The 63,378-nt window shown below is 39.7% G+C and overlaps 1 protein-coding gene across 1 annotated transcript; it reads left to right on the forward strand.

Moving 5' to 3' along the window:
* The first annotated feature begins 23,896 nt into the window (after positions 1-23,896).
* On the forward strand, positions 23,897-52,064 carry TRHR (thyrotropin releasing hormone receptor). The gene is made up of 4 exons (XM_042464907.1): positions 23,897-24,020; positions 25,061-25,901; positions 50,195-50,581; positions 51,490-52,064. Exons 2-4 carry the CDS (start codon positions 25,119-25,121, stop codon positions 51,496-51,498), a joined length of 1,179 nt encoding a protein of 392 aa, XP_042320841.1. The 5' UTR covers positions 23,897-24,020; positions 25,061-25,118; the 3' UTR covers positions 51,499-52,064.
* Positions 52,065-63,378: the final 11,314 nt, after the last annotated feature.

The raw sequence follows: 63,378 nt of genomic DNA on the forward strand, positions 1-63,378 counted from the left end.
AAACCTATAATTATATCTGTCTTCCGAGTTAGAAATTACAAAGATAATATATAGGTGGTTAAAATGCATCCAGGCCAGTAATATTAGAGGCAATTATATATGTGGCAGGGGCAAAAAAAAAAAAATACAGTGGAGCCTTGCCTTAAGTGGAGGATCTGTTCTGGACCCCCCCCCTCTCCCGAGTAAGGCAAATCCCGCATAAGCTCGAGCCCCATTCACTATAATGGGGCTTATGCTTGTGGCGGCATGGCGTGCATGTGCGGTGGGCACATGCACCATTCATTTAATGGCAATGCGGCTTCTGCATAAACAGGAAACCGTGTATGGTGCACCCACATATGAGGCAGGTTCACTGTATACAAAAGAAAATGGATATGTATCTCAAGATACTCAAAAGATAGTTGCTTTAATAATAAAAAAGACCAGTGCTTTTCAGCTGTTGTATACTCTTAAGGTCTTCTTCAGGGCTATGTAAAATCATAAAATGACAACACATAAATATATGAGATCACATAACCCCTAAATAAGTACATTAGTATATTGGCTATGGCCTGTTTATTTTTGTTGTTTGCCATCAGCTTAATTTTGATGTGTGGTGACCATATGAATGAGAATCCTCCAAGATCCCCAGTCATCCCCAGTCCCTTGCTCAGGTCTTGCAAACTCAGGCAGGGCTATGGCTTCCTTGGCTGAATAAATCTACTTGCATTGTGCTTTTCCTCTTTTCCTACTGCCTTCCTCCTTGCTTAGCATTATTGTCTTTTCCATTGTGTCATATCATCTCATGCTCTGTCCAAACTATGACAGCCTTAGTCTTCTTCTCTTTTAGGGGTAGTAAATGTCTGGTTTGCTCTAGAATCCATTCATTTGTCTTTTTAACAACCCATGGTATCTGTACAACTCTCCTCCAGCACCATGTTTCCAGTGAGTTGACTTTCTTCCTGTCAGCTTTCACAACTATACAACTTTCACAACTATACATAGTTGTGTCCAACTTTCACAACTATACCTAGAAATCAGAAATATAATGGCATGGACAATCCTGACCGTGGCAATCAAGTATATATCTTTACACTTGAAGATCTTGTCTAGTTCCTTCATAGCTATCCTTCCAAGTTTTCTTCTGCTTTCTTGATTAAAGACTCCATTTTAAATTAATAATTGAGCCAAGGTGTAAAAAATATTTATTTTTACCAGAAGTATTTTGGATTTTGGGGAATTTTGGAATATCTGTATATATGTACATAATAAGGTAGCTTAGAAATGAGATCCAAGTCTAAACACAAAATTCATCTATGTTTCATATACACCATATATATATATATATTACATAACCTAGAAGTAATTTTACATAATATTTTTTTCCATATAGTTTTTATTTGGTTTTACATAATTAACAAGTTTGATTACAATTTCGTATATCACAATCATTATTAATACATATTATTCTCAACTTATAAATTTACAAATTTAACCAAAAAATAGAATGCCTTTTACGCATCACGTTTCCTAAAGCCCATGTACCATCCAGCGCAACAAATTTTATAAATACTGGTGGGGCCCATAAATTATTGCCCATATTCCATCCAATATTTAATTACTGGGATCCATTCTATTTCTCTTTTTTCCTTTACTTCATTCTTGAGTAATTTTACATAATATTTTGAAATAATTGTATGCATGAAACAAAGTTTATTTACCATAAACATCTTTATTAAGTATTTCATCATCATCTACATCAATACATACCAAGAAAAGTTAAAATATACAAATACATGGCCTTTTTTATCTTCTTTATTTACAATGAACCATCAGAAAGCAAAGGTATCAATATCTCATCTGTGAAAAAGTTTTTGGTTTTTGGAGTAGTTTGAATTTTGGAATTCCAGATAAGACAGGCTCAATCTGTATCTTATTCAAAGTGAAAACACTGAAGAAAAGACAAATTCTAAATATCTTTTCAAGTGGATGTTCTCCATAATCATACTGCCAGACAGAAAAAAAAACTACTTTTATACATTATACATTTCTCTTTCTCCTTTGAAAAGAAAAATAATAATAAACACAGTTCTAGAGATAACTGTACAGTCTGATTTACAATCCCCTTTCTCTTCACAAAAACATCAGAATATATTCATCAAATTATGAGACAATGTCCTCCAGGGATACAAAGAATATTTGGAAATTCTCATCCATGATGAAATAGGGTATCAAAGGACATTGAGATACCCCATTGAAATAAATTGTGAACTGCACAAGAAGTTTCATCCTTCAGAAAAAGACCAGTTCCCCCTGTCTTTGCAAAAAGAGATTACTTTTTGGTATCTTACCCAGAATATGATGGGTCTTGTGTAAAACTTTTCTTTTGTGCACAAGCAATATCTTACTTCAAAAGTTCACAAAACACTCATAATTTTACATAGAGTGAAGTTTTCCATTCTTATGAGTACAAAATGAAATAAGTGAAGATTCACATCCCTAATACTAACTCTTGTGTACCAGTTTCCCCACATTGCCTCCAGCATCTGGCATGAGTTTATTCATGGATGCAATACCACCTATGAATCAGTTTCATACATTGTTCCTTACCAGTGTTACCATTTCATTTTAGGGAATGTGTGAGACCAACTTGAGCAGACACTCTGTCTGATCCTGCTTTGAATCATACCTGTGATTCAAGAGTTTGATGACAGAATACATATCAGGACCAGCCCTACCATTGGGCAAAAGAATACAACTGCAACAGGTAAGACATGCCTTGAGAACACCAAAACCAATTTCTTGTCTGCTTTCTTTGACCTAGCCATTCCTCTTTGTTGGAGGACAGAGCTAGTCATGCCACAAAGGCTGTCCTATCATCCTAAGTTTTCTAGCTGGCCTCATATGTGGTGAAGGATGTTGTTCCATTCCCAGTATTCATTTGCCATTTCAGTCAGGTTCTGTATATGGAGCTACTTCCAGTCCAAGTAGACAAAACTCAGGCCCTCCCATTAAGCAGCATGAGATGACCACTTCAGGGGACAAGGTACCAGAAGTTCAAGTTCAAGTTAATGCTTATTGTACTAGTCAAAGGCCATGACAAAATGAGCTTATCAAAAAGCATAAAGCAATTAAAACAAAAGGCACAGAATACAAAGGACAAAAACATCCCAACATTTAGTGTGCAGTTAAAATAGTTAGCTGATAAAAAGGACAATAAGAAAAAGGGACATCTTTCCTGGATATAAGTAAACTTATACAATATTATCATAAAATCTGATTAATACTTTGTGTCTCCCTGGCATTTTATGGCAATTTTATTTAACTCTCTCTTTCTAATCTTTTTTGCAGCTATGGCAAAAAGAGCCACTCTATGTGTTACATAATCATTGGTGTCATTCAAAAGGAATTGGACTGAATCAACAGTAGAGCTCCCACTTTTGTTCATCAGCAAGGGTGTTAAAATTTTCTCTCTAGGATTGCTATACAATGGACAAAATAACAGGTAGTGAACAATATCCTCCACCTGAGACTGACTGCAGATGCATAGTCTGTTCTCAAAAGGCACTTTGTTATAGCGACCAGAGGGTGGTGGAGAAACAATCCATGTTCCCCAAATACTGTTGAACAAAAAATCAACTACTAATCATGGCTTGCGCAGTAAGAGATTCTCAGATAAAGGACAAGCGATCATAAATAACTGGCCAGTAAAGAAACCAGGTGGAGCAATAACATCAGCTAAAGAACATTTAGCAAAAATTCAATCTATCTTGGGGTCCGCGTTGGATGTAAGCAATGGTGTCTTCTGTAAACATCTGCTGCAGCATGGACAAAGAGGCAGTATAGAATTGACTTTTCAGGATCCCGACTTATGGCGAGGATTTGGATCTCTATTGTATTTATTTACCAACAAAGGCCTATTATTTGAACTCATACAACCACAAAATAAACTTCACAAATGGTTTTATAACCCTTCACACCCCTCCCTTTTTCATGGGGAGAAAGGGAAAGGCAAATTAGAAATGATAAACAGAGTAGAAGAAGTTGGAACAATAAGAGTCATAAGACCCTGCCTTTTATCACATACCCAAATAACATCCCTTTAGGCCCCTACAAACAAGAAAATAAGAACAAGCATATAGACTCTCGAAAGCAAATTGGGACACATCTGGGTAGGTCAAAATTACAAGACAGCACCATTGTATCAAAGACCTCCTTTAAAAACCTAGGAGAGCTGTTTAGACCTAACAAGGACATTAGTCACAGAACTAATGTTGAGTACCGGTACCAGAAGTTGAAATTGCTGAGATGGGTGACACAGCACCACTCTAAAGAGAGTTGCTGAATACTCTCTCACTGACGCATTCCTAAGAAGCTGGGTAGCTACCAAGTGGGCTTTCTGGACTGGTGGCTGCCTGAATACAACCCACACACCATTTTGGAGCTCAGGTGCTGCAGTGGTTAAATGTCAGTACTGCAGCCAAAACATTGTGAGTTTGATCCTGCAGGGCTACAAGGCTGACTCAGCCTTCCATCCTTTCATAGGCTGGTAAAATGAGTACCCAGCTTGTTGGGGTCTAACACATTGTAAACCGCTTAGAGAGTGCTTAGCACTATAAAGCAGCATAGAAACATAAGTGCTAGTGCTATTTGCTGTCCCAGAGAGTCTGTATACCAAAGACAACCTCTGTGGCCACCCTACTCACCATGCCTCTCTTTGAAAAAGAACAGAGAGCGTGGAATAAGATTTTTGGGAATGGTGAAAGGAGGAAATTGGGAACAGCTGCACCAATGGCAAATGAGATGGCACAAGATTTCTCCCTGAGACTGTGTCAGGCAGTTGCCTCATGTGATAATGTCCCTAATAACACTGGCCTAGCTGGACAAATAGCTAGGTCAGATAGAAAATAGCTACCAATGTTCTAAAGTGGCAGACAGAGGGAAAAGTTTTCTCCCCCTCCCCCCAAGTACATTCATCATCAGATGAAATGTCTTTCCTCAGCAATGTTATTAGATAGGATGTGTCTATACAGCGTTGATAAGATCACCAACCCAGTATAAATCCTGACTGATGGAGAGCGTGGGAAGACAGTTTTGAATTCTAAAATGCCTTTTATGAGCCCAGGGAAGGGCTTTTTGCTGTTGGCTTAAAAGAGAAGATCTGAGAACACTGCTGGAGAGGCCTATTCACTGAAGGGGAGAAAAGGATGGATTCATACCATGTCTTATTCATTTCAGAATGTTTTATCTCTTTCCTGCTCCCCACTGCTGGAAATGGATGTGTTTTATATGGGTGTTAACATCACCTGTTCCTTTCTGCTACATTCAAATGCTGAAGCACTGCCTAAGAGAGAACTTTAAGAGAGACCGTAAGAAGTACCAGAGAGGGAGGTGCATCCCCCCATTAAATTATTTGCACTTACCAGGCTTACTTGGCTTGATTCTCAGGTTGCATGTAGTAAAGTCATTATTGAAATATTGACTGATTGATTGATTGATTGATTGATTGATTGATGGTATAACTGTATCATGTCCCAGCCCACAAGGGTTCCTGATGAGCAAATAAAAACCAATTAAAACGACAGAGAGATAAAACATTTTATAACATTAAACTACTTTTTAGAAATTCCTAAAACCAGTCTAAAAAACTATCTTAGGCTGCATCCACACTGCTCAAATAATCAAGTTTGATATCACTTTAACTGTGTCATAGTTCAATGTTATGTAATTCTGGGAATTTCAGTTTTGTGAGACATTTAGCTTTCTCTATCAGAGACTCTGGTACCACAGTAAACTACAGTCCCAAAATTTCCATAGCATTTAGCCAAGACAGTTAAAATGGTGTCACATTTGGATTATTTCTGCAGTGTGGATGCAACCCTAGAATTCAGTTCTGAAACAGTTAAAACAGCAATTTCAAACATCAAATGCCATGTGGAACAGCACTCTTGTAGCTGCCTGTCAGAAGCTCAAAAAGAGATGCAGCTAGCATAACTTCATTGGGTAAGGAGTTCCACAATTGAGGCCTGATACAGAGAAAGCCCTTTTCATGTACCTACCAATTTAACTTCATGAGGTGTTGAGACACACAGCAGGGCCTCCTCTGAATATCTCACACATCTGTCACACTCAGAGCCAGGTTATAAGTTGTTTGGTGCTTTGTAAGTCAATACTAGGGGGTTTATCACACAAGAGGAATTTCTCTTAATTTTAAATGAAAAGAAAGTGGGGCCAGAATGCATTCACATGAATTCGCTAATTCAGCGAATTTACGTGAATTCGAATTGCATTTGAACTGACTTCGCATTGCCTGAAAATAGCTTGCCATTGCCCAAAATTGCGTGTGGTAGTTTATAACATAATAATGTGAAACCCCATGATTGCGTTCAGATTGACTTCCCATTGCCCAAAATTGCATGTGATAGTCGTATCATGCATTAATGTTAAACCCCATGATTGCGTTCGGATTGCCATTGGATTATACTTCCAATTTCCCTTGTCTGACTTGAACTGAGCACAGGAGGAAACTGGAAGCGAAAGCAGTTTTTGCAAGACTGATGTTATATGATCTCTAAAATGAACACCTTACCCCAATCTGGTTGCTGCATTTTGTACCAGCCGCAGTTTCCAAAGACTTTTCAAGGGCAGACCCTTGTAGAATGTATTACAGTAATCTAATCAAGAGGTAAACTAAGGCATGAACTACTGTAGCCATATCTGCCATCTTCAAGAAAGGACAAAGCTGATGCACCATACAAAACTGAGCAATGGACAAAGGTAAATGAATTATTACTGGGAATTAACATAAGGCTCCAGTGATATGTATGTTGCTCTGAAAGCTAATGTCATCAAAATCCATTATAGCTGATTGAAGGGGGCAGAAACCTTTTGGGATAGGAGCTTAATATCAAACATACCACTATTTCTATTTCAGATATCTGAAGTATGGGATGAAGGACCTTCTCTGCCTACAAAATTCAGAATATGACTTATTCCTGAACAAGTAAGTAATTTTGCCTACTTTGATCTGTCCTTCTTCCTATTCATTTATTTCTTAGATTATAACCTGTAGCAATTTATTGTTGTTTCTTTATCTGAGAAATCTGATAGGGAGAAAAGTGTTTTGAATAAATTATAGAGGAGGCATGGCAAAGAACAGATTTGATTTTCTCACCAGTATACAAAAACACAGTACACCCACCATCTATTTCATTCAAAGTCTTTCAGCCAAGTTAAATTTCATGATCTAGATTGCAATAAGATGCATTCAAACTTAGAAGATAGGCAGGTGAACCAAAATCGGTCGAGTGTGGGCTTCTTGCTTTTAATTTTAATGCTGTTGTACTTCATGGAAAACACAGCTGAGCCAGAGTCTGACAATTGTGTGTCAATTCTGGGGAGAAATGTGCTGAGAAAATGAGACTATGATCAGTTTGATTAAGCATGTCAAGATTAGTAAATGCTTGCTTGCTTTCTACTTTCATGTGTTTTTCAGGCTTGAAATGAAAAGGTCTGAGGTTTTGTTGCATTTGCCAAAAGTCACACAGGACATTTTGCTGCCTGAAGCAGAGCAGCAACTGGCATGCTCAAGGTGCCTAGCAGCACCCAAACCTGGGCAGATTATTCAGGCAGCAAATCCCACAAGAGCCATTTGGCTGGCAGTAAAAATACAAAGGTAGCACTATAAATAACTGATCCTTTGTTGCAATTTCATGATGCTCAGCATCAGCTGTTTGAAATTGCTAGCTCACTCTGCCTCATGGCAGGGCTGGCAATGCAGCCAGTGATTCAAAGAGCAATGAGAACAACTGTCCCTGGCCCTGGTTTGGATTATCATCTGTGCAACCCGTGCATCAGAATGAATGACACAATATTGAGGTGTTACAACTGATTATATCACTTCTGACCAGCAGGTAAGCTTGTAGCCCAGTTATCTCTCCATTCTAATTTGACTTACCAGGTTGATGGCATTTTTAAAAAAATGAAGGGGAACATTAAAAATGGGCATCTCCATAAACACAACTATGGCCTGAAACAGTGTGTACATTCTACCATCCCATTCTACTCTGTATCTTCCTTAGGCGTAAACCCAAAGGGGAGAAAAACCAATCAGTGTAATATATATATATATATATATATATATATATATATATATATATATATAATGTAAGTTAGTGGGGCCATGGTGATTGGGTGATTGATCTGTATTCCAAATTTCTTTCCTTTGGAGGGTATAATTCCAAACATTTTGTTTTGTTTTGTTTTAAAGCCAAAGGTTCTTTCCTTTGGAACATCTGTGCTTTTTGAAATGCAGGAAGACATAAATGTTAGGAAAATATGTATTGTCTGAACACCTTGAGGCAAGGGGAAAATAGACAAAAATGTCTACTATATATACTGATGTGTTGTTTTAACTGTTTTATCTTTTATTGTTCACCGCTGTGATCCTTGGAATAGCGGTATATAAATATATTTTTATTATTATTTTTATTATTATAAGTCTAGAAATTTTAATCAAATATTGATCCAGAAAGCCTGGGTCAACTTATCCATGGGTCAATGTACATACTGTACTTTAACTCATATGAGCCATTCCCTTTCTTAGAATAGAGTGGTAAAAGGTGAAAGCTTAGTCCATCTTGGGAGCACAAAAAAGGAGCATGGATCCCCTCTACTTTCTCATCCATCCAGCCTTTAGGATGAGCACAAACAGTTATGCTTGCCAGAATTTTCTAAGTTTTTTGGCATAATTTTCCTTTGCAACATCCATTACATCCTTTGTTACATGCCCCAAGTTTTACCCTTGATTTATCCACAGGTCATATCAAAATCCATAATTTTGGCCCCCAAAACCTTGAGTTACACATGAGGTCGACTTATAGCTGAGGATATATGGTATGTCAGATCCTGGAAGCAAGAAGCAACCTGTAACTAGTTATTTAGGGAGGGAACAAAGGCGTAATGAGGTTACATTTCAAAAGTATTGCAATGTATAGGAACAAAATGTAATGTAATGTTTTCTAGTTACATTCTAAAGTTTTCTTAAGCCATTTTGACAGGGATTTTATGGCAATTCTCTTATGAAAATAAAAAAGCAAGGAACGGTCCAACAAGTAAGGTAAAGATGAAATTTCCTGCAGTTTGCATCAAGGAAAACATTTTGGAAGATTTTCCACTTTGCTTCTCTTAAGGCTGAGAGAGTGTGACTTGCCCAAGGTCGATCAGTGGGTTTATATGGCTGAGATGGGACTCAAACCCTGGTCTCCATAGTTACAGTCCAATGCTCAAACCACTACAGCACAATCTAGTGTGGTGTTTGTGTGTGTGTACACAGTCATCTGTCCCCTTTTGCAGCCTTGGGATCCACAACCTTGCTCTTCGTGGATGGTGAGCAGTGAGGAACAAAATGGTGTGCACACCCGAAGAGCATGGGTGGGGTTGCGTGCAGAAGCGTGCAGCCATTGAAATGCATATGACCCCAATATTGGTGAGTTTTCAGATTCATGGGGGCAGGGTCCAGAACAGATCCCTACGAATCAGAAGGGACGAGTGTATATACCACCAGCAAAATAGCAGGAATACAAAAGCCTAATCTTAGCCTCTTCTACTGATGTTAATACAGAATAAAAAAATTACCTAGGCAATATATTAATACAAATCAGTCCTTTTTTTCTTTGTATATAATATTTGAATCTACTTCTCTTCCAAGTTGGTCAGAACAGCCTTTTGGCCTCTGAATAATCATGAGGAGGGATATCAAGCCTGAAGGTAGTAGAGCTAAGCCTGTTGTTGACAAAGTGCCTCACAGATGGACAGTTAAAAGCTATCAACATGGAAATAATGTCACTAATCTGCCCATAAAGACCTGTGAGGAGTAAATGTCTAGTATCCTCTTTACCATATCTGTCTGGTAAATCACCAGCTTTTAAATGCTGCAATAAGTAATACATTTGAAACAGATGGGGGGAACAGAAAAGTAGAAATGATGAAGTGATGTGTGTATCCTCTTTTTGGAGAAAATAAAATGCTGTTCTTTAACTTGACAAATTGCATACAGTCCAGGTCCATCTGTGGAGTTAAATGACTAGCATATTAATTCCGCATATTGTAACCTCAGTAGAATTATAGGCATGCAGCCGCATCTCAAGGTTGTGATCCAGCCCAAGTTAAGTATTTTTAAATTTCCCTTGATTTCAGTGAAAATTAAGCACATGTTTATCTCCCACTGAAACCAAAGACCACAATCTTATGCATGTACAATATTATGTAGATTTTTTTCAGAGGTTCTAATGAGTTAAGCTGCATTTATTCTTCAAAGCATTATGCAGGTAATTCATTGGATTGTGTCCTAGCTGAAGAACTAGACAATTTTCCACAAATGCCTTGTGGTCATTATAGCTGCTTATTATTTCAGTTTTCACGCTGGCAAATAACAGTACAGTAACAATAATAACAACTGCCCTAACACAATATATTATATTCCTACAAAGCTGTTAACCTCCCCTTGCTACTGAAATATCTTTTCTTTTTTGAAGCTTTCTTGAGGGGGGAAAAAACTTCCCTCTGACAGCACATAAACTCCAGGAAGTATTGATTGAAGTTCAGCTCAGATGCACAACTCTGCCTTCACAAAAATATATGGACAATTTCTTCTCTGCAGTAGGTCTATCAAAACAGTAAAAAATGGTCTATAAGTTGTGTCTTATGTGAGAAGAGAAACAAATCCTAAATTAAAAAATTTGAAAGCATAACTGGTGAGAAAAACACATACATTGATGTGATGGTGTTTATACATTACCAATGTCCTTATGAAACAAAAAGTATGTGCCTTGTGGCCTGATCAAACAGCCCTCTTCTTATGTTCTTACTAAAAAAAGAGAGAAGCCAACCTTGGCATATAAAGGATAAAATATTGTGTGAGTAGATCCTTCTAGAGACAAATGCACATCTTTTAAAAACTAAGTAAGGAGCCCTGGTACTTCAGCCACAATGTTGTGAGTTTGATCCCAGGGGCTCCAAGATTAACTCAGGCTTACATCCTTTCATTGGTGCTGTACTGCACACATACTAGGGTTGCCTCGGGGCGTCCTTTCCAGACTCCCCACAACCCTAGTACATTGCTGCGGTGTTGTAATGATGGTGCCCTTTCTACATGGGCGCGGCCATTACGATGTCATGGCTGCGCCACCTCCAAATGGGGCAGTGCTTATGTGACGTCTTGACGCCACTGAAGGCCGTTTGTGTCGCCCTTTCAGCGGCGCCAGAAGGAGCTCCATTTCGGAGCTCCTTTGGCTGCGTGTATTGCTGGCACGGCCTTTAAATGGCCGCACCAGCGATACAAAGAGAAAGGGCCAAGCGGCCCCTTTCTCCCTTTCCCCGCCACTGTCAGGGTGTCCTTGGGGCTTGAAGCCCCAAGGACAACCCTTTCCAGGCCACGGGAAAGCGGCCTTTTGCCGCTTCCCTGTGGTCTGGAAAAGCGGCGGATTGGGGTCTCAGGGCTGCCCTACTGTGGCAGCTGAGGCCCCGATCTGTCGGGGAAAGGGGCGGGTGCAGGCCGCCCCAAAGGGGCAGTCTGTATCCCACCATAGTCTGGTAAAATGAGTACCCAGGTTGTTGGGGGCAATTGCCTTACAGATTGTAGACCACTTAGAGAGTGCTGAGTTCACTAATGAAGTGGTATAGAAATTTAAATGCTAATGCTATTGCTAGTGATTTGAGTGTTGGTCTACGACTCTGGAGACATGAACGCAGGCCAAGAAGGCAGTTATTTGTGCAGGAAGAGAAAGTAAAAACGTGGCTTATACCACCTGGATCTGTAGATTCCAGACACTACACCATGATGAATGTATACAAGCACACATCTTTGAATACCAAACCTTTCTCTTTGAATAGCAAAATTTCTCTAATGGAATGGATAAGATGAATGATTTCATCAGAGGAATATGTGGTCTGCAATTCCTGTTATGACTCACCTTTAGCTAACCTGACTAAGCCTAATAACAGTTGTAGTCTGACATGATCTAGTCCTTTGAGCACTAAGATTTATTAATGCTTGTCTCCTTAGAAGAATAATTCAAACTTCATATTCTTTATTTAGCCCATTTAATATAATCATATTGACTTCAATACAACCACCTGGAGAACTATAGATAATGTATTTATGGTGTGGAATTTTTTCCAAAAAAATACAGCAGTGAAACATTTTCCAGAAAAAGTTTCACTGTCTTTGGTTCAAGATGACCTCTGCTGGTGATCTTAACATCCAGACAGATTCATAATGCAACAGTTAGTCCCTTAAATAGCCATGCTCAACATGTAGTAGTCAAAACCCAATACCTCAAATTTACCCTGAAAAGCAACTGGCTATCAGTGCAAGTTTTTCAGTATTAGAGTAATATGATCCTATCATTGTACACCAGTTATCATTTTAACCACCTCATTTTGCATCAATGGAAGTTCCTAGACATTCTTCAAGGATCACACCACAAAGAGCTCCTTACAGAAATCAAGATGTGATGGGGCCAAGACCTGGACAACAAGTCAGGCCAACTCAGGTCATATCTAAATAGAGATGTACAAATCCAAGTACTGGCCACTTCATTCTTCACGGAAAGGCAGAAATGGAGAACAGATAACCAGTTGCTCCTTTTGTTGATGGGAATAAGAATAGCCAATTTCACTTTCAATAGATTAAGACCTGAACCCTATTGCACTAATGAAAGCAGACCCATTGGATCAATGTATTGACTCAAGAATTAATTTACAAATTAAATTCAGTGGAGTCAGGACTAATCAATGGGATTCAGGCATGAGAAATTACACATTAACCACTAACTGCATTTTGTGTGTTTTATCCACTCAATTCTTTGTTAAAGTAACGTTCTGCACCATATTGAAGTTTATTCTGTTATTTTTCCCATTAAGTTTAGAGCTCAAATTACAGCTCTGAAGGGGGGAAGTTGGTAACTGTGTAGACAAACCTACCTATTAGTGCTAAATAGGAGCCTGGATATGTAAAGCCTTTCTCTGTGTACGTTCTGGGGGGAAATTGCTACCAGTGCCTTCACCTTTTTAAAAAGGGGGCGTGTTTGTGACATAAAAGAATAAAAGCATACTCAGACAAGTGGCCAGCCATGGTCCTTTTTAGAGTAGCAATTAGCAGCATTTCTATAATATTTCAAAAGAAAGCTGTAATAGCTACTAATTAGCCAGCCACATTTTGTCAGTTGGGTCCTAATAAATATGATCAATGTCTTTTCTGCCAATGCCCAAAAGGTTAGTATATTGTCTCATTAAGATATTATATTTTGGGCTATAAATGATGCATGACAGCTGAAATAGACACTAAAAACTAAAATCTTTTCTCCTCCTAAATACACTGAATTGTATTTAGCTGTAGTACAAGATGTGATTCAGAAAACACTCTTGGCTCCCCCTCCCCCTGGACATTTTTATTTTGTTTGAACTTGAGATGGCACTGAGATGTCTTGAAAATGGCCAGATGAGTGGCAGAAAAACATGCTCTGATTTCCCACTGTTCTGCCACCTTCAGTATGGAATAAGGCCAGGTAGTGGTACTTCTTGAGGATGATTATTTTCTTTGCATCCTTGTTTTGCATTGCTCCTTGCAAACATCATGTATATCTTACATGATGTAGTTAATAGCAGTTTAGCACCCCTTCACATTTCATGGCTTCATTCTATGGAATCTTGAAATTTGCCATTTGATGAGGTAGAGCTGGCCCTCCAAACCTGCAAGTTTAGCTTTCATGGATTTGTTGGTTTTTTTTTTTTTTTGGGTGAGTTTCCCATCCTTATTTAAACAGGGATTTTATTTTATTTTATATTTTGGACTATTGCAGCCTATTGCAGAAAATCACAGGACTACATGTACTATAAAGCCCAGCATGCCCTGCGATGGCAAGACAGAAATGGTGCTTCACTCAGATTCCTTAGCCGATAAAGATAGGATTATAGACTGAGTTAAGGTTGGGAGCTATAGATACTCATTTTTTTTCCTACTTTTGTGGGGGTCCTGTGCCCCAAACACCCACAAATGTAGAGAGTTGACTGTACTTAGAATTCCCTGCTACAGAGGTCTAATGCTGTAGTTCAGGGGAGTGTGCTAGAACTCACTAGTACACAATTCTAACTATGCAACCAAACTCCAAATCCCAGGATTCCATAGGAGAGATCTATAACCATTAAAGTGGTATTAGACTGCTATAATTGTGCACGCTCAATATAGTGTGTCACTAGTGTGATGTGTGTGTGTATATATATACATTCATAATATACACATCTGTGCCAGCATAATGTAGTGGTTTGAGTACTGGATTACAATTCTTGGTTCAGTTCCCTGCTGAGCCATGAAACCCACTGAGTGATCCTAAGCAAGCCAAATGTTCTCAGCCTCAAGGAAAAGCAATGATAAACCTGAACAAAGCTTCCAAGCAAACCCTGTGATACATTGCCTTAGGGTCACCATAAGTCAGAAATGCTTTGAAGGCATGCAACAACAACAATGTACCTATATACTTATACATATATCCCTGTGAGCAAGGATTTTGACTTTACATCTCACAAGCAGCCTCAGAACTATGCAATATTTTCACAGATTACTTTTAAAAATAACTTATTTTGTGACTCATTACAAAGCCCTCCCCACACTCATTACTTATTCCAGCTGTGCCTTGCTTAACAAAGGATGCATTCACACAGCAGAAATAATCCGGTTTGACCCCACTTTAATTGCCATGGCTCAGTGGTATGGAATTCTTGGAATTGTAATTGGTTGTGGCACCAGAGTGGAGCTATTTCTGCTATGTAGACGCAGCTAAAGTAGATGTCTTTCAGGGCATTACTTCTTTAACAGAAAATTTGTACCAGAAACAGAAATAAAATGAAAAGAATAGGAACAGGTTCCTTTACCACAAACAACAAGAGCAGTTCAAGATATTTCAGTGCACTTTTTTTTGTTCAAAACTAGCAATATGTACATGTGTAATGAAACAAGCGTGCTACATTACATTCTTCCAAAAATAAATGCAGGGTCAACTTTTTATTTCACTAGCCTTCATTTTTCTTATGATTTATACTCACACTGTAGGCCTGACCTATAGATCTCTGCATTTTTAACATGCTGTGGAGAGTTGGTGAGGCAGGCTTCTCTGCTATCCACTTCTCTATTTTGCTCTTCACACATGCTCAGTGAGGGATTCTGGCAGCTGCTGTTGTTTACTTGGTCTATTAGACACAGGCATGCACAGCTAAAGAAGCATTGGTTAGAGCAGAAGCTGACTGTTTGCCAGCTCTAACTTTATTTGTCACATTTACTGTGGGCATACTGCTGCAGCATGACAGCAAAAAGCTATGTCAGTTCAACCCGCCTTGATCATCCTCCCAGTGTCAGTGCTGCTAAAAATGCCCAGCTTAGACAGAGGATAAGGAGTCAAAAGGGACAGGTAGATGGGAAAAGCCTGTGAGGGAAAAAGCTTCACTATCAGAGGATTTGATACCTGAGTTTTGCCTGTACATTGCTTGTTATATTGTGTGCCACTAAGGCGGACCTATCATGGAATTTTCATGGCAAGTTTCTTCACAAGGGTTTACCATTGCCATCCTCTGAGACTGAAATGCAAATGTATATTTGTGTGTTTTGCAGCTGCTGGTATTAATCTACATATCACAGCAATTTTTTTAAAAAAAATAGTTCTGTAGTACTTGTAAGTGCAATAAGGACCAAACTATATGCATTTGTGACTTTAATGAATGTGTGCAGATTCTGTTCGCTGTTTTGGAAAAATCCACTGTATGAATGGAGAAAAGGAAAAGCTCCATTGTCTGAATGGCTGCAGAGTAAAATAAACCAGCAATATATGCTGATTGCAGTAACATTTTAGCAGCAGATCTCTGTCAAAGTCCTTCTTGATGAGTATCCTAAAATGTTTGTATATAATTCCAAATATTTGATGACCAAAGCTCTTATAACTTAAATTTAATTAAAATTTAAATAAAGTAAAATAAAAAGGAGGCCTGGTGGAACAGTGGTTTCATGCTGGTACTGCGGTCACAAAGTTGTAAGTTTGATCCTGGAGGGCTACAAGGCTGACTCAGCCTTCCATCCTTTCATAGGTCGTTAAAATGAGTACCCAGCTTGTTGAGGGCAATTGGCGTACACATTGTAAACCACTTAGTGAAGGCTAGTTCACTGATAAGAAGTAGAGAAATGTACTTGCTGTTGCTATTGCTATTAAAAGAGTGTGACTTACCCAAGATTGCCCAGTGAGTTTTTATGTTTGAACAGGGAATCGAACCCTGATCTCCAGAGTTGTAGCCCAATGCCCAAACCACTATAACATGCTCGGTCCATATTTCATTATTCTATATCCCACCTTTCTCCAAATATGAGATCCAAGGAAACTTACAATATATGTTATATCAAAATATTGTTAAATGGAGTATAATACAAAAATAGACAACCTAAAGAAAACAATTTAAAACACATTCAAAATGTAATAACAATAAAAAATAGAGCAAGTCCATTAAACGTCCTTGTGCAACCACCAATTAGCTGAAGGCCTTTTTAAATAAAAGGGTCTTTACCTGCCAGTGGAAAGACAGCAGAGAGGGGAATCACAGCTTTTTCATTTTTAACTCTACTTTAAAATTAACCATTTCATAGGATAGCCACAATACTTTGGCACAATACTTTGAAGAGTCCACACAGAATGCCTTATAAAAGTAACAAAAGAACGGTTAGTATTCTGATTGGTAGTTATGGATGTGCAACTTTGAGTTACACATCCATAATTAATTCATATTCACTGACCCTGTATATTCATGATTGTGGTGCAGTTGTCACATTCAAAAAAGTCTCCTAATCCTGATTTACTGGGCATCAGTCAGTGACAAGAGGTCTATTCTGTTGATCAGGCCACAGCATTCTGATGTTCTCACTCCCTCCTTTCAGCAATCTTTGGTGGAAAAAGGAACTGCAGCAGGGATCCCTGGCTGGAGGTAAATAGAAATGTCCGTATGCAGCACCCGGATCAACAGAAGAACAGTCCTCTGTTGCTCACAGTGGGTGCTGCCCAATAAAGTAGGATTGGGGAAGTAAAGGGCTAAACAGACCACCCCTTTGGAGTGGTTTGCTGTGGTCCCTTTCCTCACCATATTGGGGCCCCAGCAACTACATGCTGCAGCCCTGATCCAATATTTTTCTGGCCCTAAAAAGAATGGCAAAATGCCACTCCTTCTGGAGCCAGAAAACCTTTGCTGCCATGGTGGCACTTTCCAGAGTTCCCTTTGGTGTGCATCATCTGGACACTGAGCCAAAGAAATGCAATGATGCCATCCACCATGCACAGTATGCATGGTATGATGCTGGTGTTAGGACAGCATCAGGCTGTGCTCTGCTCCACTCTGCTCTGAGGCCGGTGTTTAGTGCCAGTTGGTTGAGGCCCTAAGTTAACTAAGTAGCTGATCTGGGATCTCAGCCAATAACAAGAAAACATTACTATCATATTAAAGGTGGGAACTATTCTAGCCAACACAGCCAATGGTTAAGAATGCTGAAATTTGCAATTCAAACAACAGCTGGAAGGCAACACTTTCTTCAGCCCTGTATTACACAAAAATTATGTTTACAACTTATCCAGGGGTAGCTGTGTTGGCCTGGTATTTTGTGCATTTTAGTTGTCCTCATAAAGAAGTCACTATTTATTGGATTTTGGATGTTATTCTACTTTTATGTATGAAATAAAGGGGTGAGTATCCTTGCAGAGTCAGTCTGGATCACAAAGGAAGCATCTGTTTGTGTTCCTAATGGAGTTTAAATTTTATTTCCTAGACTTTTTGTCTTCCAGAGCCCACATGGTGAAAAAGAATGGCCTCTGCCTGCGTGGACATTCCTCCATATCATCTTAAGTGAGAACAATATCTTGACAAAAATGTAGGCCTGTGACTCTAACAGCATCATTTTTTTCTTTCTCCTGGATGATTTTTAACACTTTTGCCTAATGAAGAAGTCAGTGGAGCTTTGAAAGCTTGCATTATGTATTTTGAGCATTTTGGTTGGACCAATAAAGGTATTGCTGTTTTGTACATTTTGGATGTTACTGTACTTTTACAACTTGTTGCTTTTCTTTTCTTAAGCAACACCCTGATTAAGCCTTCATTACAAATTAAAGGCAAGAATGTTGTTGCAATGTGTTGATCTGGCTCAGTGTTTCTCATTATATATATATAATGAGCTATTGTTACTTCAAAACCAAATGCTTTTGTTTTGGGGAAACAGGACAGATGTATTCCTGAACTGCAGCAACTACAAAATAGTAAAAACACCTACTCCTTTTTAAAAATAACCATGGACACTGAACAGAAATACATGAGGTCTCTAAACATAAATTCAGAAGAATAAAAAGAAAAGAAAACATAAGAAAACTTGTTGAATTCACCTCATTTTTTAGAATTATAAAACAATGTGCCCCAAAGCCATTAAGATTTTATATTCTCTGAAGGCTGTAGTGGAACTTGGATGATGCAGACAAATAGCCTGCTCTATGTTTGATTATTCTGAAGAAGTGTTTTCAGTGAAACCTATAAGTAAGTGTAGATTGACTGGGCCCCCAAAGTATGGTTGGTTCATCTCATTTGGGCAGATGTTGTTTCTCAGTTTCAGACTCTTCCCTCTATGAAATATGAATTGATTTTCTTTTGAAACACTATTTATATATGTTCTTGCTTTATTTATTTATTTTCTTTTAAAAAAAAAGATAGCCAGATATGCAATACCATCCACCATAGGTAGTGGTTTTATTTTAAAAAAGGAGAGAGGAACTTTTAAAACAAATTTATTTAAAAGCTAAAAATCAACTAAACAGCACACTGTTAAAAGCCCTTACATGCTGTATTTGCACTGTAGAATTAATCCAGTTTGGTACCATTTAACTACCATGGCTTAATGCTATAGAATTATGGGAGTTGTAGTTTGTTGTGGCATCAGAGTTCTCTAACAGAGAAGGAAATGTCTCACAAAACTACAGTTCCCAGAATTCCATAGCATTGAGCCATGGCAGTTAAAGTGGCATAAACCTGGATTATGTCTGCAGTGCAGATGCAGCTACAATCAGTTTCTAAAAGCCCATCAGAACAAAACATAACAAAAATGACACTAACCAATAGCCTTCAGGCTAGTGTCTTCAGGATATATAGGATATTTATATACCAAGTTGAAAAGCTGGTACCTCTAACCTGGGTGGTTTTCTTGCACTGAGTGTCAGAGGTGGACTGTTGCACTGGTCCCAGTAAGACAGATATGACATTTTCAAGGGAATATTATATGCCCACAGTAGCAAATGCATGCTGGAAATGGGTTTATTCGGATCAACTAAAACCACCCAACTTTATATTCTGTCCATGCTTTTCTGTTATTTCCTATCTGATGATGATTAGTGTGGTCTCAGAAAGCACTTACATAAATCACATTTGACATACACAAGATTGCGATGAGCTGTTTAGTGGTTTCTGAGAAGTTGAAAACAACATCTTCTTGATCTGAATGTTGAATTCAGATGCACCCTTCCTTAATCATAAGGGATCTCTAACCATAAAAAGCAGCCCAATGTATACTTTCACAGATGGGGATCACCATAGTCAGGAACAGTAATTTTACAAATGTCTGGAATTATGATATGGCACCTACTGTCTTGATCAGGTTTTTGCATATGAATGTCACTACAAAAGGAAGGAAGGAAGGAAGGAAGGAAGGAAGGAAGGAAGGAAGGAAGCGTAAGCCCAACAGGACAGGGCTATGGAAGCTTTGGCATGCCATATGTCCTGCCTCCTTCTTTTTGAAAGCATCAGCTCCACCATAACCTATAAATTTACTTGGAAATTTAGGTCAGAGTTTACCAAAGTAGTTATGAATATGTAATCTAGAGTTATGCATTCATAAGTGGTTCATATTCATGATCCTTACACATTCCCAGCTTAAGGGATATGTAAGGACTGTGCAAGCCCCCAGTCTTCACTTAATGGGCAGCAGCCACTGCAATTGGTAGGGAGGGGTCTGTTCCCTGTCGATTGGGAAGAAATTGACCAATCTCCTCCCTATTCCACCCAAGTGTTTTCCAATATGAGGGGAAATTGTAACAGAGACTTGCTTCTGACTGTTGCACCAGAATTTGTTTATGAAAACGGGTGGGGACATCAATCACCTGCTTCCAAATCAACAGGGAACCGACAGCCATCGACTGCAGCCACTGCAGCCAGGTAACTAGGGATGAGGGGACTGGAGTCACCATATAGCTATCAAACTAAGGTGGTTAGACATTTGTAACTGCCCTAGTGAATCCTGGACTTAAATCCAGATGCAGATGGGCCAGTGGCTAGAACAGTCATTAACAACTCCGTTATCTCCCACTGTTCTCAGTATTGGCTACAACTGATGGAAACTGCTGTCCAGCAACCTCTGGAGAGCCACAAGGTGTGCTGGGCCTACTGAAGAAGGAAACATCCTTAGCCCAGTATTGCAATATAGTTTTAGAGTGTATAATTTTCATGCAAAATGTCCCCAGATTCAAGCTCCATCATTTGCAAATTTGGACACACTCTTGCTTTCAATTGGCATGAGTTAAATCCCAAATTTTGTGCAGATTCAGTTGTGTGTGTGTGGGGGGGGGGGGGGGGGGGTTCCAGTGTGCTATCTAAACTATTATATGGGGGCCATATGCCAGTTGACTGCTCACTTGTCCGAATAGGAACTTGCTGAGAGAAGATGAGTTTGATAAAAATATGGCAAATGCATCTTTGCATAAGTGAGTGGTGCTGAACAACTGTAAAGAGGCAGTTGTGCAACCAGTCTGATATAAGCTCACCTAGACCTGGATGTGTAGCTGGCTGCTTTCATTATCAGTGGGCTGCTGTTCAAAATAGATTGAATGCTTTGGATAATTTCTTAAATATTTCAATGAAACCTATTTTGGGTTTACAGTTTAGTACCTTGGATAGCTCCTTTAAACGGCTGAATGAAAAAGGAAGCTATCTGCTGCCACTGACAACTCCTACCCAATAGCCAATATTCAGTTAAAGTGCCCAGGAAAGTGTAGTGAACAAGCTCCACGTACACCTAGAAGACTATCTAGATCTAGTTCCAGCACTTGGGGAAATTACTATTTAGGGACAATTGGCTCTAGAATCCCTTGTGGACTGGCTGGGAGATTCTGGGAATAAGAATTCAAAGAAGTTCTTTCCCCCAAACTTTGCCCATTTCAGACTAAGTTCAGGCTTGGTTTTTCAGATGAATGACCTCAGTTAGGGGAGTGGGATAAGTATGCCTGGGGATGTAGCTATGGGTGAGGTTAGGACTCCCCCCCCCAATGAAAATTCTGCCCCTCTGTGAAATTTTCCTTCAGTCCCTTAGTATTGAAGAGAATGAGATACTGAAAATTGTTTGAACATAGAACTCTTCTATTTGCTATGTTTGTATTCCCTTAATTACGTTGCGTGTCCCTTTTCTTTGCATGGCTAAACTAGTTGCAATGCTAGAAATTTGGGGAGTGAAGACAAATGGGAGGAGGGTTTGAGAATTCTTATTTTAAGAGACAATATCCTAATCCACCCCATCCCCTATAGCTACATCCATGAATGTGTGACCCTCTTGTACTTAATATCTCAGTACCTTTCAGTAGTATCAAAGGCAAAAAAAGAGATAAAACAACAGACATTGGGGAACAATAAGCTTCAATCAACATTTACATTGAGCTGAAACTGTAGAAAATTCAGCACTAACAAAAATTCAGGTAGCAGACATTTCTATATTCACATGTGGAACTCTCTGCATGTTAATATGATTCATCCCCCCTCCAGAATCTGACTAGTTGCCCCCCTTTTCTTTGCTGATTTGGTGCTGATTCTTTCATTTTGATCTTTTGATACCATCAACTTTTATTTCTTCCTGAACCAACTGCATGGTGTAGGAATGGGAGACCTGTGTTGCAAAGCATCCCCTCCTATTTGCAGGCTGTTTCAAAGAAGAGAATTGGATGAATGTATCTTACTCTACAGGAAGAATGCATCTTACTCCACAGGAAGTTATGTGCTACATAGTATTTTTGTTTCCACTATTACTTGCCATCTATTCTGTTTGAAGCCCTATGAGAGCTCATTAGGATCTGAGGCCTTTCCTACCTTACAATTCTAGAACTATTATTCCTCTTTAACTGCCTTGGCTGCATCCTATGCAATCCTGAGATTTATAGTATGGGGAAACACTAGAGCTCTCTGACTGAGAATTCTTATTATCCCTTCCTAACCCACAAATCCCTAGATTCCATGGGATATTGCCATGATAGTTAACAGGGAATCATACTGCTGTAATTTATGTAGTGTGGAAGAACCTCTGCAGTATAGTATGACACTCAGCTTTATTTCTCTGTTAAACATTGAATTCAGGGATAGCTATCAGGGTACTAGATTAAATGCCTGGATATATTGGATAGGGGCAAGTAAAACAAAACAAAACATCTGAAATGTAATGACACCAAAATAGAGGCCCTATGAATGAGTGGTGTCCACAATCAGGAAAGTAGTTAAGTTAGCTGGCCTGGTCAGGGATGAATTCCCACAGTGTGTGTTGTATGTGTCTTCAAGTCGCCTGTTAGCTTATGAAGTCCCCATGAATTTCATAGGTTTTCTTAGGCAATGAATACTCAGAGGTGGTTTTGCCAGTTCCTTCCTCTGAAATATAACCTACAGCACCTGGCATTTGTTGGTGATCACCCATCTAAATACTAATCAAGGCTGATCCTTCTTAGCTTTCAAGATCAAATCGGATCTGAAGGGGGAAGTAAATAGTCTAGATGTGTTCCCAGACTGATATCACATGAGGTCTAAACTTCTGCTTTGTCAAAGAGTAGCTTTGACTGGTACATCAATACCCCAGCCACAATGACCCATGTGTTGGTAATCTCATGCTTTAATAACTATAATACTACTCTCTCTGTGTGTAGCCACCCTTACAGAAGATGCAGCAGCGTGATTAATCTTTATCAAATGTTTTGGCTGTTTTAAAATGTTAGCATCTTAATCAAACAGCACAACACATCCCCTGCCTTCAAAAATCCTTGCATAAAATGTATTTCTTTTAATAACAGTTAAAAGCCCAGTTAGGAAATCCAAGTTCCCTTTTCTCTGTTCACACAAGCCATTATTGCCAGAACTGCTGCAACTGAAGCAGGAGCAGCAAAAAGAGATGCTCTGATGTGTCAAAAAAGAAAAGAAAAGAAAAGAAAGAAAGAAAGAAAGAAAGGAAAAGAAAAGAAAAAGAAAAAAGAAAACTGGATTGTTAAAGGGATTTCCTTTTTGCCTTTGAGTGCTAACAAAACATGGACTCTGAAAATAATTTTGTATCCATATAATATGTAGAAATGTCTGCTACTCTTTAACCTAACATTGAAATGACAGAAGGAAAATTATCTGCAGGCAGGCTAGCTCCCTCCTCTTTCTCATTGCAAGTGTGGAAATTCATAGTAGGAAATGCAGGGTGGGGGAGGGAGGGAGAGGGAGAAAGAGAGAGAGAGAGAGAGAGAGAGAGAGAGAGAATATACCAATTTGAAATACACAGGAGCATGGGTAGCACATCACTGTCTGAGTTTCCCATTTGCACTCAGGAAAAGAACTGGCACAGACTACTTCTGTTGCATGTCACTCTCCTGTTGCATTTTAAAGAGCCATCATGAATTAAAACTGGCATCCCAGTTTTCCCTGAGCACATTGTCCATATTTTCTTGAAGATCTGTGGCTTGTGATTTGACAGCTGGGCTGCTTTCAGATGATTGCTTTCCTCCCTTGGAGGGCTTAGAGGATGCTGGCACTCCTGTGAAGCGCTTCAGTCAGCCAGTGTGAGAATCACTGCAGCATGTTTGTGGAGTGGAGTGCAACACTTGGAGGTATTCTCTGATTGCATCAAGGTGGGACAGAGCTCATGCCATCCACTCAGGCTGAACATGCCCAGCTCTGAAAACTCTACAAAGGTGAAGGTAAGTTCTATATTTCATATTTTATACAAGGACAGGAGTGGGGAATGGAACAGGCTTTCTAATTTCAACTTCATTCATCCTCACTTGCTCTGCTCTGCACGCACATATCTCTTGTGCTTTTGCACTGGTAGAATCCCCCATCCGAGCAGAACTGATCAATGCATGCCAGCAGCAATGATTATCAGTGAGAGATGATAAAGCACTGAAAAAGGGTTGTAACTCTAATTATCTTAGCAAACTTTCCTTTCTTTGCAGCCCTTCCGCAAGCATGACTTTGGGAAATTGCCTGCTACAAAGAGTGCTTTAAACCACCAGCCTTGAGTTAATCTGATCTTAGGTCCCCCACCCCACCCCATATGGTTAAGCCCCAAACAGATGAGAGTTTTGAGAAGTACTGAAAGTGTGTATTTCTTTTAGAGCTACTGTGTGTTTTCTGAAGTAGATTTTTGAAATCTTCTTCTGGACTACCTTCAGCAATTAACAAAAAACAAAGAGAGTCTTGTGGCACCTTATTTACTAACATTTTTTTTTTTTTGTCATGAACTTTGGTAGAAAACTTAAGGTGTCCTGGCTGAAAACATTCATTTTTGGAAAGCTGTTGCCAAATAAAACTTAGTGCTTCAAAAATCTTTGTTATCTTTGCTGCAACAGATGAACGCAACTACCCCCTTAGACATTTCGCCTCTGACAAAACTCCAGCCTTTTATTAATGACAACCATTGAATGACAGTGTGAAGAGAGAACTCTGGTACTTCCCCCCTATTTCTCTCCTTCTGAGGCAGCCTTCCCAATAAAGGGAAAATTCTCTGTCCTATAGTTACCAGTGTCTGAATTGTGTTCTAGCACAATTGCTCAAAAATGTCTTTTTTAAAAGCCAACACATCAGATTGAGAGATCGACTTGTGTGGTAGTTGAATTTCTATATGTAAAGGGGTGGGTGAGTCAACAAGGAGGGAAAGGGACTGATGCATGTAAGATACGAAGATAATGCAAGATCACAATATCTTCTATTAGGTTCATTGTGATCTCCCTTTTTCTAGGGAAACAAGGAGAAAATGTGTTGACCAGCAGCTAAGGGACTAAAACAAGCAGGTGAAGATGGAGAACAGCACCACTGATGGACAAAATGAAACAGAATTCCTGCCCAACCGAGAGATGGTCACCATTGAATATCAAGTGGTCACCATTCTTTTGGTTCTTCTCATCTGTGGGTTAGGCATTGTGGGCAACATCATGGTAGTGATGGTGGTACTCAGAACAAAGCACATGAGAACCCCAACCAACTGTTACCTAGTGAGCCTCGCAGTCGCTGATCTCATGGTGCTGGTGGCTGCTGGGCTTCCCAACATCACTGAAAGCATCTATGGATCCTGGGTATATGGCTATCTTGGATGCCTCTGCATTACTTACCTCCAGTATCTTGGCATCAATGCATCTTCTTGCTCTATTACTGCCTTCACTGTTGAGAGATACATAGCCATCTGCCACCCCATCAAAGCCCAGTTTTTATGTACTTTCTCTAGAGCCAAAAAGATCATCATCTTTGTCTGGGCATTCACTTCCATTTACTGCATGCTCTGGTTTTTCTTGTTAGATCTCAACACAATTGTCTACAAAGAGACCACCATAGTGGCCTGTGGGTATAAAGTGCCCCGGAGCTACTATTCCCCAATCTACATGATGGATTTTGGGATATTTTATGTCATGCCAATGATATTAGCTACTGTCCTCTATGGGTTGATTGCCAGGATATTGTTCCTGAATCCCATCTCATCAGGCCCAAAAGAAAAGTCCAAGACATGGAAGAATGGTTCTTCTCCTCTGAACAAGAGCAAAACAACCAACAAAGGTATCAACAGTGCTGCAGCTTCTAGAAGGCAGGTAAGAATACCTATGAGATGGCTTACTTAAAGGGGGGGGGGGGGTAAGATTATATAAGATTCCTATATAAGCCTGTTTGAAGTTTAAGATCTTTCTCTCAATTCCACTACTATCACAGTCATATTTGGTGAGAACATAGAAGAGAACCTTCTCAGTGGTTCCTTACAGGTTGTGGAATTGTCTCCCTTGGATGAATTAGTAGGTCCCCTCTTTTTTTTTTTTTCCTTTCAGCTAAGAGGCCTTTGGTTTATAATTCATGTGGCAGAAATGGGGTTGTATATTTCTCTTTTTTTCATTTTAATTGTACGTATTTTATATTATTTTAACTTTGTTTTAACCAAATGGGTGATTAATGTGTTTTTTTAAAAACAAACAAACACTTGTATACAAATAATATTTAGCTGCACCATGCTTTCAATTGCTTGCAAGCTGCATGGATCCTATACAAGGGGAAACATGGAATATAAATAGAATAAAACAATAAATAAATAAATAAACAAACAAACAAACATATTACATCTACACTATACATTTCCTGAAGGTTTGGATGGAATGGGGCTTCCTTTTTTTCAGAGGCAGTATATCTCTGAGCAAGGAATATTCAGGATAAACAAAGTTGTGGTGCAAGGGAAACTGTGACCTTCATGACCTACTTGTGAACCTCCCAGAAAAAAATAGTTCTTGTTGAAATGCTGGACTAAGTGGCCTTTACTTTCATTTCAAAAAGGAAGTTCTCACTAAGAGTTCCAGTGTCAGGGCTGTACCATGTACTTACCTCTGTACCCATCTATAACTCCAGCTAGGGATAAACATGATGATAGTACAGCATCAGGGGATGGGAGCTACATTTAAGTAGGAATGCATGGCAAGATCAATTCATTTTTAGGTACATGTATATCTTGTCCTTCCTCCAGTGAGCTGAAAATGTTGGATAAACTCTCCTTCTCCATACCTTTGCCTTACTACAAGGGTGTGAAGTAGGTTTGTCTCTTGTACTTTATTAAAGAGGGAGGGAGGGAGGGAGAAAAAGGAACATAGCAGCACCTTTAAGACTAACTGGTTTTTATTTTAACATGAGCTTTTGTGTATATAAACACATTTCTTCAGATGCAGTAGAGCGTGTATATCTTCAGATGTACTGCCTCTGAAGAAGTGGGACTATATCCAAGAAAGCTCATGCAAAAATAAAAAGTACACTAGACTGAGGATGCATCTGCACTGCAGAAATATTGAGAGTTGACATTAATTTAAGTGCTGTAGTTCCATGCTATGACACCCTGGGATTTGTTGTTTTAAGGTCTTTACAGTCTGCTGAAGAGTGCTGATGTCTCACAAAACTACAGAGCCCAGGATTCTGTAGCACTGAGCCATGGCAGTTAAAGTAGTGTCAAACTGCATTATTTCTACAGTGTCGATGCACCCTTAAAGGTGTTGTGACATTTATGCTGCAAAAGACTTCTGCTTTTTTGAAAAGTGATTTACTTTACTTACATCTACAGTATATCCTGCCTTTCTTCCATTGAATATAAGACAGATACACAACTCTGTTGACCCTCCACCACTATCCTCACAACAGCTCTATAAAATAGATTAGACTGAGGAAGTGATTGACTAAAGATTTCCCAATGAGTTTCATGGCACAATGTGGAATGAATCTCCCAAGCCCCAGTTCAGTACAGTAACCACAACAGCATTTCCCTTATTCTTGTTCAGGAGGGCTGTGGACAAGAGCTGGTTAACAATGCACATGTGGCCACAAAACAGAGACACACATAAATTGACTATACAGATTTGTTTTTGTTGAGGAAAGTTGGGAATTCTGAAATGCATGGCTTGTGATGTTGCTCAGTTAAGCTGTTCAGCAACCGTTAACTTGAATGGGGTTTAAACAGCTTGACATGCAGCTTGACTTGAAGCTTGGCTGGAATGGAATTTAAGCAGATTGATCTCCAGACAGTGTGACCAGCACACTACTCATACTACTGAAGGCCAACTCATTGTTCCCTGGAAAGTACCAGGGCACTGGAGGTCAAGCAGGGGATTTATATACTGTCTAGGCTATATGTCCTGACTCCTCACAATTTTATGGATTTGTTGATCTGCCATCTCTTCTGCCATCTCTGTTATGAACAAGCTACAATTCCCAAAATTCCATAGGATTGAGCCATGGCAGTTAAAGTGGTGTCAAAGCAGATTATGTATGCAGTGTGGATGCAACCCTAGTCACAGATCCATCTTTTGACCCCATCTGTGAAACCATCCTAAATAACCAAGCCAATGTTGCTGCTGAAGAACTCTGTCAAATCAGATTTGAAGAAAAGGAACCTCTTTTCGCTTTGAAGTCATTCTTGTTGCTCAGCTGGAAACCAGGTGACAGTCTTTTGTCTCATGTTTTGATAATCAGCTCTATTGCCTGAGGAGATGGAGGTTCCACTCCCAACTAGGGTGCTCTCTTTTTTGGATTTTCACTCTCTATACATGAAGTGTTGATTAAGGGTTGATGTTTTTTCCTAAACTACTGAATAAGGCTAAAGTGCACATAGTAAACTCAGCAGTGTGACAGAACTGTTGTTATTATAAACCAGCTATTACTTTAATTTAATTTTGTTTATTCTTAGGTTGACCCCGTTTCTGGAGCAAACATACATTTATTTGCATATTATGCTACTCTGCAATACATCTCTACAGTTCCAAATGCTTAAACGAAGCAAACAGAAATCTAGTCCAGCCTGTTATAGGTGTAGAGTTATAAACTCAATACATCCCATCCTCCAGACTCACTAACTCTGATACAGTAATGACAAAGAGAAGGCTTTGCTGCAAAGTGTGTGACAAACTCTATAAAAGAAAAAGTTGGTGTTTGATCTCAGCTGGATACTCTATAACTTGCAGTGATGGATCCTGCCCTACATTCATGGTATAATTAAGAAGGAGCAATGCTATGAAACAAGGTTGTCTTTGCTTTCTTGTGCACGTGGCCATGAACCATGCCATAAGTAAGTAAGAAAGCACCAACCACTCAAGACATAAGATAAACTCAGATGCCAGGGCAGGGAATAGACAGGCCTATAATACTATTCTTTCCCCTCTGCAGGCAAGTCATCCAATTAAACTGATTTATGCTGGGATGACTTGAAATTTCCATGTCGGCATTGTGATGAATCCACTCTTGAGTTTTACTGCATTATACACTTGAATTATCTGTCCAAGGTGCTGAACCTATTTAAAGTCTCCTTTAAAGTCTGGAATAATTCAATGCAGATTTACCACATCGTACATCAAAGCCACCAGTTGGCACTGAAGTGCTAGAAAATGCAAGGTATTCAATGGAAGTATTTTGTCTATTAGCACATTGATATTGTATGTGGTGATGGCCTTGCCATTAAAATTGAGTTAGGTTAGTCACAAAGGGCATGCTGTCCAGTGATAGCCATGGAACATGTCCATTTTCAGAATGAGTACTGTAATGAACAGCTTGTTAGTGGCATGGATTACTGAAGGAATACCATTGCTGGAGGGAGACTGCTGAATGAGGGAGACCCTTGGACTGATTTAGCAGGGCTATTTTGAGGTTCTGATTTTCCTGCATAGTAGTATGCAGACTGAATAATCAGAGAATCAGTGCCACAGAGCAAACAGAATATACAGTGCATAGCTGCACAACTTGGGAGCTGATGACATTGGTATGATTGTACAGCAGAGGCATAAGCAAGATGGGTGCCTGTGGTCTGTCACATTTTGGGGGGGGGCTGGATCTCCTAGAGCCTTCCCTCCTTGTTTTTGTTATGTTAGCATATTATTTAGTATTTTAGCATTTTACAGTGTTGTGTTTTATTGTCCTTTTTTGATTATATATGTTTGATGTTCCACCCTGGAAAGGGTATATTATTAATATTATTAACTGAGTTTTTTCTTTAAATAGTAAATTACTATTTCTGAAAACTTCTGGGCTCGTAATTATACTTTTGAAGAAAGCAAACAACTTCCATGCATCTTGTTTGAAGCCCATTTCCTCCCACCCTTAAAGCAAAAGTAGATCTCTGGCCATTTCTGCTGTGGAATTATGGCACTGTCTGAAACTAGAAGAGGGAGGAGATGTGGCTGCAGATAGGTATGGTCCCTGCACCCACTGCAGCTGTCCACTCTTGTTACAAGCAGTGCCCGAACAGCCAACTTTATTTTATTTATTTGAAAGATTTATATCCCATCTTTCTCCCACAATTGGATTCCAGGCAACTATCAGGGATGTTGGAGAAGCAGGTTTCATGCACTGAAAGAGGGTTGGAGAAGATGACTTTTGAGGTCCCTTTGAACTGTATCACGTGGCTTGTAGCCTCAGTGATATTTCACTAGCCCTTTACATCTCTAGGGAGTCAGCAAATACAGGTTTATGGAATTCCTGGTTTGTTGTCCATTTGTAGATTGCAAGCTGTGTTGTTTATAATGAGTCACAAGTTGGGAGTGAGAGCATTTGGCATATTCTGTTAGAGCAAGGAGATCTGGATTCTTATCCCTGTTTGACTGTGAAAACAAAACCTACCATCTTACATGTGTTCACCTCACTGAAATCAGTGGGGATTAATTTGGCATCATTATCAGTAGGATTTTCATTGCAAATCTGTGGCTTTAGGCAAATCATTTTCTCTAGACCCAATCCAACTATTAACTGGAGTGCATATCAGGGAATGTGTTTTGGGTTTCACCCTGGACATTAACAGAGGTATCGGGAGTGCTGCATCTCTTCTGAGGAATGGTATTCAGCATCTTGGATCGCTTCATTAATGAACAGTCTGAATCACAGAGTGGATTCATTGCCTCACTACCTTAGGGGCCATCTCTTACTGCCTCACTGCCTGTAATGATCAAGGACTGTCCATTTTATTTTAGTCTGGATTCAGTTAAAAAAACAAACAAAAAAACCCATACTTTTAGCATCCTGATTATGAAAAAAAATTCACAATTTTTGGCAAAAGCTGAATTACAACATTATTTTATTTATTTCATGTAAACCCCCCGTTTTTCCTAGTATGTGATCTAAGGCTACCCATGATATAGGTTAAAAGCAAAAACAGTTAAAACAAGATTATCCATTTGTACCAGTCAAATTCACCACCCAGACTGTGGTCTGATTTGCACTACAGAAATAATGAAGTTTAACACCAATTTAACAGTCTTGGCACAATGCTATGGATTTCTGAGACTTGTCATTTTGTGAGATATTTAGCCTTCTCTGTTAAAGCATTCTGGTGCCACAGCAAACTACAAATCCCAGAATTTCATAGCATTGAGTCATGGCAGTTAATGCAGTGTCAAACTGCATTATTTCTGCAGTGCAGATTAAACCTGTGTTGCAACTGCCTGCCAATATGGCTGCTAAAGATAAGAAGCCTGACAGAAGAGAAAGGAGGTATCAAGTGTCTTTAAATCAGCATAAACATGGTTGACTACATCATCATCATCATCATCATCATCATCATCATCATCAAACCAGGCTTTTAAGAATTAAGCACTGGAAGTCATCTACCTGAATGGACAGATTTGTCAGTTTCAGACTTCACCCCGTCAATTTTTGTAAGAAAAAACCCTCAGGTTTTCATCATCTCAGATATGAAGAAATTTGAAAAAATTGTTAAACATTTACCAACAAAAACAACCACAACCTTAACATGAAATCATCATCCATTCTTAGTAAAGAATAAGATAATTCAGGCACACTGCATGCAAATATGACAGACAAATGGTTTTCTCTCTATTCTGGAGTCTTTTACATATAAATAACATTTACAGAATGTTACGCTATGTTAGACTACATTAACACTGCAGAAATAATCTTCTCAGAGCACCAATGAACTACACTTCCCAGAATTCCATAGCACTGAGCCATGGCTGTTAAAGTGGTGTGCAGCCACAGGTCCTCTGAGCTTCTATTCAGTCTTGAATGACTGCATTTATTAAGCCAAGCTTTTGTTTTCTGTTGTGTGACACACTGTCACTTCATTCCATTTACATGGGTGTGTGTGTGTGTGTGTGTGTGTGTGTGTGTTGGTTGGTTTTTTCCCCAGCAATAGTTCTTCCAGGTGCCTTCTCTTTATTTCATGGCTCAGTGGCTGTGCTGACAGAAAGAGAGATGGTGACAGGAAGAGAGAAGTTAACTGGGAATATCATTTAATGACAGCTTTTGAAATCAACAGCATCATTTTCAAAATGTATAGCTTCTGCTGGTTACAGAGAAACCTTCACTGGAGCCTCATAATCATGGTTCCCATCTTTTAAACAAAATACTCTCATCAATTTTAACTTTTAAAAAGGACATGACATTGCGCAAGGAAATCAGTTGCTCTTCTTGTCAGCCACATTGCTGGCTAGCTAGCCTTTTGTCTAAGATGAGAACAGTGGAGGAGCAGATGTAAATTCTGCAGTATTGAGATGCACATATACAACAGAAAGCACAAGTATCTAGCTTAGTACTGTATTTGCTAGGATAAATGTAACTGCATTCCAAGACAGGTTCTGGATTTATGCACATAGTAATGGCCTCAGATCATGAGGGGGCCACTAAATACAACGTGTGTGTGTGTGTGTGTGTGTGTGTGTGTGTGTGTGTGTGTGGTAGGTATATATAAACTTGCTACATCTTATAAACTTGCTACAGCAACTATCCTAACCATAGTTGCTGGATGTGTGTCAGATGTGGGCAGCAGAAGTGGGCATGGGGCCCAGTTTTCTGCCCTGGGACTCTCCAGGGATTGCAATGATTGATGAAAATGCCAGACCAAACCAAATAAAAAAGCCAGAACTTTCTGAACTTCCACTGCTGGTTTGGGGTATGTGTGACATTTTTAAAATGAAGAAATAAATATTAAAAAATAAATGAAGGGACTATTGTTGTTGTTGTGTGCCTTTAAGGCATTTCTGATTTATGGCAAGCCTAACTCAACCCTATCACAGGATTTTATTGGCAAGTTTCTTCAGAGGGCAGGTTGCCATTGCCATCCTCTGAGGCTGATAGAGTGTGACTTGTCCAAGGACACCCAGTAGATTTACATCGCTGAGTCAGGATTCAAACTCTGGTCTCCAGACTCATAGTTTAATGCTCAAACCAGTACATCATGCTGGCTCCTACACCAAACTGATTTTCCTGGAGGCTTCCAGAATAACTGAGAGGTTTCCAGGAGAGGCAAGGTGCCCTTGACATTCACCCTTGATTTTGTCCACCTTTATTTTGATCAGAGGAAGGGACTCTAGAGGGGTTACTGAATGGGGAGATTTCGGGGAACTGAAATCCAAAAAAGTAACTTTTCCAAGCTTTGTTCCCACAATATCCTGAAAATAAAAAATAAAAAAGATTTGGAACCTGATCCAGTCAATGACTGCCTTTATAAAATGAAGTTTAGCTCCAGCGTGGTGCAGAATTGCTTGTATCCTCATCATTAAGTGTTGGTGTTATTTCCATTGATTTTCTTCTTTTGCATTTTAACCATGACAAAGCATTAGCGGAATAGTTTAATCTCTGAAGAACAGCCTGAGCGATGGGCTGTGTTTCTAGAATGTATTTTGCTGAAGCCAATAGCTTTCAGACAAATCAGACCTTCTCTGACATTGTCTTTTTATTAAACTGATAGTATAACAAAATGGTATTAATCCTTGTCTGTCCTCCACACTTCTTATGGTGGAGATTGTTTTCAGATCATCCATTTAGCAAAGATTTGATTGGGAAAAGTATCTTATCATGAAAACTAGTCAAGAAATTTATTTTTATTTTATTTTACAAAAAGGTAATGACCAAGATGCTACAGCAGGGCTGTGTCACAGAGATCTCTGCTTAGGGATTTAAATGTTGATTGAGCTAAGCAACACTTGAGTTGAATAGCAATGTTGTACAACTGAATGCACACTTGAATGTGTGACTCGTGAGTATGCATATACAGTATCAGGCACACAGCACATGGACCTTGTGCACGTCTCATATGCATCTGCACAACGCTGAAACAAATGCAGATGTTCCACATCACAAAAACATGACCAGCTATTTCTGTAGAAGAATGTACACATGGGAATATCAAAAGGAATTCCAGCCAAGGTAATATCTCTATCTATCTGACTACATAGTAATATATTTTGAAGGTCACTTGGGTTGAAAATGAAAGGTTAATTGTTGTTTTTTACTTTATCTAGATAATGACATGATTTGGGATGTTACAGAGGAATTTCCTTCAGTTTTGCTAACAATCACCATCAACATGAATAATGGATGAGGAGATCTCATCCAGTCCTAGTATTAAATGGAGTGAGGCAGTTGGCCTCATGTGACAAATGATGAAAAGTGTGGAGGGAGGCACTGGTAGCAACATGCTGGCTACTCCCTTCTGTTGGATGCCAGAGCTGAGTGTTATATGCTACTTCTCCAATAAACCCCAAAATAGTCTTTTGTCAAATAAACACTAATGAAGATCACTGCCCCAACCCCAATTTTCCCTCCCAAGTACTCCAGTATTATAAGCATCACTGTGTGAACATCAAAGCAGAAATCCTTTTAGCTTTAGATGTAGTGATCTGTGCATGATGCTACTAATAGAGTGGAAAGAAACACGGATGGATAACAAGATTGTAATAAATAGTCCTGGGGATAAGTGATATCTACCACATTGCAAGACGAGGGCAAAACCCCTCTATTGTGGTCTACATTAATAACTATATTCTGCATTGTGGTTGCGCTTTCTACACTTTCATTTGCATTGCACAATGGCACCCAGTCATTGACACATCTCACACAGTGTTGCTATTTTGCATGGAGCTTTTTTGGTGCTGCCATTGCATATGTCCACATGCAGGTATTTATACCAAGCTAAGAGGATGTAGGATTGAAGACAATGGGTGTTACCTCAATAACTTTTGGGCACTACCTAAACAATTCCACAGCTGATTCCAGTGTTTCACTTCTTCCAAGAGTGTCAGAGAGGCCTTGTTCCACCATTCATGCTGCCTTCTTCCCATACAGGGAGGGCTCCAGTTGCCATTGTACCTTGATGTTCGGGGATTCTGCTTAAACATGGTGCTACCTGGGTCCCAAAGGCCTGGATTTTGGATAGGGTTAGAACCCTTGCAGCATATCACAACCTTCTTCAACCTGGTATCACCTCTGATGTGAAAGATTACAACTCCTGTCATTTCCAGCTAAAGCCAGCTTCTTGTGTTCTTATCACCCTCATTGGAAGTACTATTTTTTCTGATTACTGTTTAAAACCTGGTGATATTTTCAAATCTAGGAAGTATTTGCCTAGGTTCTATGGAGGTCCTGGAGGAGACCAAGCCACAGTAATTAGAATCTCTAAGATGAATCAGGAGGTAGTATGGAATGTTTGCTAAATATTTAATTAAGTCAATTATGTCCTCCATGGCCTCTTTAGCATAGATGTCTTTAATTAAGAATTAAGAATTTGGAAGTTTCAAGCAAACCTCTCTGGGTCATACCCACAGGAAAATGAACAAGAAAGTTTTAGCTTTCAGCTGTACTAGTGACCATCACAGATCTAACTCCTTTTTAAAAAATCATTTTTAAAAACACTGTAAACATTTTGAGATTTCTTCAGCATTTTCATAGAATTGTAGAGTTGGAAGGGACCACAAGGGCCATCCAGTCCAACCCCCTGCCATGCTGGAAATCTCAATCAAAGCATCCCCAACAGATGGCCATCCAGCCTCTGTTTAAAGACCTCCAAAGAAGGAGACTCCACTACACTCTGAGAGAGTGTGTTCCACTGTCAAACAGTCCTTACTGTCAGGAAGTTCCTCCTAATGTTGAGGTGGAATCTCTTTTCCTGGAGCTTGCATCCATTGCTTTGGGTCCTAGTCTCTGGAGCAGCAGAAAACAAGCTTGCTCCCTCCTCAATATGACATCCTTTCAAATATTTAAACAGGGCTATCATATCACCTCTTAACCTTCTTTTCTCCAGGCTAAACCTCCCCAGCTCCCTCAGTCATTCCTCATAGGGCATGGTTTCAAGACCTTTCACCATTTTAGTTGCCTTCCTTTGGACACACTCCAGTTTCTCAATGTCCTTTTTGAATTGTGGTGCCCAGAACTGGACACAATATTTCAGGTGGGGCCTGACCAAAGCTGAATAAAGTGGCACTATTACTTCACTGGATCTAGACACTATACTTTTATTGATGCAGCCTAAAATTGCATTGGCCTTTTTAGCTGCCGCATCACACTGTTGACTCATGTTCAACTTGTGGTCTACTTGGACTCCTAGATCCCTTTCATATGTAGTTTCATTCAGCCAGGTGTCCCCCATCCTATGTCTGTGCATTTTATTTTTCTGCCTTTAGTGCAGTACCTTACATTTCTCCATGTTGAATTTCATTTTGTTAGCTTTGGCGCAGCTTTCTAGTCTATTCAGGTCATTTTGAATTTTGATCCTGTCCTCTGGAGTATTAGCTATTCCTCCTAATTTGGTGTCATCTATAATTTTACTTCTGTCATCGAAATCATTGATAAAGATGTGGAATAGCACTGGGCCCAGGACAGAGCCCTGTGGGACCCCACTGGTCACTTCTCTCCAGGATGAAAAGGAGCCATTGTTGAGCACTCTTTTGGTTTTAAGCAGTTGAACATAGCAAATCTCCCACAATCAATATTATTCTAAGCCAGCTTCATCCCACCCACTTTATTCCTCCCACACATGATGTCTGATCATTTAGTCTTTCAAATAAGAATACAAAGCCTACTTGTCTGTAAAGGATTTTGGTGGGCAAGTGTGTTACTTTTTATCTTATTTAAAATATTGGTTTTCTTTATAAAATATAAGCTTTTCTCCGTATCCTGTTAGACAGGAAACATTTCCAAGCTAGCCAATAATAATCAAAATAATAAATCTAACAGTCAACACTAAAACTAATAATAGCATCACCCCACTCTTTAGGTTTTATAACTCAAATGGGGCTCTGAAGCAGCATCCCTCACATCACAGGTCAACACTGAAACCACTACACAACACTGGATCTGTTTTCATTGAGCTAACATTCTGGTTGCAGTCCTGTTGGTGCCGTGTGTGTGTGTGTGTGTGTGTGCCTTTAAGTCACCTGTTGACTTATGGTGACCCCAAGAATTTCACAAGGTTTTCTTAGGCAAGAAATACAGGTGATTTCCCAGTTCCTTCCTCTGAAATATAGTTAACAGCACAAGGTATTCGTTGGTTGTCTCTCATCCAAGTATTAACCAGAGCTGGTTCTGCTTAGCTTCTAAGATCAGATGGGATCTGGTGCCTCTGGGGTATAATTCCAGTGTGAGTGTGGTGTATTGGTTTGAGTGTTGGACTACAACTCTGGATATCAGGGTTTGAGTTCCTGTTCCACCATGGAAACCGACTGGGTAACCCTGGGCAAGTCACACTCTCTGAGCCTCAGAGGAGGTAATTGCAAACATCCTCTGAATAAATATTGCCAAGAAAACCCTAGGAGAGGATTGCCAGAAGTCAGAGTTGTTTTAAAGGCACATACCAACAACAACAAACATGCAACTGGAGAAGGGAATGAAATCTCATATTTTGCTGCAAGCAGCAACATATCTAGGGCTGGTTTTCCTGGTTAGGTACTCAAGATGAGAAGAAAGGAGGCTGTTTTCCCACCTCTAAGCTTTTAAATTTAGTCTCTTCCAACCATTACAGCTTCTTCTATGTTTGTACTGCAGAGGAAAAAAAGTTTATTTCATTTTGCAATGTTGTCAAGATTGTAGACCACAAATGCAACTCATTCACACTCGAGCAGTAAGCGGTTGCTCTTATCCTCCTTTCCCCAGATTCCCTCTAGGCTATACTGTCCTGCTCTAACAGACATCAGTGTCAAACTTTCCATTTCAGTATCACATTTAATGTCGGGTCTAGTCAGCCTGAGAGTATTGTCAAACCAGCCAAATGGGTGCGATTTTGCTTCAGCGCATGCTGCTATTAAGGTGGTGTAGTCAGTACTCAGTTACACATTCCAGAAATACTGCTGCAGAATTTTAGCTGTAAGTCCTGTTATCTCACCTTACCAAGATATTTCTTCAAAATGCCAATGGAATCTCAAAATTCTTCAAAGTGCCTGCCATTTAGGGTATCCTCTCCAAATTTTGAAATGTTTACAATGTTTAGGTGTCTTTTTTTTTCTAATTGTGCATATCACACACACCCCATTCACTCATCCACAAGCCTTGTACAGGATAGATATCCATGGTAGGAGAGGAGACTTACTCTATATGAGAGAGACATTTCTCATGCAGAGGTACAAATCATATTGGAAAAGTTTAATAGTACAGGTTAAATATTCCTTATCCAGAAATCTGGAAATGCTAAAAATTCTGAAACTTTTGGAGCACCCACATGCTATGAGGCTGCTCTGGTGGCAGTGGTTAAATGCCTGTATTGCAGCTACTCACCAACAAACCACAGGGTTGTGAGTTCAATTCCAGCCAAGGGCTCAGGGTTGACTCAGCCTGGCATCCTTCTGATAAAATGAGTACAGTACCCAGCTTGTTGGGGGCAATTAGCTTACAGTTGTAAACCACTTAAGGAGTGCTTAAGCAGAAATGTACTTGCTATTACTATCAGGCTTTGATTTTAGAATATTTTGTACTGTGTAATACACTGTACAAATAGCATAAAATGTACCTGTACTGTATTTGTGAGGCTGGAGAGAGACATAGCTGGAGAGAGACACGAAGATCTGTGAAATTGTGGAACATCACTGTCCTTGCTACTTTTAAAAAAAATGTTTGGGCTTCATACCTGTGAGTCCTGACTCCACTACACCACAGTGTGCAGGAGGTGAGGTACTAAGAGCCGTTTTTAGGCTGTAGCTCTTAACGTCTTACATATTTGGTCATACAAAACAAGTAGCTCAGTATGGCTAACTAGTAGATGTCCTCCCAAGCTGTTGGAAGCCTTGCACCAAGACAAAGGAACATGTGTCAGCCTGAAGGCTCAGTTTAATTTTACAGATGCCCTTGGGGGCCACATTCCAAGAATTGGGTGGGGCTAAGGAGAAGAGAGTAGAGCCAAAGAAATCAGCATATTTTAGTTTAATGTTCTTACTGCTAAAAATTAAGCCTTAAGAATCATTCCAGTCAAATGAAAGAAACACAGACAAAAGCAGAGCAGCACCATGGGGAATGGGGTCAGCTGGGAAAACTAAAGACAAACAGATTTGGCTCACTGGTTAAGATATTGACTGTTGATTGCAAGATCGGCAGGTCAGCAGTTTGAGACTGAAGTGCCGCATGGTGGAGTGAGCTCCCATAACTAGCCCCAGCTTCTGTCAACCTAGCAGTTCAAAAACATGTAAAAGTGCAACTAGATGAATAGGGACCACTTCAGTGGAAAGATAACAGCACTTTGTGCAGTTGTAGTGGCCACATGACCACAGGATAGTCTTTGACAACTCTGACTCTTCGGCTTAGTTATGGAGATGAGCACAGCTCTCTACAGTCATACATCACAGACAACCTTGTCAAAAGGGAAACTTTACCTTTTAAAGAGTAAATATGACTCTAGGGCAGTGATGTTTTCAAGTCCTTTATTCCAAGTCTCCAAAAGACGTGGTGATGGTAAATGTGTGTGTGGGTGGGTGGATTTCAATACCAAGGAAATCAAGAAGACATACACAAGTTAGGGTAGGGATTCTAAGAGGGGAACAGCAAATGTCTTAGGCAATGGGCTTGAGGCAGAAAGAGCCTTCTAAAGCTTTTCAAAAGTTTCAGAAGGCTCCTCGAATGTGCAGTAGGAATAGGCTGTTGAGTAGACCTCAGTTCTTGCCTCAGGCCCATTGCCTAAAGTATTTCTTGTTTCTGGCTGAAGTTGGATCAGCAAGTTGTTTGCTAAAATTTCAGTTCCAGTTGAGTCATGTCAGTGTATCATTTATGGCTGAGTTGAGGCCAAGTGGAGTCAATGAAGTGACTTGAGACTGAGTTGGGTCTGAGTCAATCAACTCAAGTCTATGTCACTGATCTAGGGCTTGTTGTTCCCCAGCCCTACAAGGTCCTTTGGTGAGGTACTTAGTCTGACAAGTAAACCATTTTGAATATAAGGGCAAGGAGGATGAACAAGTGTTTGAAAGTCACAGAAACAGTAGATATTTCAAAAGAGCCAGAAGGTGAGATATGATTGCAGAAATGAGAGTTGCTTTCAGGAGAGAGGTTCTGAATTAACTAAGGCAAAACCAGGCAAGCAGAGGGGTGCCTCTGTGCATTGTGCTGAAGTGTGGATGCATCATAGGCATACCAAGAATGGAAACTATTGTTCCTTTTTCTCACTTTAGCAGCCAATATGTTGTCTTTTTTTTTAATTAAATGAGGCTAGTTTAGTGGTGTTGTATTTAAGAAAGCATCCAACATTGTCTGGAACAAAAAGCTATAATCTGGCATCCTGGTAAGCATGTCTTTTGAAGATCAAAGACAGCAGATCAAAGTTTCATTTGCCTTATTCTGAACCCAAGTAGCTAAATTCAATGCAAATTTAATTTCAGTGAACATTTCATCATGGTGTGATCACTGAGACAAAGGTTTTTGCAAGAAATGGAATGAGACAGTAGCTACATCTTTGGATTGCAGTCAGTTCAAGGTTTTCTTAGATATTGTCACAGCAAGATTGTTCTGTGATATAGAATGAAGAAAGAGCCATCTCCCTACACTTCTATATAGCTTAGTACCTAAAGGGCTAGCAACCTCTGGGATAGGGGCTCACCAGGGCCCAATTTGCCACTGTGCTGCCAAATTTCCATGCATAATAACAGCAGCTAAAAAGGGCAGAGTTTCATTCTAATCAAAGCTGGGGAGGTACACATCTTGTTTTCATGCCAATTTGTGTTTCCAAGAGCATAATAGCTTAAAAATAAGACAGGTGCTCTCCACTGACTTGTTTTAAAAGGCTATCATGGCATTGTGGTGATGTTATTGTAGCACATTTTATGGTGGGAATGTTGGTGGGCAGAATGGACTATGTTCTTAGCTATATTACCAGTCATGAATCCTCATCAAACATAATGAGATTTATGTCTTAGTAAACCTATCATCTTTGATGTGGCACATAGGTTTTACAGATCTCAGGGTCTGCTCCTGAATCTCCAATCCTCAGCATGAGTGTGCTTCCTTGAAAAGTATATGTGTCTTTTTCCTCATTTGGATTTGAATACTATGAGTTATTACCAACTAGAGCAGACCCACTGAATCAATTGCTGAATGATGAATCAACATAAAGGTAAATCCCATTGATACAATTTGTTTGCTCTGTTTAGAATTAACAAGGCTGGTGTTTTCTCTTTAAATTGTGTACTTGATGCAACAGTGATTGATACTTAATGTATCATGCTTAATCACACCACCAGGAGTCATCAGCCTTGTAACATCATCAGGACCACCTCTGTGATGTTGCAGGGGAGAATCATTCCTGGAACTTGGATTTTGGCCCTGAAATCTCAAGACTCGGGATAGTCCTAACCTGGCAACCCTAGTAGCACAGCATATCTCCCTAACACAGGCTCTCCAAATGCTTGAGGCCAATACTTACCAACTTTTGGTCTCCATTTGTTTTGGACTTCAGTTCCAAGAAGCCCCAGCTAACTTGACCAGCAGTCCCAATTCTGGGAGCTGAAGTCCAAGTTATCTGGTAGGTCAAAGGTTGGGAACCACTACTTTAGCCTACAAGTTGCACAAGCCCTGACCACCATGGCAAACAGGAAGGGATTATGGTAGTGGTAGGCTATAATATCTGGAGGGGCATAGATTCCCATTGTCTCCATTAACAAAGACTCTCTTATCAAATGAATTAACTCTATAAAACACTGTGTATTTTGTACTTCTGGGAAGGTGTTAAAATAAATGTTTTGCAATGAAACCTCTTACTAAGAACCATCTGGAACCATATTAAAATAATAATCCAAAACTATCCAAGACAGTTTTATGTCACTGTGTGGTCCACATAGATATATTGCATTCAAGACCAGGAAACACTTCTAGAATAACAATTGGTGAAAACTGCTTTCTGCTGGAACTAGAGAGTTTTCTTCATTATGTGATAATGAAGCATCAATAATAATAATAATAATAATAATAATAATAATAATAATAATAATAATAATACATTTATTTATATTTCCCGCTTCTCCGTTTGGATCGAAGCGGGATTACAACAGTAAAAACAACTTAAAATACATACATAATTCAAAAACATAAATCAAATAAATAAAAATAAAAGGGAAAAGGAGAAAATTATTACAGTGTTGCTCAGTCATAAGGATCGAGTCATATATTCAGATGTACAAATCAGATTAAAGGAGATCAGTTGGATAGGCTTGCTGGAAGAGATCTGTCTTCAGTGCCTTTTTGAAGGCTTCCAAGGAAGTGATAAGTCGGACCTCTTCTGGTAAATTGTTCCAAAGTCTAGGGGCCATTGTAGTTTTTAACCTGGTTTTGGGATGTTCCAATATTTTTGTGCCACATTCAGCATCTATAACACAATCCCTTGAAAAATAGTCCTTCATCCCAATTTATCCTCATTTTGTTGTTTTACAATCAGGAATTGAAATGGATGTAATTGGCACTGTCAAGAACTGGGAGAATGTTTTTATTGTGACACAGATATTGTATATAAAAAACAAAGTGGCATTTACTGGTTACATAACTATCCAACCAGCACCCTCAAGTCAAACTTTGGTAGAAGCACCTTTGGCAGCAATTATAGCTGAAATTTTCTTGGGTAAATATTTACCAGCTTTGCATAGATTCTTGGTGAAATTGCTTCAGTTTTTTCAGGTTGGATGGTAACTCTTGATGAACAGCAACTTCCAAATCTTGCTGCAGATTTTGTGTTGGTTTGAGGTTTGGCCTTTGACTGGGGCATTTTATGACATTTTAATTCTTAGTTTCAAAATAACAACAACAACGACAACAATGCATATTCTAGCTAGAATCTAAAGAACTCTTTTACATGCACTGCACACATTATCTGAACATATATACCATAATAATAATAATAATAATAATAATAATAATAATATATTATTATTATTATCGTTATCATTGTTGTTGTTGTTGTTGTTGTTGTTGTTATATACCACAATAGGATATTATTCATCTTTGCTTGTTATAAGTTTGGTTTTTAAACTCCACAGAAACTTTTACTTTATACAAAAATCATAAACTGAATTTTCTGGGTGGTAGTTAAGACCTTTAACAAAGTTCTCAGATACCTGCCTGTTCCTTGCCATTCTAAAATCTGGTTTCACTTTCTGCTCAAGGAGAAATAAATCATGAAATACAAGCACCTTCTCAAAAAATCAGTCCTTTTGTTGGAGTTTCACAGTTAGCAAACCTGTTTAGTATCAGAGAACAGAGTTAATGCCAAAGGGCATTTAAGAGCTCAGGAGTCAACTTCCAGGCACCTTATTCTCCAGCATCTGTCTCTGTGAGGACTGCAATCCCAGTTGCATATCACGTATCCGGTATACGTGCAATTTGGCTCATGTTGGCTCTGCAGTTTGGAGAGAGCACAGGTGTCCTTAGGTTCACCTGAAGCTGCTACAGTCAGTGCTTCTCTTAAAAAGTCAAGCAAGGGGAGAAGGGTAGGGAACTCTATAGCTCTGGAAATGAAGAAAGAACTCTTCTGGATCTCATTTGCCAGCAAATATGTTACAAATAAGGATGTGAGACTTCCAGTGAAGTGTTGCAGTATGGATCAGAGCCTAGAAAAACTAAATTTTCACAGGAACTCACAGAATCCCATAACCAACCTGGTACCTTATGAAAGATTCTGGGCATTGTAATTCAGACACTAACTTTTATTAGCTCTGGCAGTGCTCTGATCAGGTTTTAAGCCAATGCATTTTCAGCATTTGCCATTCTACCACCTCTTCTCTGCATCCAGTGGACATTCTGCATTCTGTGGCCAATGTACATGTTCTGTACTTTAACTATATGTTTCATGAATGTAAGCTGCACAGCACATTCCTCAATATTCTTTGTACACTGGCAAATGCTTGGCTTCTCCCATGCATGATGGCCCATCTCTCTTATTTACCCTGTTTTCCCTATACAGTTGCTAACACACAGCATCTGAGTTGACTTTATGGGAAGGGATTATCCATCATAATGGATGTGGTGCATTACAAAGCATCATGGCACAAAGGGAAACTTACATCCATATGGAAAGAACGTCCTCAAAGGAGCCTTGCAAGCCCATAAAGTTTAAGATCTCTCTTACTTACCCCACAAGTGTCCAATTTGGCAGGACAGTCTTGATCAGTATTCTGCTGTCCCACTTTTTATGCTGTTTTAAAAATGTCCCAGTTTCTCACTCTGTCTCCCACTTTCTCCCTTTGTCCTCAGTTTGCTTCAATTGCTATAAACTGAGTTAAAAGTGTGAATATAGTTTACACTCATTTAACTATGGGGGAAGAAGAGGACAATGCAGAATATGGATTTCCCAGTAGGCTGAGGCAAAAAGACAGTGCTGCAGTCTGTCTTAGCTTGTATATTCACCCTTGCTGACAAACTTTGCCATTTTGATCTCACATTTATGTTGCTTGGGAGTTACACTTTTGCAACATAATGTGAGGTCCTAGCAAGCACACAGTCTTTCCCATTCCTGGATATAAACAGCAGAGTGCTCACATCACAGTGGGATTTGGGGATTCAGTAGAGGCTTTTGGTGATCCTTACACCCACATTGATTAAAGATCATGTCCTATAGTATACATGTAATGGTGGTGGTTGTGTGCCTTAAAGTCTTTTCTGACTTATGCTGAGCCTAAGGTGAATGTAGCATGGAGTTTTGTAGGGGTGAGAGTGCATGACTTACCCAAGACAAGTGGGTTTTCATGGCCAAAGAGAATCAAACCCTGATTTCTAGAGCCATAGTTCAGTGCTTAAATAACTACACCATGTGGAGCAGGAAACAAGAGGAGGAAAAGAAATTACCTTCCCACATGTTAGTCTTCTCCATGAATGTGCATGAGAAGCAAAAGGAGGAAAAAGTGGAGGGAGGGATACACTAGCTTGCTCCACTCAGCACCAGTGCAAGCCCTGCTTACCATTGGCTCCAGTCATGCTTCACCACCACAAGGAGACTTCAGTACTTTGATAAATTATGATCAGACTTCATATCCCATATGCCACTAACAAATAAGTTACTTTTGGAAAACATCTCCCAGAATCTTCTGTTGTTCTGTCTGAGGGATTCTGGGAGTTATAATCTAAAAAAAGAATTTTCCCCAATCGTTGCACGGAGCCCTCAGGGGCAACAGATCTGTTTTTTTCCTGGATGTAAAGGCTTAATAAAGGTCTACATCCCATAGCTAACAATAGAACAGCTCCAGATCCTTTTTCCTTCTCTTTCTCATTTTATATCACAACTAGATTTGCTGGAGTGAAAACTGGAGAAGGCTCCTGTACCATGAATGATTCTGCAGAAAAGGGAATTTCACCAGAAGTTTCTTCCATTTCCAATCCTATACAAACAGTAAAGGTACAGGAGCCATCAGTTTTCAGTCTGGCAACTGTATATTCTATCTTTCTCCCAAGTCTGAGATGCAAAGTGGTTGACAATGTATTAAAATACCACACTTAATTGTATATACTAAATTACACCATTATTCAAACATCCATTAAAATACTTTAAAACACCCTTTCAAAATGTTTCAAAAGCCTCCAACCAGCCCCTGTCTTTTGTCGGGATGCTGAACCCACAAAGGCCTGTTGCATGCCCTCCCTTTTGTTGTCACTGTTAGCTGCCTTCAAGTCAGCTTCAGCTCATGGTGACCCTCTCAAACATCTCCATGTTTCTGTATTCTCAGCCTCTCTGCTCAAGACCTGTAGGTTCAAGCCTTCCTGTGGCCTTCCTGAACCTTCCTGATTGATTCCATCCATCTAGTATGTGGTCTTCCTCTCTTTTCTAATGAATTATGCCTTCTCATGATGTGGCCAAAGTATGACAGCTTCAATGTAGTCATCTTGGCTTCCAGGGAGCATTCATGCTTGATCTGTTTTGAGACGCATTTGCTTTTCTTTTTGGCTGTCTACAGTATCCTTAGTACTCTTTTCCAGCACCACATCCCAATGAGTTGATTTTCTTATCTGCTTTCCTCAGCTAAGGTCATGTGGAATACAATGGCTTGGGCAATTCTGACTTTAGTGTTCATCTGTATATCTTTAGACTTTAGGATTTTATCTAGCTCTTTCAGAGCTGCCCTTCCCATTTCTAATCTTCTTCTGATTTCTTGATTGCAGTCTCTGTTCTGATCAATGTTTGATACAAGGTTTGGGAAACTTTTAACTATTTCCTTATTATCTACGGTTGAATTTACATAGATCCTGCATGGTCATTATTTTTGTTTTCTTTATGTTTAGGTCTGCCTTTGCACTTTCCACTTTGACTTTAGAAATTGTTCCAAGAATATGATGCTTTCCATTAGCAGTATGGTATAATCTGCCTATCTTAGATTGTTAATGTTTCTTCCTCCACTCTTCCTTCTACCAATTCTAAGCATACTCTTCTAATGATATTTTCTGCATGCAGGTTGAACAGATAGAGTGATAAAATGAAGCATGGCCTCCCACTGGTGACTAATACAAAATGTTGGGAGTGCAAAATCAGACAAGAGCACCATACTTAAATGAATGGTTTATGTGTCTAATACAGAGTTGCATGATTAGTAAGGAGGATTCTGTGCTTTCTTTAGACACCATAATGTGAAGGAAGCAGCAAATAGAGCACTTAGCTAATTGGGAATATTTTATGGACTCTGAAGGATTTTTACATTTAAAAAGAACACTTGTAGCATAAAGAGTTTCACTTTGGGGAAGGAAAAAACCAGCCGCTTCTCTTTCCCTCAGTCTCTCGTTCCTCCACCACACTTCCATGTCCCTGCCTCCTGTTTGAAGAATCACTCCTAAATTAAAATATTAAGAGTCATCTTTCAAAATGTTTCTGGGCAAGAAGATCCCATGATGATTGAATTCTAGAGTGTTTTTTTAATGAAACCAGGAACTTGTTCAGATGGAATTGCCTCACCATTCCTGAAAGGGCATTAATGAATGGCCCTAAAGATTGATGAGTTCAAAACACTTCATTAAAAACAATCTCTACAAAGAATAATTTGAATTCTTTGTATTTGACATGCAAAGGAAAGGGAAGACACAAAGGAAGAACAAAGGAAGCCATTAGGTGGCTTCTAATATCCTGGAGATATGACCCAAAGGCAACAAAGGACATGCCATATATTTCCACTGCCTCTTCTTTAAGGGGAAAAAAGGCTTGATTTTTTACTTGGCAAGCCAAATGCAGCCTCTATATTATGGACAATTTCCCGACTAGAGGCACTGAAAATGAATTGGACGACAACTCCCATTATCCCCAACCAGCATGGTTTTGTACTCCAACATGCCTAGAAGTCACTCAGTTGGGGAAAGATATGTTGTGATCGGCTAGGTGATCTTTTGGATCCAAAGCAAGATGCTAAAAGAGAGGTGCTACTGAACCTCAGAAATGTCTCTTTGACTAATACAGCTTTCCTTAACCAGGTACTTTTCAGAAGCTTTGGACTAAGCCATAGTGGTTGATGAGTCTTGGGAGATGAAGTCCCAAAAATGTAATACTGTATTTCCAGTATGCAATTTGGATAACCAGCTGCTTCTGGGAAAACTCTACCCAAGGCATAGGTCTGTTTTTTGGGCCGGTTACAAACCAGCACTTGGGACGTCCACAGGACGTCCCATTTTAAAAAAGGGCCGTCTCTTCTAGACGCCCCTGGATCTAATACGGACTCTTTCCATACAATATGGCGCCGGCCATTCCACATGGCCGGCGCCATCTTTACGTATCGGACACTGTGCGTCCGAACGTGTCGCGGCGCCTGTGATGTTGCGAATGCGCCCCTGGCGCCTCGCGACGTCACAGAGGCACCGCAGAAAGAAGCTCCAGTTTGGAGCTTCTTTTTTGCTCCGTAAGGGAGCCGCGCGGTGTGGCTGCGATGGCTCCCTTATGGAGCAAGCGGCAGCGGCGGCAGACCGCCTCAAAGCGGCGGTCTATAACCCGCCATAGTTTCAGGAAACTTTTGTAGTAATTCCTAGATGCAGAAGGGTCAATTCATTTGTTTTTCTCTTCATGATCAATCTGGAAACTAACAGAAGAAGAATCATGTGCATGAAAAAAAGATTTGCATACACTGAACCATCAGAAAGCTAAGGTGTCATTATTTCAGCCACCTATGTGAACAATTGTGGATTTGGGGATATTTCGGACTTTGGAATTCTGGATAAAGGAGACTTTATTCATTTTAGTTGGCTTCTTCTACAAGTAAGTGCTTATGGGAGAATAACTTCAATAGACTGCAGAGCAGGTGTGTCCTGAGTACCTTTGTATGTCTTTATACCAGGTAATTGTTCCATCACAAAGTCCCATTTGCAATTACATTAGCAACTAGATGTTCACTCCAGATCAAATGGAGCACTCTTAATTTAGTGCATGAGGAACACTAAGTTCAGCCTTGTGACTGGTTAGATTAAAATGATTTTGCTCATTCTCTGGACTGTTCTTTCAGCAGACAAAGTGCTACAATCACAAAAGCACTTAAATTGCTTATGATTGGCTAGTGTCACACAACTGGCTTAACTCTCTTGACTAAGCGCCTCTGGTATGCAGAGGTTTTGCATAGGTTAGGCATCTATGTCATATGCTTCTTCTTTTTGAAAGTCTGAGTCACCACAACATGTTTTTATTAGTTGACCCAGGCTATGTTATAATGATAGTAAAATAACTGATGGTGCCGAAGTAGAAGGGCATGTTCTGTTTTCAACCTCCATGCCCCATAAAATCTAATTAGGCCCTATAGCAGAGGTGAGCAAGTTCTAATGGTTTGAAGGTCAATTTTTGCTTCCAAGGCTTAATAGGGATTACACTAGAAATGTAACATACCCTCTCCCCTCCTCCAAAATGCAAAATATAAGCAAGACATGGCCAGATACCCACTTCTGGTTTGGGTGTGGGTTTATTTGTAGTGGCTGGGTGACTTTGAGGAGCCTGCATCCCATTTTGCCTCTAAACCACAACTCTGCAAGGCAATTATAATTAGGAAGGGAAAACAAAAGTGTTTGTTTGTTTGTTGTTTTAAAAACCCTACCTTGCTTCAGGGAATGCTGGAGCCTAATAAAACACAAAAATGGCCCAAGAGACACTTTGGCCTGCAGGTCACACTTTATCAATCCCTGGACTATGGAGGCTGATGGTGGTAGTAGTGGTTCCAAAGCATCTCTAATTATCACACAGAAATCAGGCAAAATGGGAGGTTTGAACACTGATTATCCCATGCAAAGCACAATATCGCAACTAAGATTTTCAGATAATGTCACTATTAAACAGACAATAAACAGCAACAAATCATTCATGGGTAAATCCCAAAAATGATTTGTTCCTGTTTATTGCCTGTTTAATAGTGGTGAGTGTGAAAATCTTAATTGTAATATCATGTTTTGCACGGGATAATCGCTGTTTAAACCTCCATTTCCCCCTGATTTTCCCCGAGTGATAAGGTCCTAAGAAGAAACTGGCACTATGAAACTGGGAGTGTACCCAGAGGGAAGAAGCCCCGTGCAACCACTGCCTTCTAGAAATGTTTAATATTTATCTGCTCCAGATGTCAATAGGAGCTAAACAGCTTCATCCAAATGGACATGGGTAAGACTCAGAAAATCTAACTCTAGAGAAACATATATAAATTGGTGTCCCCGTTGTGTGATATACGGTTGTGGATCAAACAAACATGTACTCTTTTGTTAATGTTTCACAGTGTGTGTGTGTGTGTGTGTGTGCGTGCACGCGTGCCTGTAACAAACATTTTACTCCACCCTGGTGCCTTCTGCTTTGAGTTTTCTGACTTTTCTCCACCATCCTTCCATGCCAGCCCCCCTTTCTCACTTTCAAGCCAAAATACCACCAAATATACTTGCAAATGAGAAAAGTTGATGGTGATGATGGCAATAAGCAGCACTGGGAGGAGAAAACATGCTCAGAGATACAAAAATCTTTATTTGCCTTTCCTTGACCAAAATGAGACTCCTGGACATGTTGGATTACAACTCCCATAATCTCCACCCATTGTCATGGATGATGAGTTTCTTGTCCAAAAACATCTAGACAGCCACCAGTTCCCTCCTCTTGGGCAAAAATGCTAAGCCTTTATCTTATCTTTCTTTCCTACATCCCATTCTTCCACTTGTTACTCATATGTTATGCACTTCTTACTTTCTTTTTCTTCCCTTCCTCTAGGTTACCAAAATGTTGGCTGTGGTTGTAATCCTGTTTGCTTTTCTGTGGATGCCCTACAGGACCCTGGTGGTCATCAACTCTTTCCTGTCTCAGCCTTTTCAAGAAAACTGGTTCTTGCTCTTCTGCAGGATCTGCATTTATCTAAACAGTGCCATCAATCCTGTGATTTATAACCTCATGTCCCAGAAATTCAGAGCAGCCTTCAGAAAACTCTGCAAATGCCAGAAAAAGCAGTCAGAGAAGCCCTCCAACTACAGTGTGGCCCTCAACTACAGTGCCATCAAGGAGACTGACCATTTCAACACAGAGCTAGAAGACATCACTGTCACTGAAGCTTACCTGCTATCAGCAAAAATATCTTTTGATGATACATGTGTGTCCTCTGAGGTAAGAGATCAGAACAAAAAAATTAATAAATTCACCATCCAACAAGCTCTCCTTGCCTGAGCTATTTGGCTTGTTCCTGAACATAAAATGTTCTGGAGTACTTCCATCTTGGCATTGGCTAGACCCAGATTAGTTTAGTTTGAACAAAGTTGCTCCATATCCTATTGGTTTTGGAAGCTGCAACAAGGAAGAAATTCATCCTTTTCCTGGCAGCTTTGGGTGCTGATAGGATGTTACGAGGAAGAGGGAGAGGAAGCAGCAGGGGGGAAGTTGGGAAAGATAGTTTGAGAGGAAAAATGGTTTAGTGGAAAGAGAATGGGGGATGAGGATGGTCCTGTCTGCATTTGACTCTAGTGCTATCTACCATTGACATGTGAGCCATTACTAGATTACCACTGAGAAAATGTATCCTTTGACCAAAAAAAATAAAAATAAAAAAATTACAGACCCCTAGCTTATGAAATGGTTGAGCAAATATGTCCATGTAATTTCTCCCATGTTCAAACTTTTTGAATGTTTTGGTAAATTCTAATGGAAAAAAATGAACTAAAACAACATTTACACCTAGCCTTAGCTCACACTGAGTCAACCCTGTATAAACAGAAATAGCTACTGCTTGGACAGGGTGATCTCTGGCTTGCATCTGGAGCCTTTTAAAGCAATGGCCTAGCAATTGCAGGTAGCAGTTTTATATAACTGGCTCATCAAGCAGCATCAGAAATGATGAATATGATGCATCAATCCCAGAGTCCTATTACAAAACTACAAATATCGTAAATCAAGAGTTCAGACTTTGAAGCTATGCTTCTATGACCTGTTTGTTGGGGGTAGTTTAGTTTGTGATGGATTGGCTCATGCTTTCTAGCTCTGACATCTAAAGTGACTCATGCCTCAATTTTTCATTTCAGGTGATCTGAAGGTGGAGGAAGCAATATCTCCTGCTCTGTTCTGCTTCTTCTAGTTCATTTGATCTCACAGAATTACCTATTTTCAGGCTGTCTATTTCAAATAATGTTTGATGTTATAAAACTCATTATTACCAGGGCTGTTTATATCACATGGAATCCATTTTATAACATTACAGAATTGCTTGCTTTATGGAAACAAAGAGGCAAAAGGCAAACATACATGCATAGTTACTCATGTGTTCTAACATTAATTCGAAATCATGTGCTGGGGAGGGGGGGCATCATTACCTGGGTTTACTTTGGACTGAGTGATTTTGGTTGGCAGACCTAATTGTTTTTTTCTTCAGATAGTACAAATCTTTTAAAGTTTACTTTATGCCTTAGTGTCATCATATATGTCCAAGACAACATGAAGGCAGACAACAACTCCCATTTTTAAACTGCTTACAAGTCCCACCTGCATTTCAAACATAGAGTCCTTTCATATTCCATATTTATAGCACTATAGTTCCGCTTTAACTGACTATGGAATCCTGGGTTTTATAGTCAAAAGAGCAAGCTTGGTATAGTGGTATGAGAGTTGAGTGTTTGAGTGTGACTCTGGAGATCAGGGTTTGTTTAAATTATTGCTTGGCCATGGACACCCAGTGCATGACCTTGGACAAGTTACATGCTCTCAGCTTCAGGGGAAGCAATGGCAAACCGCCTCTGAATAACTTCTGCCAACAATCCCTATGATAGATTTGCCTTAGGGTCTCCATAACTTAGGAATGACTGGATGACACAACAACAACAAGGCACTGGAGCACCCTGTTTGAAGATTTTACATACTCCTCCCAAAATGGCGTATCCCAGAATTCAATAGGATAGAACACATAACAGTTAAAATGATATATTATGAAAGAGTGCATAGATCCCATGCATACTTTGTTTGCAATTGGATGCAGTTCAACAATTTGGCTCTCACCATAAAGCTGGTGGTCCAAGCTGAAGGAGGGAAAGGCCATCAGCAAAATGGGCAGCTTGATTAATTCCTATATTGGATTAATCTCATCACATGACAGCTACTGGCTCCTGTGTCAATGGGCTGTATCTCTTTTTAAACATACAACACATTTAGAAAACATCTCTAACACACATCACATCACACATCATAACACCACATCCTCAGATAATACTAAAAACAAGGAAGGACAAGACCCACGGCTGATGCCTTAATGAATATCAACAGCAAGAGCAATCAGACACCTCAACATCCAGTACAACCAAAACACAATGATACTTAGAAGCTAAGATTATTGGATCACACTTTAGTGTTTGGTGGCTATCCAAAACAAAGAGGAATGCTCCTTCAGCATAATCACAAACTGCACTTAATTAAAGCATTGCAGGCCATTCTTCCTGATTCACTTACAAGGTCAAAAATCTTGAAGCTAGAATACCTGTTTCATAATTACAGCCATGCACCTATGCTTCACGGATAGCACTATAGTTAAAAAGATATATGAGAAGACACGGGAAATATTGATTTTGGGTATAACTAGATATGAAAATATGGCTCCTCCCTTATCCTGATAAGCTTTCACCAAGGTGAGATAAACAGGTGCAACCCAGTTCCTACTCATGAATTAGTATGTGAAGATTTTATTAATCTGGAGGAATCACCTGAATCAACATCATTCTTGAACCAGGGATTTTTTAAAGAGTCCAAGGCAAATCCAGATAGATGGGAAAAATATTAGATACCTTCATATGATCCTAATTTACACAGCAAAAACATGAGGGGAAACTTCCCCAAAATGTAGTACATGGGATGCTACAGGAATGGGATGTAAACATGGATAGTGAAGAAAATAAAATTTGTTTAAAAAATACTTGCCCAAAGGAAGTTTAAGTGACCATATTCAGCCGAAAAGAAGTGGCTGTCCAGGGGGAAATCATCTCACCAAGGGAAGCTGTGCCTAAAGATCCATGTCTTCTGAGCATGGTCCAGCCTGTCTGCATGGCACAGCCAGGCTGGAATACAAATAACAAGTGTCATCTTGTTATGGATGATATCATAATCGAAGTAGAAAATGATAAGTCATTTGGGGCAGATACTAGGTGTGGAGGTAACAACTCCACATAACAAAACAAGGGAATAGGAACAAATTACCTTCTCCATTTCTGCAACCACCTTGAGACAACTGGTGAATTAACATTGCCTAAGAATCCACAGCAACTCCTCATACTTAACTCAGCTACCACCTCAGATTTCCATTATGGGATGTTCTCATGGAACGTGGCCAGACTCACAAATAAGTTACAGGATAAAAAGATAACTAGCTTTCTAATGAAACACACAGTTATTAGCCTGCAGGAGACTTGGATTTGCTCCAGCCAAACTGATGTTAGTCTTGAAGGATATGAACATTGGTTGAAACCAGCATGTACAGTGGCAAAATAGAGTCAACCTGTGAAGTAAGGCGGGTTACAGACCGCCCGTTTGGGGCGGACTGCACCCGCCCCTTTCCCCGGTGTATCAGGGCCTCAGCTGCCAGACCGGCAGCCTCCGAGGCCCCGATCCGCCGCTTTCCAGGCTGCGGGGAAGTGGCAAAAGGCCACTTCCCTGCAGCCTGAAAAGGGGTGTCCTTGGGGCTTCAAGCCCCAAGGACACCCCACGGCGGCAGGGAGGAAGAGAAAGGGGCCGCTTGGCCCCTTTCTCTCTTGCTTCGCTGGGCGCAGCCATCTGAATGCTGTGCCCAGCGACGCAAAGCGGTGCCGCAAACCAGGAAGGAGCTCCGAAATGGAGCTCCTTCCTGGTCCCCGCAAAGGGCGCACTAAGTGCCCTGGCGCGGACCGATGACGTCACGTCCGCGCCGCCTCGTATAGAGGCGGCGCAGTCGTGACGTCATCATGGCGGCCCCCATGTGGAAGGGGAGCCGCCATTTTGTATGGACTCAGTCCATACTAGGGTTAGGGGGGTGCGGAAGCACCACACCTTCCTAACCCTAGTACGGACTGACTCCGTACTTTCATGGCGGTTTATAACCCGCCTAAGTATCAGGGATAGTCTAAGTTCCTGGGGCATAATATCCATAATGCTAAATAACTCATTTGGAGTTGTATAAATGGTTTTAAAACCACAAATAGCAGCTTGGTGAAAATGGTGGGAAGATTGTCCAGACCGAGATGGAGAGGGGATTAACTCTTTCCTCCTATGCTAAACTCCCAATGAAAATTGATTTCTTCCCTGTAGATATTGTTTGGTATGGGATCAATATTCCACCTGCACCAATAATGGGGTGCCCGCTTCCTTCCTTCCTTCCTTCCCTACAGTTTGTGCACAAACCCTGCAAGCATGTGAGTGCATGCATGGCTACCCCCCCCCCCCCCCCACACACACACAGAGTCCAGGAGAAATTGTATGGATATTTCTCCAAGCAAAGGAACTCAGGGGAAAAGAAAAGGCCTGCAGAGCTGGAGGAAATGAATGTACTTAATAGAGAAGCAAACATTTAGACTTGGTATATATTAGATTCTCCTCAAGAGTTATAAAAAAGTATTCACAGAAGTATTGTCCTCCTGGATTTGAATATATATAATCTGGTGGACAGCTATTCCATTTTTCATATGTACCACTATTTTACAAAGATTAGAATGTAATTACAGGGAGATCTCAAGAGCAGAATGAGTGGAATAGCTTTTCACTCCAAAGGAAATGGCACAGAAAATTTAATTTTCTAAGCAGTGCCTGTATATTTCTGTACCTTCCTTTGAGGGATCAAGTGCCTGTTATCTTTTAACCCTGTCTCCCATTTGCTATTTGACCAGTTGTTCCTTTCAGGAATTAATTGGCTTGGTCCAGAGTTATTAGATTTTTAATTTTTTTATTTCAAATTGTTTGGAATGTTGTGGGGTTTTTTTAAATGTTTGAAATGTTTTGATTAAGTCACACCCTGAAATTTTCACATATAAGACATTTTTTAATATATATATATGAAGGGGAGAGCCAAGTTGTATTCACTGGCTCCTCCTCAGGGCTCCATCCATACAGTCTGAAGATTTGAAAATGTGAAATTTCTCTAGGAGTTTATCCATACTATACATTTAAAACCACTTGCAACCATGGTAACTGGCAAGACTGCATCCTATGGAACATTGAGATTGTACATGAGCTCTCTTCTATCCACAGATGGGACATTAGGACCAAGGGCAGCATCTTCCACAACCATTCAAACACAATGACTTACAGATTTACTTACACAATGACTTACAGAGTTCTTGCATTTCTCAGTGAAAGCTTGTGGCCTTGATGTCAGTGGCCAGCGAATCTGGTCCAGTTTTCAATTTTGAGTTTTAAGAAGATATCTAGGGTGTTGAATTCTATCCACAAATAGATTCAGCATCTTGGATAATTTATTAAAAGTTCAGATTAAGACCTGAACCAGATTCACTACTCTGCTGACAGGGGAACTACCACTGCTTCGCCAAGACTCTTGAGTCTGAGCAGGCATACCTCTTCATCTCCAGAAATGGATACGTAGGTCAGACCTGGAAAACCTGTCCTCCAGATAATGATGACCTACTGTGCATATCAACCTTCTCTGTTGACCCTGTTGGCTGAGCAGATGGGATTCCTGACTGAATTCCAAAAAATATATATATATATATATATCTAGAAGGCCACATGTCTCCCAGTAGTGCAATATATTCCTTCAATTGGAACAGGAAATTAAGTCAATCTAAAATTCTCATTTTCCCATTTCACATAGGTTTTAATTAATAGTTTCTCTCATTGCTACACCTCTGTTTCCCTCCCCCATGTTGAAGTAGAAGCAACATATTTGAAAAGAAAAGAGGAAGAAGAAACAAGCAGGTGGACCTTATTGAACAAGAATTTCAGAAAGCACAAAATCCCCAGAAAGCTGCCTCATGTCAAGAAAGACTGTTTGTTCATCTATCCCAGTGTCACCTATGCAGTTCTTCAGGATCACAAGCAGAGAAGTCACATTTGTTGTTGTTTTGTGTCTTCAAGTCAACTCTGATTTATCATAGGGTTTCCTTGGCAGGTTGTATTGAGAAAAGTTTTCCCATTGCACACCTCTTAGACTGAAATAATGTGACTAGCCCAAGGTCACCAAATAGGTTGAGCAGGAATTTGAACTGGTCTCCTAGTCCAAGACACCAACCACTGTACTACACTAACTCATTTTGGCCTGTTACAGACTGCCAAAATAAAGCTCCTTCGGGTCTCTTTGGAGGTATGCTATTTAAATGATGCATGGGTCCTAAGAGTCTGGAGGTTGCACCAAAACCACACTCCATTCCTAAGCACTGAGTGCAGCTTTGGTGCAGCTTCTGGATTCTTAGGGTGCATGCATCATTTAAATAGCATACCGCCAAAGAGACCCGAAGCAGCTTTATTTTGGCAGTCTGTAACAGGCCATATTTTGCCTTACCAGTTCTTTTAAAAGGACATGTTATGAACTGAATCTGGGATTTTTTGTAAGCATAGTATGAGTTTGGCCTATTTTTCGTTCTCTTGAAATAACTTCTAAATGCACCTCCACAGAAATTGTGCCATCAACTGTGAAAAAAAATGAATTTTCTGTTATTTTATGGCATATATTACTCAATCACAAATTGTTCTACTGTATATTAAAATAGTAATGGAAGGCAGAATACTAGATATAGTAACTTGTTTAATATACTGTACAATAGAAAAACATCTAGCCATTATCATCATCATCAAAGCAAAATCATCTGGCACATAAACATCTAACACATCCCAAATCACATAAAAAAAGTGACTTACACAGCACGCCCAGAGCATGTAATGGAAAAGAAAATGGTTTATGCCACTTGATTTCTTGTGGAACAAATATGAGATCATCACATTTCTTCTGACCGTAAAAATATTCAATACATAATGAATATTCAATGAATACTGAATAGGTGCTCACTCCCTTTTCAAAGTAATGGCAAATATATTAGACATATTCAGTGATGCAAAGATGCCTGAACTAGATCAAAATACGGCAGATTGTTGTTCGAAATTCAGGTGAGAAAAAGAAGGATACACTGGAGAAACACAAACATCCACTCCATGCCTTGCATTTAGAGAAGAATGCCCTTGCTTGCATATAGCCCAAACAGCACCATCCATGCACAATGGGAACATATCAGCAAATATGGGTAAATGTTTAAAAATATGAAAAAGAAGGGAATGACTTCAAAAAAAAGAAAGTCTGATGAGTACCTTGAACGGAAACATTCCATACTGCAATAATTTGTGGCAGGTTCTGATATCATTGAATAATCATATGGAAATATTGGAGATAAATATCCCAAAACTTTATCGCATCAGAACCTGTAATGTTCCCATAGAGTTCCGAAAACGTTCCATGGCAGAATGATCTGGGAACAGGACTCCTCGCATTTGAGAAGTAATAACGGGATGATAACGTAAAGGGAACACATTATATCGCACAGCACCCCCTTTGACTGGGTGCTTTTGCCGAGTATGTTCTCATATCATATCATATGATTCTGTGTATATGTGTGAGATATATATATATATATATATATATACAGTGGTACCCCGGGTTACGAAATTAATTCGTTCCGCGGTTAATTTCGTAACCCGAAATACCTTCGTAAGCCGAATTCCCATAGGCGCTAATGGAAAAATAGCTCTCTGCTGCCCTCCGGTGGCGGAAAATAGCGCCGCGGTTTTTTCGTAACCCGAAGAAACCTTCGTAAGCCGAAGCAATAAATCCCTATGGGATTTTTTCGTATCCCGAAAAATTCGTAACCCGGCGCATTCGTATCCCGGGGTACCACTGTATATCCATTATACACACACACACAAACACACACACATATATATATACACATACAGATAGAAAGATAGATATACATGCATATACATATCTCACACGCGTGTGTGTATATATATATATATACACACACACACAAACAAACAAACAAACATGTGTGTGTGCGTGTATCCATAAAAAATAAAAACTATTCACATGTAAACATTTGTTTAAATATGATGTGGGGGGAAACATTTCTGCTTTGAGGAAAACCATTTCTACATGTTAACATGGCACCGCGTCATACGCGAACGAGCAGTAGGCTTTTTGGACACTCTAGGACTGCAGAGGAGAAAATTGTCTCAGCCAATCAGGACATGAGGACTGACAGAATGGATATAAGAACGGATAAGATTACTGCACTAACTTTTCATGTAAGGGCATGATAACGTTCCATCTTTCTGAGAATTGTTTTTCATTGTTCTCACCCTGGAACACTGTTGGAACTCTTTGAGCTCAGAATGGGAACTCGATGGGACCCTTACTGTGCAGTAGACTTCACTACATTCTATTCTCATTCAGTTCCTAGAATGTTATCATAACGCTGTGCGATAAAGTTCCCAGACTCATTGGAACAATGCAACTGTTGTCACATTATGACTTCCCTTGGCTCTGCTGAGGTTAACAGTGAAAGCTCTGGTCTCAATAAACCTTGTCTCTTAAACCATGTTGGAAATATGCAGTAGAATAAGAGGAGGAAAGACTGGTTCTGTGTGAGGTAAGGCTAAATCTAGATTTAACTGACCATGCCAAAGAAATAACAAAACATTCTCAGTTTAAAACTCATCCAGTGTAAAACTCTGCTCAGCCTTCCAAACCTGTTCAATCTTTTCATGAAGACCTATAGTGAGAAAGGGACTATTTTCCTACCAGGCCAGGGGTGAGTCGTCCCTTGAGACTATTTTAATAGCCCCTAACCCCTCTTCCTAAAGCCTCTTTTCTTAAGACTGAGGCGGCTTACAGACCGCCATTTCGGACGTCCTCAGGATGTCCCAGTTTGAAAAAGGGGCGTCTCTTCTAGACACCCCTACTCCTATTAAGGACAGAGTCCATAACAAATGGTGGCGGCCGTTCCACACGGCTGCCGCCATTTTGACGTAGCGGATGCTGTACATCCGCACGTTGCGCCCCAGAAGTGACATTGTGAGTGCACGACTAGTGCCTCGCGACGTCTTTTCCGGGGCCCAGGAAGGAGCGCGATTTTCGCACTCCTTTCTCGGAGCGTCCGGGAGCCGCGCGGTTTGGCCGCTGTGGCTCCTGGACGCTGCAAGCAGCGGCAGCGGGAGACCGCCCCAATCCGGCGGTATGTAACGCGCCTGACTGATTTTTAATTTTTGCATGAGCTTTTGTGGATATAATCCAACTTCTTTAGATCCTTACAGTGTCTTCCTTTCTGCAATGCTGAATTTGAGGACAGAAGAAAAATTTCACTGAGGGCAGAATTCTTGGGGGGGGGGATGCCCTCATTTTTCAACCTCTATACCTACACTTCGTTGCAGAGACCCCTGCATTGCTTCAAATCTAATAATAATAATAATAATAATAATAATAATAATAAATTATTTTTACCCCATTCCTCTGCGCAACGCAATAGGGGCAGCTTACAACATTAAAACATACAAGTCATATGTTTTAGGCTTAATTCTGGTGGACAGGTATCTATTCAGAAAATACCTGCTGGAAGAGATCTGTCTTAACAGCTTATAAAAAGCTGTTTAGAGTGGTAATGTGACAGATCTCATCCGGCAGGCCATTCCATAAACATCAAAATGTTTCTCCTAATATTTAATCAAGATGTCCCATCATGTAAATTCATTTGGTCCTATACTATGAAACAAAGGGAAATGGGGCCCATGTCCTCTTCCATGTGGTAACATTTGAAGACTCATTTCCTTTATTCTTAGTTCCTAATCTTATGAAGCAAGACACTGTCATTTAGAGCAGGTCTCAAGCCATCTGTAAGAAAGACTGTACTCATATTCTGGGCTTTGTCCTAAAACATGCCCAAATGAAAAGGTTCTAATCAGATTTGGGAAGCCAAATCACTCTATTTTGAATAAATAAAGATCAGGAATAAAACATTATGAAAAGAGTATATTTGCTACAAATTCACATGAGGCAACTTTGCCATAGCAGCTTTATATTTTGTGTGAATATATTTTGTATATATGTGGGAACGGAATTATTTATGCATGTAAAACCACAGGTTTGATGGGCAGAAATGGTAACTGTATATGAAAAAACATGGCTCCTTGGTGGTTTTTTTGTTTTTGTTCAAATTGATGTGATTAAAGGTATGCCTAATGTATTAATTTTGTTTTCATATTTCAAGCTTTGTGACAGTATCTGTGGGAAAAGTTTGCTTGTTCTAAATATTCTGATCCCTATGTTTGTGTTTCCCTTAATGAAATTCTTCTTTTAAATGTGTAAATCTGAACAAAATCATGGTACTGCTCATTTTTTATTTATACTTATAATATTTTACACTGGAGTGGTGTAACATAACATGATTTCAAACAGATTAATCTGGTTGCTTACTGTAGTAAGGAAAGTTTTTTAGAAGGATGAATTGGTGTTTTTTGAGCTAGGCAGCATGTAAACAGGTCAAGAAGGTGCTATGATGATATTTCTTGGTGGTTTGTTCATTAAGAGGCTGAATCTGCATGATGGTAATTTACCTTTCATTGCATCATAAGTACAATACTCAAAACAAAATAAACTTTCTGTTGTGGAATTCCAGATTTCCCTCATTGGCGTAAATTTGGGATGGGGGGAGAGATAAGCCAAATGCCCTCAAGATTATGCTGGATATTGGAGTACTGTGTCACTGTCAGAGACATGTGTGTGCATGTGTTGTTGTTTTCATTTGTTGGTTGGGTGTTTTTTGTTTTGTTTTGTTTTGTTTTTTGCCTTCAAGTCATTTCCTACTTATAATAATCCTTAAGCAAACCTATGACAAGGGTTTCTTGACAAGTTTCTTCACAGGGGGTTTGCCATTGCCATCTCCTGAGAATGAGAGAATATGATTTGCCCAAGGTCACCCAGTAGATTTTCATGGCTGAACAGGGAATTGAACCCTGCTTTCCAGAGTCATAGTCCAACACTCAAACCAATACACCATGCAGGGATATAGTGCTAACATAATGCAAAGTGCTACGTATATACACAGATGCAGGACACATTCAAACATTCTGTGAAATTTCAATCATATTTGTTATTTCGTGGCAATGTCTCCAAATATATTGTAGTATTCATAACCTACAATAATCACAAAAACGATACTTACAATTCTTACACACATACAGTATAGTGAAGGACAAAGGATACTCAAACTGGCTGCAAAAATGCTTGTAGGCAGCACAAAGCTCTCCTAAAGTTCACAAAAACTATGTTGTTTTTTGGCCAAAATTTCATTTCATAGCTTCACTTGTTGGTGAGAAGGAGGTGGAAACATCCGCCTGCAACTGAGTCTCTAGTACACAATATTAGTGATTACAGGCTGCCAGTACAGAATGTCAGCATCAGTTACTCCCAGAACTTGGAAAACTTACTTCTGGAGACTACAGCCCTTAGAATCCCCAGTTAGCATGGATGCTGGTCATGTTCACTGTGGGAGCCACCAGTTGTCATAGTCTCTTCTCCCACCACATAGAAAAAAACAGTAATCAAAAGGGGGGGGGGCTTGAATTCCTTTAGCTTATCTTAAGAAGTAATGTGTATCTCATCAGCATTATTGTTCTGGTGACAAAACACAGATAATGTTGTTTGATGGACACCCAGATTATATTCTCGATGACAAGTATATTTGTCAGTGCTCTGATTAAGAAGCAGTAGAATTCATCACTTGTGATTTCGGCAGTTTTATTTTAAAAAAAACACACAACAAGCACTGTATTTGCTTCTTCCTGGAACAAAAACAAAATGATATAGCACCTTCACTCCTTTTGATGCAAGATGAAAAAAGTCAGAACTACCAGAAGGAAGATTTCATCCAAGTCATGCAATACCAGCTTATAATTCCAAAAAACCGTAGGCTTTAGCCTTATCTTTTCAGGTCTTTAAAGCTACAATCCAGTGCATGCCTATATGAGCATAAAGTAACACAAGAGATTGGGATGTAATATACCTTTGTGACCTCCACTGTAAAGAACAGGAATTATTTAAAATAAAGTGCTTTGTGAACTTAAAGGACATGATAAAGCTCAGCATGATCATACCAAAGGCCACACTTGTCCAGCATTCTGCACTTACTGTGGCCAACTAGAGGACTGAAAGAGAAACACACAAATAGAATTTGAGTGTGATAGCACTGTATCATATCTCCCAACAAGAGATATTAAGTGACATCCCCTGGCACTAGGGCCCTTGGAACTGTTTTTTAAGGCGGGGAAAGATTTAGCATTGGCATTGATTTTTCCTACCTGCAGGTACTTGTGCAGAAGGGAAGAATTACTTTTCCCATCTATTAATAGTGAAACATTTCAAAATAAGAAGTCTTTTACAAGCTCACCATGTACTTAGAAGTGCCCATTTAAGGTGTGCTCAGTGTAGCTTATTCCCAAGTAAGTGTGTGCAGGCTAAATTGAAGGCAGCCTTTATTATTCCTGGGAGGGCTCAACGATAACAGCTGCCTTAATATTTGTAAGTGCTTGATCATTTAGTACATATCCAACTGATAATTCCTGAGAAGGTTCAGCTACATAGGAATCTTGGTCCAATGTTACCAGATCATTTTAAGGGGGAGCTCAGTTTCCTATAGCCTAGTCTTGGGGAGGGGAATGTTTTCCCTGAACCCCTTCCTCTGATGTACATGTCTGACTGCTGTTGCACACCATGCTCAATAAATATGAATATTAGATTTTGATAGATAAGATAGGAAAGTTATCTGTTACCAGAGTGTGAAGGATTCATAATAGACAAGCTAGGTCCTGGATCCTTATACACTGGTGCCTCGGGATACGAAATGATCGGGTTACGAAATTTCCGGGATACGAAAAAGTTGGATTGGAAAAAACTGTTTCGGGTTACG

This window comes from Sceloporus undulatus, chromosome 4 (assembly GCF_019175285.1).
Source record: "Sceloporus undulatus isolate JIND9_A2432 ecotype Alabama chromosome 4, SceUnd_v1.1, whole genome shotgun sequence".
NCBI lineage: Eukaryota > Metazoa > Chordata > Lepidosauria > Squamata > Phrynosomatidae > Sceloporus > Sceloporus undulatus.

Bases quoted from the DNA above. Each gene is read 5' to 3' on its own strand.
- TRHR (XM_042464907.1), top strand. From the start codon at position 25,119: ATGGAGAACAGCACCACTGATGGACAAAATGAAACAGAATTCCTGCCC. The intron at 25,902-50,194 runs GTAAGAATACCT...CCCTTCCTCTAG, and splicing joins CTGCAGCTTCTAGAAGGCAG to GTTACCAAAATGTTGGCTGT.